Source organism: Macrobrachium nipponense, chromosome 38 (assembly GCF_015104395.2).
Source record: "Macrobrachium nipponense isolate FS-2020 chromosome 38, ASM1510439v2, whole genome shotgun sequence".
Lineage (NCBI taxonomy): Eukaryota > Metazoa > Arthropoda > Malacostraca > Decapoda > Palaemonidae > Macrobrachium > Macrobrachium nipponense.
The window spans coordinates 47,698,002-47,770,090 of NC_061098.1; the positions used below are offsets into that span (position 1 = coordinate 47,698,002).

Here is a 72,089-nt window from a genome sequence, read left to right on the forward strand (position 1 = left end):
AATACCTATTAACAATCCTTTACTAACTTCTCTATAAATGGCCAAAACTCTTAGATAAATCAGGAAATAAATAAAACAGATATTCCAGAAAATAGAAACAAGTTAATTCAAGTGCTAGAGAAATATAGAAATGTAATAGCTGTAGAAGGAGATAAACTAGGAAGAACGAATGTCCTACAACATAACATTTTGTTAGATGATGGAGCCAAGCCATTTTTTATTTCTAATTACTGATTAGCAATAAGCCAGAGACCCATAGTTGATAATTTGATAGAGGACATGAAAAGAGACGGAGTAATAATTCCTTCTAAATCTCCATATAATTCTCCATTGTTGCTTGTTCCAAAGAAAGATGGCAGTTGGAGACTTGTAATAGACTATAGAAAATTAAACTCCACCAGAGTTCTAGATAGAATGCCGATGCCAGTAATTCAAGATACGTCAGCTAAATTAGGAGGGGCAAAAATATTTATCCTTAGACCTCCTTAGTGGATATTGGCAAGTACCTCTAGATGAAGAATCCAAACCATTCACAGCCTTCAGCACACATAAAGAACATTTACAGTTTGAAGTAATGCCATTTCGACTCACATCAGCTCCTTTAACGTTTGTTAGATAAATGTTACAAATTCTAGGAGACATAGACAATGTTGCAGCATATTTAGATGATGTAATAATTTTTAGTAAGATTTAGAAAGCCATCTCAAAACATTAGAATTGGTCCTAGAAAGATTAAGAATGGCAGGACTGAAAAATAAATTAAAGAAATGTCAGTTCCTGATGAAGTCATTAGAATACTTGGGTCATGTAATTAGTGAAGTGAAGATGGACTGCGCATGCAAGCAGGTAAAATAAAAGCAATAATTGATTGTCCAGCTCCCACTAATTTGAAAGCATTAAGGAGATTCCATGGGATGGTTGGATATTATAGACTATTTATAAAAGGATTTGCTACTATCGCCAAACCTTTGACAGAATTAACCAAAAAGGATGTTAAATATGAATGTCAGAATGAACAAGAAACAGCCTTTCAAACATTAAAGAGCAAAATGACTAGGAACCCTATTTTGGTCTATTCAGATTTCCCAAAAGATTTTTATTTAGCTTGTGATGCCTCGAGTACAGGGCTAGGAGCTGTATTGTTACAAAATGAGGGCAGTATACTATGCCAGTAGAGTTTTGAACCCAGCAGAAAAACACTGTAGTACAACCGAAAGAGAGTGCTTAGCTTTAATTTGGGGTTTAAAGAAATTTCGACACATACTTTTAGGTCTATTAGTTTAACGTAAAATAGTTATTACTTTTGTTCGTTTAAATCAGCCTTGTTTACATTTAAGTTAACTTTTTGCTGAATATGTTTACTCTACGTTACCGTGAAGTTAAGTGGCTTAGTCGGTGTTTTTGCGCCTCCTCCTCCTCCTTTGTGCATTAGTGAACTATCGTTTTAACGATTGTTTTATTCTTTTGCTTTGAGTGTTTATAAACACTGGGAAGGTGATGAGAGGACATGGTGGACCGGTCAACGACAGTTCGGGTTTTGACAAGCTCTCACCAGGACTGTTTCCCGTCACAGCCTTTATTTTGATTTGGAGGACGACTTAGAACCTGTACGGTTGGACCACTTGCTCGGATATTTCTTTAATGGCAGACGCAGATATACGTCTCTTGTGCGTGTGTGTCCTTGGATCACGGCATTTTCCGTGCAGGTGCAGGTGTTGTTGTCACCTGCGACATTCACACTGCAGTGGGGAGTTTCGCAGAGGCTGTCATCTGCGACCGCCGTTTCTGCCCCTTTTTTCCCGTCGGAGGATTTTTACGGGACCAGTGTCGTCGTTATTTCCCGGCATTGGATTTGGATTTACTTGCCGTGTCATCCTCGTCCAGCTGCTATACGGGAGTGAGAGCTACTTGACTCGTTAGGTGACAAGTAGGGAGGCTGCCACCAGGTAAGACGTATTATCGTTCCTCTTCTCTAGGGACAATGTGTTGCCCTTCAGTACCTGGCGTACAGTATTTGCCCTTCTGTTAGCGGTTTGATGGATTGATCACGGCTCAGGATTCAACCCCTCTTCTGGTACTTCACTTGAGGGGAAATTGTGCATTTTTGCCAATTTTTGATTATATATATATATTTATATATAATAATATATATATAATTATTATATTTATGGTATATATATATATATAGATATATATATATATATATATATATATATATATATATATATATATATATATGTGTGTGTGTGTGTGTGTGTGTGTGTGTGTTTACATGTATATGTTGTCACATTTGTGTGTTGGTATTTAGTGGACTGAGCTCCACATTGCTTAGCTTGGTGTTATAGGTAGGAATATTAAGGTTTTCCTTGTTTTCATCTCCCACTTCTTTCTATCTTATTATTATTAGGTTATTGGTGATTTTGGCTAGCCTTATTTTGGATCCAACTTGTTATTATTAAGTATGTTTTCTCTCTTGGAATTTTCTTTTGTTTAGGACTTAGTGTAGTAGCTTTAGGTTTTCTTGTGAGTTCCCGAGAACCAGGTATTTTTTCTCTTGATTATTTTGTGCAATTAAGTGTATTTTATCTCACAAGGTTGATTTAAGTCATTTTTCTAGTTTATGATAAATAGTGTTAAGTTTTCTTGAGTTTCTGTTTCCGTCCTTCCTTGTCACTGAGGTACATGTACTGACTGCAATCCTTGAGAATATAAAGACCTTAAAAGGACCGGTACTCCAACCTGGGAGGTTGTAACAAGGTCAAAAAGTTGATGTGCTTACTGATCACAAACCCATTTGTGATTTGTTTAAAAAGAGCACTTTCACTAACAACATGAAGTAAAATAGATGGTTCCTTAGTGTATTAGAGTTTGCTCCAGAGTTCAGATTTATTCCAGGGAAACTTAACACCTTGGCAGATGCATTATATAGATCTCAAGAAGAAACAGAAAAATGCATTACAACTAATATCTATTGTTTTAGTTGTCAAGTGGTGGATTTAGATTTAGAAAGAGTGAGTGAAAATAGAACGAGATAAAAATCCAGAAATCAGACAAATAGTAGGACAGCTACTAATAGATGAATCCTTAAAACCCGATTTTCAGTTAATAAATGGTTTTGTTGTATAAATTACCGACAGAGATAAATGGTTGTTCTCGACTATATATCCCAAAAACACTAACCAGAAACGTTTTAGAACATCCACGAATTAAAGACTAGGATCATAACCAGAAATTATTTTTGGCCACATTGTAGTGAAGATGCCAGGAACTTTGTACAAAATTGCGTAGTTTGTAACCAACATAAAGGTAACGTAAATACAAAAGCTCCACTTGAAAAATATCCATCAGAATTAAATCCATTTCAAGTAGTAACTATGGACTTTTTGGGTCCATTTCCAACAGCTATTAGAGGAAACAAATTAGTCTTCTTAGAAATCATTCCTGTAAGAAACAGGGATGCAGCTACAGGAGCCGAAGCTCTTAAATCTAGAATTATAACCAGACATTAATGTCCTTAAGTTCTTCTGTCTGATAATACTGCTGAATTTACTAGTGATCTTTTACAGAAAATATGTAAATTTTATGAAATAAATAAATGTCAAATAACAGCTTATAAACCCAGTTCAAATGGAGCAGTAGAACGAACTAATCGTAAAATAAAGGATATCATGAAAACTTTAGTAAAACCACATACAGAAGATTGGGACTTAGCTCCTGAAGACATACAGTTCACATTGAATAATATTGTAAATGAGACGATAGGAGAATCTCCTCATTATTTGCTATATGGCTATCAGAAAAGAATGCCAAATACATTGTTAGATGATGCCACACCACCCAGACATACTTATAACTATGATGACTATGCTGCATGGAAAACTAGACACGCTTACGAGACTATCATGCAGACAAGAGCTAGACTAATGACATACATAAGACTCAAGAAAAATACTATAACAAAAATACCACTGAACCAGACATTACAGTGGGTACTCAAATTTATGTTCAGAATCATGTACCAGAAGGTCCAAATGTAAAAGTTTCTCCCAAATTCACTAGGCCATATAGAGTAATAGAAGTGTTAAATTAAATAGAGTAATAAATGAAAGTGATCTAAAGGAAAAGGTAGTTCACTGGAATCATGTAGAGGTAGTGAAAACAGATCCATGGTCTACTAAAGATATAGATAACATAAGGAAGGAAAATACTGTAGAGAATCCAATTACAACGAGGTATGATCTAAGAAACAGAAAGAGGTAAAATGTGTGTATATAGTCATATGTAAATAGTGTTGGACTGAAAATATCATAACTGTGATGTATATAGTGCAATTTATGTGTCTATATAAAGAAAATCTTATTAAGTCTAATTTTTGCAGAGGCAAACCTGCGGCTCATCATAGCACTAGTTTTAATTGGACTCATCTCTTCAGAGGTGGAGATAAGAAAAGGTGCCCTGTTAAAAAGACATGGAGAAGTCAAAATGATCAAAGACCTTGGAATAGTTAGTATAGATATTTCCAGAGTGCTCAAACGTGAAAGTGAACTAAGAGAAATCCAAGATGGTATTAAAGCAATCCTACAGAAGGTTGATAACAACAGGGCCATGTAATTATTGGAAAAGTTGAGTATGAACATAGGTAACTCACTGAGAACAAGGTCCAAAAGATCCCTCTTACCCTTCATTGGAACTGCTCTAAATCAGTTGTTTGGGGCTGCTACCGAAGCAAATGTAGAACAAGAAAAGGAAAGAATTGACAGACTGGAAAAGTGGGCAGCCGCAATGGGTACAGTGATAAATAAAGTGATTGCCTATCACTGTGGTGGGATCACAAGCTAAAAAAACAAACGGCAAAACCCTCCCCACATTAATCTAATTAATCCAGCTGCCAAACTCACAATCTGACACACTTTCCTTTTTACACTACAGAATTCACGCAGGACAATTGACCTATACTGGTGATAGGTGGTGATGTCTTATATTAGAAGACGGAAGATTGCAGGATGGGAGAAATGATATCCCGAGTCGTAGATTTATTTATTCCAAGCAGCAAAAGGTAAATATGTACAGAGGCTCTGCAGGGCGTGCAGTTCGCGCCAAGAGCAGCAAGAAGAATAGTCATGCGCATGTGTGGGGTGCATACAGGGCGACACATGTGGATGCGTTCACAATAGGCAGTTTATTAAATACATGGAAATTAATATTACAGTCATTGAATAGTAAAATATACATTATTCCACACCTCCCTTCCCCCTTTTGCGTTCAAAGAGGTCTTTTGAACGTACAAAATAAATTACATGTAAATTTATCACGTATGCATGTACGAAGCAAGTTGCATACGTTGCACGTAGGCTTTGTACACTATGTACGTAGGCCTGTTTAATCTTGGAGACCTGCGAGGGGCTTTGGAGAGAATTGATGACTTTTCCATAATCTGGGCTAGGGACCACAGGGAGATCAGAGTTGGGAACTTGATCGGGGCTGGGCACTGGATGTGAGAAGCAATGGTTTCGATGTAACACTCGTCCACTTGGGAGGCGGATCTTGTACTCGCGTGATCGTGCACCACCCATGACAATCCCAACTGTGTCCCATCGGTGGGATGTCGGGTCCTGGAGGCGGACATGTTGGCCCACATTAAGCCTGGGCAGGGGGCGGGCATGGGCGTCATAGTTGCGCTGCACCTGAGCAGCCCTGGCAGCAGCTCAGTGGTCACAGTCATGGGCCTTTTCCTGCCAATCTTCTGTGAATGACTGAGGATGGGTAGCCACACATGTACAGAGGGTGACCATACAGTACCTGAGCAGAAGAGCGACCAGACTGGTTGGGTGTGTTTCTTAACTCAAGGAGACCACGATCGAAATCCTCGCAGTCAATGTTTCCTGTGGGGGCCGTTTTGAGGATCAAGTGCTTGACAGCCTTGACGGCGGCCTCAGCGTGTCCATTAGGCTGTGGGTAATGTGGCGACGAGGTGATGTGGTGTACACCCCAACGTTCTGTGAAGTCGGCGAATTCTTTGGTGGTAAACTGAGGTCCTCCATCGGTGCGCAGGCATAAGGGAACACCCACCTCTCTGAAGTAGCGGCAGAAGTGCTGTATGGTCGAGGAGGCAGTAGTTTCGCCCTTAAAGGGGACAACCACAGGCCAGCCGGAGAGGCGGTCGGCGACTACAGGAAAGGACTTCCCAGCTACCTGGAAGAAGTCCGCTGATACCGACTCAAAGGGCCTGGATGGATGGTCGTCGTTGTGGAGAGGCTCCTGTTGTTGGCTGGGACGCAGGACTTGGCATGGCTCGTGGGCAGCGATGGTGTTGGCAATGTCCGAGTCTATCCCAGGCCAGAAGACAGTTTGTCGGGCCCGACATTTGGTAGCCTCGACACCACGGTGACTATCATGGAGTCTGGCGAGTGTGTGGTGATGTAGAGCTGCAGGAATTAGTATTCTTGCTCCATAGAGCACGAGGCTACCATCAGTAGAGAGGGCTTCTTGCAGCTTCCAGTACGGTGATAAGGATGCATGTAGGTCGTACCGGTTCGTGGGAAACCCAGAACTGATGCAATCGCGAAGGCGAACGTAGGTGGGGTCGGCCTGTGCTGCTGTTGACATGTCCTGTAGGGTCTGGTCGGTGTCAATGGTTGGGGCATCCTTGTCCTGGGGAGCCGTTGTAGTGTTGATGACGGATCTGACATGTGCCGTTACCTCAGCACAACCAGTCATATCCTCAGAGGTGGGGTAGCTGACTGGTGCACGAGAAAGTGCATCTGGGATGCATAGAGACTTGCCGGCACGCCACACTGCAGTAAATTGGTACTGCAACATGTGCTTCTTCATTCGCTGGAGCCGTGGGTTTTCAACCATGTCCAGCATGTAGCTGTTGATGATGGGCATCAATGGACGATGGTCAGTTTGCAGGGTGAAGGTTGGCAGTCCTTTTAGGTATAGGCAGCACTTTGTGAGGGCCCAAGATACTGCAAGCATCTCCAGTTCAATCGTTGCATACCTTGTTTTGGCGTCTGTGAGAAAGCGGGATCCACACTGGACTACTCGGAGATGTCCAGATCCATGGTTCTGGAGGAGAGCGTAGCCTATCCCATAGAGGCGAGATGCGTTGGTCTGGAGAATGGTTGGCAAGGTTGGGTCAAAAGACGCAAGAACAGGCGGGCTTGAAAGTGCTTGTTTCACACGTTTGAAGGCCTGGTCATGGTCAGGTGTCCAAAGAAAAGAGCGCTTGGGGCTCATGAGTGGTCAAAGGGGTTGTGCAGTCAGGGCGATATCTGGGGTAAACTCTGCCAACTGGTTTACTAATCCCATGAAGGAACGTAAGTCCGTCAGGTTGGATGGTGTAGGGAAGTCTTGCAGAGCAGCAACTCGTCCTGGGTCAGCAGCGATTCCTTCTTCGGAAAGGGTGAAGCCACAGAAATTCACTCTGGTCTCTGCCACTGTGAACTTTTCTTTGTTGAGAGTGATGCCATTTCTGTGGCAGCGGTTGAGTAGTTCGTGGATCCTGTGGTAGTGTGTCAGTAGGTCATCGTCGAAGATGAGAATGTCATCAACGACCTTGACACACTTCTTCATGCCTTGGAGAGCTAGGTCGCTGCGGTAACAATAGGCATCACCAGTGGCAGCGAAACCCATAGGTCCCTGGCAATGCTGGAAGCATCCATAAGGCGTAATGAAAGTGGTGAGGTGGCGGTCCTCTTCTGCTAGCTCCATCTGCCAGTAGCTGTGTAGAGCGTCCGCGGTGGTGAAGAACTTGGTGGTGGAGTTGACAGCGCAGACAGCAGCTAAGGGCGTGGGCAAAGGGTGAGCTGGACGGGAGACTTGTGCGTTCAGCTTCGTGAGATCCACTGTGATTTGAACTCCCTTGGCCTTAGGGACGAGGACTAGAGGGTGGCACCATTCTGATGGCTCATCTCCACAAGGCTTAATGATTCCCTGTTGTACCATGGAGTCTAGTTCATTCTTGACAGGTTCGCAGAAAGCGTAGGGTATCTGCCTTGGGGTGTGGATGGCAAAAGGGACCACGTCTTCCTTAAGGTGGATTTTCATGGGAGGGCCTGCCATCGGCCTCAGTGGAGTTGCTCTAAGGTCTTCCTTTGACATGAGTACGTCCTGAAAGGTTTGTAAGAAATATTCTTGGGCCTCAGCAGGGGTCATGTCAGCATGCAGGGGTAGCTCCTTGCATTGATTAATGTGGGTGACCTGTAGGATAGGCCGCGGAAAGCCTGGCGGGATGATGGCCAACTCCTTGCAGAGTCCATAGGACAGGAGTGGCATATGAACACGTTCGTGGACTTGAATTGTGGCGAGGCAGGACCGTTTGGCCGGTGTAATCTTTGACCCATCTGCCGTGAGTGTCACTGATGTGGTTGGAGGCTGTAGCTCAGTCCTGGGAATGTGAAGGAGTTCCAAGTACTGGGGGCCCATCACTGATACATCAGCTCCTGTGTCAGGCAGCATCATTATCTTTGATGTCTCACCCCTGTAGGTGAGGGCGATGGATATGGGTGATGGTGAGGAGTCAATTGATGAAGAAGGGGTCTCGACCTTGCAACAGTTAGATGGCTTGCTAGAAGGGGGCGTGGCATTGGGCGGGCCGCCCTGGTTGGCATTCATCTGCTGACGGCAGTACTTGTCATAGTGGCCCACTCGGCCACAGTGTCTGCATGTGGCCTTGTTGGCGGGGCACTTTGGGGTCCTGCGCCAGTGTCCTTTGCAGCCACAGTTTACACATACACTGTCGCTGGCTGGGCACTTTCCTGTTGAGCTGTGCTTCCTTGTGCAGGAAGGACATAAAGTGTCCTTGTTAGGGGTTGGTAGCGAGGTAGAACCCCTTTTGCCATGTCCTTTGATTTTTTTTGTAAGTGGAGACGGCACACAATTTAGAAGGAGGGGCACGTATGGCGGTAGTGGCTGTCCGTGTGGCCTTATAGGAGCGACATTGGTTAACCATGGTGGCCAATGAAGCTGCAGCGTCCAGGGCAATGAGTGAGCTCCTAATCCCTGACTCCCATGATGATCATCATCTTCAGCTGAGTCTCCTCTCACACAGCAGAATGGCCAGGACAGACGTCGATTTCCTCTGCTACATGCTTCAGTCGGATGTAGAAGTCACTGAAGCTTTTCCCTTCCCTCTGCTTGCAGGAGAGCAGGTCCCTGCGTCGTAGGGCTTCATTCTGCAGGTTGTTGATGTGTTCCTGGAGAATATTCAAGACCTCATCAACACTCCGATCCGTGTCTGGTGTTACGTTGAGCATGTGCTCGAGTATTCTTTGGGTCTCCAGGCTGAGGCACATACGATGCTGTATTATTTGTATCCTGGTAAGTAATGTCCCTAGGTCCACCATCACACTGTAGCCATCCCAGCATCTACACCATTCCCTGAACACTTGGTATGTGGCATCAGGACGTAAGGGCGGTGGGGTCTGGGCAATGGCTCTCTGTGGGGGTGGTGGCTGTGTGGACGATGGCACTGAGGATTGTGTGGGAAGTTGTTGTGAGTCCGCTGGTGTTGCTTGGTGCTGGGCTGAATTGACGCTAAGTAGCTGCAACAATACGGTGAAACGTTGAGCTTCCTCCTCTCTTCTTAAGTTGTCCTCTTGGTGGTGTAGATCCTCTTCATGACATCGCTGCACAAACACTGCATGAACTTAACACACACCGCACTAGCACTGTAAAATCCAAAGGCGATCGAGGGGTAATGGCGGCTGAATTTGAATGCTTTTTCCGGTGTTCCTTGAAAATGCTGAATTTCTTCGTCACTGCGCCATGGTGATTGGTGGTGATGTCTTATATTAGAAGATGGAAGATTGCAGGATGGGAGAAATGATATCCCGAGTCGTAGATTTCTTTATTCCAAGCAGCAAAAGGTAAATATGTACAGAGGCTCTGCAGGGCGTGCAGTTCGCGCCAAGAGCAGCAAGAAGAATAGTCATGCGCATGTGCGGGGTGCATATTTTAGGGCTGTTACCTTTGTATAATAAGGCGCCCTGTGAGGTTATGTTAGACTTGCGATAATTTTACGCTAAGTTGGTTGGTTATGACTTCCATACTCATTTTTCTTCATTACCCTTTCATACACTTTCATAATATGTGATGTTAGACTCACAGGCCTATAATTACTTGCCTCTAGTCTTGATCCACTTTTGAAAGTAGGGGTAATATATGCTAATTTTTGCTCATCATAAATCTTGCCTGTATCTACACTTTGTCTTAATAATATTGCAAGTGGCTTTGCGATAGAATGAACTACTTTCTTTAACAAAATAGCAGGGACACCATCAGGCCTGCTGCAGCTCCATTTTTAATTTCATTAACAGCCTGCACAATATCAGATTCATTAATATCTATGTCTGCTAAATATTCACTATTTTCATCTTATATCATTCTGCCAATATGTTGCATATTTCCTTTTTTTCATTTGTTAATCTCCCTTCAATTCTTAGAGGGCCTATTTCTATTCTTCTTTTATTCATCTTTTTTGCATACGAGTACAATAGTTTGGGGTTTTGCTTGATATTTACTATGGGTCTTTCTTCCAAGTCCCGTTTTTCATTTACTTTTGATTGTATAATCTTTTGTTCTACATTTTCTATCTTACTTTTTAGTTCGATCACTTTCCATGCATTTTTTTCTTTTGCAAGACCTTTTTTCCACTTTCTGATTTTCTGGAACAAGATCCTTCTGTCTCTTGGTATGCATGACTGATGTTTACTTTTCTTCTTCGGTATATATTTATCCACTATTTTCTCTTAATATTTTATATAATATCTCTGTATTTGCCTTTATATCATCACTTACGAAAATGTTATCCCAATCTTTGTTTAATTCTTCATTTAGTATTTCTGACCATTTTATATTTTTGCTGTAGAAATTGTAATTTTCCATATCCTTCCCACTTTTTCATTTCTTACTTATCTCTGTTTTCATTTGCTTTGGAATGGACTGTTAATTCTATGACATTATGGTCTGAAATACTCGCATTATAAACTATTATTTCTTTAACATGATTCACCTTGTTCACAAATACTAGGTCTAAAGTATTTTCCTTTCTTGTTGGCAGGTGATTTATTTGTTGTATGTTGCATTATAGTAGCATATCTAATAGCTTTTCGAATTGCCTCTTATCTTCTGCACTACTATTACTCTCTTTTTTTATATGTATAAATACAACCACAATCTCCTATTCGTTCTTTCCAGTCTACGAAAGGAAAGTTAAAGTCTCCAGATAGGAGAATAGTCCAGTCCTTGTGATTTCTACATATATCATCCAATTTTTCTATTGTGCCAAACTCTTTAGTATTAGGGGGTCTGTATATTACTATGTTCATTAATTTTTCAGATTCAAATTCTACCGCTATTAGTTCACATTCTGAGTTACTATATTTCTCATATATTTTTCCTTGTTTTTGGTCTTTCCCATATATCGCGGTTCCCCCTTGATTCCTATTTTTTTCTATCTGATCTATAAGTTTGGAACCCTTTCATTTGATTGTCATTCACAGTCTCTTGGGAATACCAGGTTTCACTTATATTCATTATATCTATTTTCTTTTCAATTTGGGTTAGTTCTTCTAAGTACTCTATTTTTCTTTTTGAGTTACTCGTAACTAAACCCTGCGCATTCATCACAATGATGGTTTGCGTGTTATCTCCTTCATTTAATATGGGTAATAATAAGGATTTTCCCACGTCTCTTTCATGTTCTGGTATGTTGTTCTTTTCTTCATTTCCAGAAATTTTGACATTAAAAAATCCAACTTTTCCATAATATTTGCTCTTCCTTCATCATAATTATTCATTTTATGTCTGAATCTGCAATTTTCTCCGTATAGTAGATAGGGTAGCGTAAAAACAGAGAGAGGGAGAATAATCAAAGTACAGTGAAAATAATGAGAAAGAGAGAGAGAGAGAGAGAGAGAGAGAGAGAGAGGAGAGAGAGAGAGAGATTGAGCTTGAGCTTTGGTGTGCGAGCCAGAATTTGATCTACAAAACCTTAGTCACAGGAAGTTGAACCATAACACCATCGCAATTAAAATCTTAAAGACCTTCATAAATTCTTTGACCAGTCGACGGTAGTCTAATCTCAATAATATCTTCTCTTTTTTATGTTCAACATTAATTTGAAATGAGATAATTTTAAGGTCGCTTTTGCCTAGGTTTGCACCTACTGAAAGGTCAGATACTAGATTATCTTCCGTTGATACGACGATGTCTAGTATTATTAGAAAAGACTAGATTATTTTTTTTATTTGCCTTTTATGAATTTAGATCAGCCTGGTTTTTCTATGTTTAATTACTACTTTTTAAGAATCATTTTGTGGCAGATAGCCTTTGTTTTGTATGAGCATTTGTTTATATTATTTTTGAAATTTAAGTGTCCGTTGTCTGGTCATTTTAAGTGTTTAGCGTAAAGTGCTTAATTGAACGTTTCTCAGTGTGGTTAGCCGCCTCCTCCCTGTTTGTTTATACGTATTACCGAACTATCGTTTTAATGGTTGTTTTTCTTTTTTTATATGAGTGTTTATGAACGCGTCTTGATGTCTGGACGTTGGTGCTCGGACAGAGTTCAGTTCGGGCTAGAGCACTCCCCTGATATTATACCTTGAGGACATACTGATTTGGGCTTTAGATGACGATTATTTGGCAGTTTATTTGGACGACGATTCTTTGGATTACGCTTTGGATCCTCACCTTGGTCTGTTGTCTGCAGGTTCTCTAGTCACCTGCGACTCGAGTGTCTCCTGCCTCGACCTGCGGCTTGTGTACTTCGAGTCGAGACTCGCAGGTGCTCCTGTCACCTGCGACTTGAGCCAGTCCTGCCTTTCTCTGACGAGGAGGAATTCCCTGGGAATTGGTGCCGTCGCTTTCTCCCGGCACTTTCGTCTCCAATCAGCTGATGTGGTTTTGGGAGCTTGCTAGCTCGTGAGATGGCCCGGAGGGAGGCTGATGCCAGGTAAGACAGTGTCTCTGATTTTCGTTTGGGATCACCTTCCCTTTATGGTATTACTCTGGCGTTCAGGACCTACCCTGATAACTGTTTTTGGCGAGTGGATCACGGCCCTGGTTTTGTCTCTCCTCTGATGCATCCACTGATGTGAGAAGAACTATATATTATTTGTATTATTTAATCATATACATATATATTTTGTCATATTTGTGTTGTGACTATATAACGTCACCCAGTGAGTCTATTATAGACAGGGCCTTGAGTGTTTAGCTTTGTGTTAATAGGTAGGATTTATAATAGTTTTCTTGTTTTATTTACTCTGCCTTCCTTCTCTCTTTGGATTAGTATTAGGGTACTTTTTTGGTCTGGCCAGCAAAGTTGTTGGATCCAAACAAGTCAATTATTAATAACTATTATTTTCCCTTTCTTTGTTAGGACTAGTTTCTTAGTTTTAGGGAATCCTGAGTGATTCTAAGGACTGGCATTTGTCCTTCCTTGTTTTTGAGTTATGGTATTTGTCACATAGAACAACGTTGATTTAAATTTTGTATTTGTTAAGTATTAAATATTGTTAAGTTTTCTTGAGTGTTTGTTTCCACTGACCTTTAGCACTGAGTTACATTTATTACTGACAACAATTATTATAATAAGAACTTTTATAACAACCCCAAGGGTTGTAACAATTTGGCGACCGTGACAGGATTGTTCTCAGTGTTTTGGTCTGTGGAACAGCACTTTGTTAATTTGGCAATATTTTCTTTAGTTGTAGAGCATTACCTTTCTCCCCTGCTAATTTTGGTACAATGGAGGATTTTGTGTTTGACCCCACAGAGTTTTTAGGGTCGGCTGATTGTATAAAACATCTGCCAGTACTGAATAAGGCTTGTTTATTAAGTTGTGCCCGGTGGTTAGGTATTCCGTTGAGGGCAGCGGATAAAAAAAATCAATTGTTGGTAGCTGTTAAAAGTAAAGTTGCTCAAGGCCTGGCTGAGGCTGAACATTTGGTTAGGGAGAATGAGATTTCAGGTAGTAGTGACTCTGAGCATGAGGGTAGTATGATTGATGATGATGACAGAATAAGTGTTAATGTAGGTCTAACTTTGTTTGAGGATCCTCCGCGGACAGGAACTATTTATGAGGGTCAGGCTAATTTGCCTCGGAAACTAAACGTTTCCACTAATCAGTTCATGTCTGTAGAAAACCCTGCGCCAGAAGATCCTCTGGTTCCTGTTCATCCTTTGGTGGAGTCCAAGGATGACGGTGAATTTAATTTAATATGTAAATGGATAGAATTGATGAAACTAGAATTTGAGGAGAATGAGAGGGCGAGTCGGCATGAATTGGAGATGGCCAATATCAATTTAGAAATTGCTAGGCTGCAGGGCAACTCTAATCATTTTAGTACACCTCGGGGCAACTCACAGGATAATTTTAATGTAGGTGCAGCCTTGAAATTGGTGCCAGTGTTTGACGAGTTGAATGTCCCAGAATTTTTCAAGGCATTTGAACGTGTTGCCACCCGGTTGCCTTGGCCCCCAGAAATGTGGACTGTAATAATTCAATGTAGGTTGGCGGGCAAGGCAATTAGAGTATATAATGCCTTGGAAGAAGGTATAGCCCGTGACTATCATGAGGTTAAGACACTAGTCCTCAAGGCATATGATTTGGTTCCTGAGGCCTATCACCTTAATTAATAAGAATCGTGGTCGTATTGTCTTAAAATTGTGTCCACTATACATTACTAACCTCGAAGAAAGAATGCAGTCAAGAATCAAGCTGAAAATAGTACTGTAGTATTTTGAAGATGGATGAAGAGAGATGCAGAAAATTTAAAGCAATATACAAAAGTGTGTATATATATATGCACAAGCCTTACAGTTACCAATGCCATGATTTTATAGAAAACTCCGTAATGATTAATGCCGATTTATTAATTTAAACATCTACATGTAGAAGTAAACAGTAGTATCCAATGCAATCAAACCTTGATTAATATTGTGCAATTAAAAACATTCCAATATTCATATATAGTAATGCTTGTTGATATCATTGATATTCCAAATTTGAACATTTATAACATTCCTTCGATGGCTGTTTTTACAAGTTAATAAAAATTTATTGATATCAAAAGGAATGTACTATACTTGTAAGTATATCACAAAATAGCTACAAGACTTTACTGTGTATAAACTATATTCGTATTACTCGTGTTAGGCTTCAATGAGATGGGATGGTTTAGATTTCAGATTCTTTCATTTACAATGCACAATTTGCTAAGTACTGGCTTTCAAAGACATAGCCTTCTTCATCATGTACGGATATATACGGGCTCCTCCTTACGTAAGTTATTTTCCTTTTATTTACCCCTGGAATGACCTGTCAGAAGACTTTCAGCTAATCCTACCCTTCCCTGTAATCTTCCTGATTAAGCATACAACCAAGGAGAACAAGAAGACTGCACAGAAGGGCAAGAGGGGCTGAAGAGCAACGGGCAGATCATCCCAGGGATTAGAAAAAAAAATGTTGGGAGGAGCACACACATACCAAAGAGGGGAGTTGTCATCTCCTCAGTTCATCCGTACCTAATGAAGACCGTGTCTTCGAAAGCTAGTGGTTGATAAACTGTACTTTGTACATTAATGAACGAACATCAGGGAATTCGAAAGATGGCCTGTCGATTCTTCTTTTTTGGATTCTAGGCGAGTAGAGTAACCAATTCTGGAAGATCAAGAAATGAAGAGGAATAATTAAAGATTGCTTGGTCTAAGTAGAAATGCACACACTGAACACATTGCCTTCATGTACAAACACAGCTATTTGATGCAATCAATATACGTACGTATAATATTTAAATTCAAGTGTATATACGTATGAGTATTCATGTGGAAAATGATGGGTGCATATGCCCACTTTATAAATCAGAGTATACACATGTACATAGACAGTATATACTATTTACATAATAGGTCATTTTCCCTACCAGGGTCTGGTTTCACGGTGAGAAATAACTAGTTTACAGTCACTGTCATATCCATACTTTAACTACTGACTCAGGGAAGAGCCCTTTGTGTAGAGAACATAGTATTAATCAACCACTTCATGCACATGCAAATGTGGTTTATCAGCTGTGAGCTGAAGTTCCTTCACTCACTTCTCCATTACCACTTCCTTATATGTATTGTGTGTGCTGTCGTGCTTCCTGGTTATCAGACATCTTCCTTTGCAATATTCTTTTCATAAAATTTTATCTATTCTGTGTGTCTGAACGCTGATAATCTGTGTTAACATGTGTGCACCTAACCAGGTATGGAGAAAAAAAGAGTGGATGTGCTGGTAACTTGAAGAAAAAAAGTGCTCGCTGACTTAAAAAAAAATGTGACAAAACTAAGTTATTCCTTGCTGTGTAGTTCCTGGAGTAAATGAAATACCAAATTACAAAAGAAAAATAATTTTGAGTATATATGAGCAAGAGAAAATGGCGAGGAAGAAAGAACTTTAGATTATGTACGAGTCAATGAGCAGATATATGAGCAAGTTACACTGGATAGTAACAGGTGAAAATTTATCTGTAAATGGAATTCTGTGTAACACAACCTATTTCTCTATTTTTTATTTTTACTTTAGAAATATGTAGTAATAAATCAGAGAGTCTGATATAAGTTTTCTAACCTATTCCTAAGGAACTAATACCTTAAGTGTAAATTTACTTCAGAGAGAATTGCTTGCCTTAAATCTAAAATTGATTCCTAAAAATCCTTGCACCATCGGGTCCTTCTTCAAGCTCAAGGACAAAGTTAATCCGTTGTTTACATCCAATGTTGTTTATAAGTAGTATACTTGCCCCAGGTGTAACCAGGGGACTTACGTTGGGTGTACCAAACGACTGATAAGGGTACGCATAGAGGAGTTAGTTTTAGAACCGGAAGCAGACTGTCCAACCCAGAACAATCCAATATAAGGAATCATTCCAAATTATGCAAAATATCCATAGATAACAAAGATTTCCAGATAATAGGACAAACGCAGAAAAACAATGACATAACAACCTTAGAGTCCATAATGATAGAATTAACTGTCCCATCATTAAACGCCCAAACATCATCTACTCAACTGTTCATTGCTAAATGGCCCTATTTGTTTTGTCGTTGCCTTATTGTACGTGTATGCCTTGTTTATTATTATTGTAATTTTGTTTAAACAGTTTCCTTTTAACTCCCGTCTGGTAGGTCCTTCTTTTTGTGTCAATGGTGTTTCTTTATATATGTTTAAACGAGTTAACATTTTAAATAAGAGATTACTGTAGTGATTTTAGTTATATATTATTATAAGTGTTTTTAAGATTAATTATTAAGAATGAACTCGCTGTATTTCAGCCTTGAAGGTGCAACAATGTAGTTGTGAAACGTCGGCACTAGCAATAAACCTTCAATTATATCGAATGCCTTTCCCTGGACGCCTACAAGTATGATTTCGAGAGCTGCAGCTCCAATTTTTTAGTATACATTATAATATATATATATATATATATATATATATATATATATATATATATATACAGATACATACATATACATGTATATGATTATATATATATATATATATATATATACATACATATAATATATACATATAACTATATATATATATATATATATATATATATATAATATATATATATATATATATATATATATACATACACACATATACATGTATACACACACACATATATAATACGTGTATATATATATATATATATATCATATATATATATATATATATATATATATATATATATATATATCGTGTATATATATATATATATATATATATATATATATATATATATATATATATATATATATATATATATATATATATATATATATTATATCACTCTATATGTTACTTGTGTAGTATTAGGTTTCATATAAATAAAAAAAATCAAATTTCTTCTTTCAATAAACCTATCACCTTGAAAACTATGTAAAAACTAAACATAGTAAGGAAGAATACTCGATAAACCTTAGATTAATTTATTGTTAAGTCAAAACAGATAATAAAAAATTAAAAGACCTTTAAAGTGACCTGTGAAATTCGCAACCTCACAAGGCCATAGGATGTTTTCCTCTGGTTTCAGGGGGATACAAGAATGATTTACTGGTATAAGCAGGTGAACTTTTTATTTTGAATTATTACTCACTCTTGCAAGCAAAATACGGTAATCATCTCTTGAAATGGTGAGGAATGATGAAAGCACATATTGATGTCAAAATGGACCTGATCCATTGCACTAGAAAATACTTTTAATGTAACAAGAATATAACAGATATGATGTCCCCTTGCATAATGTTGACATTTTCTAATTATATCTAAAACTATCCAGATTGGTTTCGGATACTTTGATGAAGAGGAAGAATAAATCAAGAAAAACCAATCTCTGCAAAGGCACTGATCTCAAGATGAAATTACCTGGTTCGGTTACTGACTTTCACAGTTTGTTTTCATGATAACATCAATGCACTTGGATATTCTTCATTTAGTTCATGAATTCTAAATTTGATTTATTAAAATAAGAAAAAGTTGATTTCATAATTCTTGTTCTTTATGATGTAATGACATTTACTGAAATATATCAAAACTGTCTTTTTGTGAATACTGGAATGTGAGAAACAATAACCAAAATTTAAGTGCAGGAAATGTTTTCTATGCTAAAATCCGCGCAAATCAAATGAACAAAAGTTGTTTTATCTTTTGACAATCGGCACAGACAGATTACTCGATGTGCTTACCTGGCAAACAGCAAAAGCAGTTTTCCCCTTTACACCATTCAGGGATTATTCGACCAAAACAGGCATCAGGCCTCGTAGTACAGTAACCATCATTTGCTTCACACTCATCTGATATGCAATCTAAAAGGAACAGTTGCATTTTCAGTGTTTCTAGTATGGTAATGAGTGGAGGAAATGCATATCGTAAATGAACCTAAAGTTTCGAAATGATTTACAGGAACACAGTTTAGTCAAAACTTTCTATTTTGAATTTATTCATTATACCAGTGAAGGTAGGGAAGTTTTCTCTTGACGCACTGATGACAAATGAAATTACACAATAATACTAAGCATGAATTTTACATATTATATTTCTAATAAACTGATCAAATATATTTCCAGTGGGACTGCAGTTATTTTGACAAAGTATAATAGTATATATATACATACAAAAGATTTCAGTCTGAGATCTTAGATGAAAGGAAATTGTTTTGATAATGATTTTTAGTTTGTTCTTCAACTTAATGGTCAAAGTATTCAATTTTGCCTGTTCTTCACTTTGATTATTTCCGAATAACTTCTGTTTGTAACATAAAAATATCAGTTTATGTCTTTATGTGTTATTTTTTGTAAGATTTGGAAACTTGAAAGCACTAAATGAAAAATACGATATTGGGACGTGAGAAACAATTAGCAGAATTTTAGCAAAGTGAAATTTTTCTTTATCAAAATCCACAAGCCTGAACGGAACCAAATTTGTTCATCTTCTGACGGTCATACAGACCTAGCACTCAATGAGCTTATTGGCAAGCTGCAAGTGCACTGCTGTCATCAACATAAATCAGGGAATATTATCCACAATCACATTAAATTTATTTGGGTTACGAAAGTTAAAAGTAAAAGAATACCAGTTCAATGTTAATATTGTCCATATCATTTATTGGAATTAAATGACAGACTTTAGATTTACTTTTCTTTATTTTTCTCATTCAGTGCTATATATATTTGTTGCAAAGTATTTACACCATTAGATGGCATCCATGGCTCATTAAAAATCTCAAGAACAATGGTGCATATACTACAGAATAATTGAAGTTCTATTGCATTATTCTCTAGCAATAAATTTCTGCAAGTGGAACTCTTAAAAGGTGAGGTCACAAGCAGAGTAATCCCTATCCTACATGTTACCGGAGTATTAAGTTTCATAAAAGACGAGAGATTATTAAAACGCTGACAATTTTATTGGCCTGTGTGTTGTCAAGGCTAAAATATCCTAGGGGAAAACAGAGAAAAATGGGAGTACTTCAAAATGACCAGTGTCTGCTTTAACGTGACCAACAAATATAACAGAATTCAACCTTAATCATTTTTGGTGAGCAGAGGAGAGGACAATGTTTAGGGAATGAAGAAAGAATTTTGTTGGTGTCCCGTTTCAGTCATGATGCAAACAGTGGCCTACTTAAAATACAAGATAGATTTGTCAGCCTAAGCAGGAGAAATTCCTATTTCGGATTAATACTCACCATTTCAGTGAAAAATAGGTAGTTGTGTTCTGTTATATTGATGTTATCACAAATGAATGCAAATGTGCTCGACTCACTGAATTAAAAAATACATATAATACAAGAATCGAAATATATGAGGTGCCTTGACAGCAAGTTATTCATCAGGCATAAAGCAAAAGGTTTGTAAATATTACTAAAATTATTCATAGATTCCAGATGTGTTGATGAAGAGGAAGAATAAAGAAAAAGAATCTTTAAGAAAGCTTTGATCCCAGATAAAAATACCTGTATTGGTTACTGATTTTTACAGTCTGTTGTGCAGCTCAAGAGATGAAGTAGTTGGAATGACCTTCACTTTGTTGATCATTTCTAAATTAATTATATTTGTGATATTAAAATTTAAATTCGCATTTCTTTCATATGTTTTTCACAACTAATATACTGCCACATCTATTTTCATTTCTTATTTCTTCAAAAGCAGATCGAATGGAGAAAACAGTTTCTCAGCAAGATTCGGAAAAATCAGGAATGTTAAATGAAGAATGAAACACTGGGATAGAAGAAACAAAAACCAGACTTTTAGCACAGCAAATATTTCCTGTATCAAAATCCATGAAGTTCAAAGGAACAACAATCTTTGCTCTCAAATGATCAACACATACCGAGTGCTGAATGAGCTTACCTGGCACGCAGCAATAGCAGTTCTCTCCAAGACACAAATCCCGTGATATCATACCATCACAGGTTTCAGCATTTGTGCAATAACCATTTGCTTCTTTGCAGGCAATTGTGTCTTGTATGCAACCTAAAAGGAACAGTTGAATTTTTAATATACTACTATACAGTATGGGAGTGAGACTAGGGGAATGTAAGTTTCTATTAGATTTCAAGCTTTGAGTTAATTTACTGGAATGCTGAGTGGAAATATGGAATAAATTATTTGAACTTTTCCTATACCAGTTCTATTTATTAGTTCAGTGAAAGTCTGGTAATGAACTTTTGATGCACTAGTGAGTAATAAATATAATTAAAATGCTGACAATTTTATTGACCTGTGTGTTGTCAAGCCTACAATATTCAAGGGGAAAACAGAGAAAAATAGAACTACAATAAAATGACAGGTGACCATCAAAACATGTTAAGATCAAAAGACATGAATTTTCTAATAAATTTAATTTGCCTGGAGAAATGAGCCATGAACTGCACGGTTCACTAATCTGATGGTAATCAAAATTTAATACTGCAAAATAAAAAAAAACTAATAAGTTCTTTTTCTCTAAATGTTGTATAGGGATGTGTGACCCTTTGCAAGTGGGCGTTATCTGTTTCCTACTATACTTGGATTGTGTGGAAAATAGACCTAAAATGACAAATTTTCTAAGACAATTTGTATTTTACATGGCTACAAACCTGAGGTCTTAACAAAAGGATAATTTCTAGTGCCTAGCTGGATCCGGTTAAAAAGCAGATGAAAGCAAGGAATCTTGTGATATCTGGTAACGTATGCGTAGATCGGGTGAAGAGTGGTCAAACACCACTTATCTACACCAGTCTTTCCCAACTCAGGATGACTTGACAAATAGAGGGGCGGCTAGAGGTGGGCAGTATAACGTTAAGATCTCAGGTTTGTAGCTATGTAAAATACAAATTGTCTTAGAAAATTTGTCATTTGCTCATATGAGAACAAACCCTCGGTCTTAACAATAGGATAGACTCATACTTGGAGGGAGGTATAAGACATTCTAGACTGGCTGGGGGCCTACCCACCAGTCCAGCTCTCAAAAGAAATAGTTCTTGGAGAGGGACTGAAGCCCATTGAGAAGCTAGATACACTAATATCTAACCACTCAGAACCTGAGTGACGTACAATGATATATGGGATAACCATTGTATAGGGAACCAAAGAGAAACTTTGACTGTCCAATACAAACCAAGACACTAGGGTTTGTAGTACTCCCGACTCCTCCTTGGCCAGGAGCGGAGCCTATGCTACTAAATAGTGGGTAAGATATTGTATATTGCACGACCACACTACCAGTATAACTACCTCACTCACCTGTATCAGACCCGTCCAGCAAATGACGTGTCTATTTCTTAAACTGCCGAAGGAAGAAGGAAAGGTACAAGAGAAAGAAGGAGACCAGCCAACTCACTCATTCTCTCATCCACACAATCTCCTAAGAGTCAAGTATGCCTGTCTGATGGCTTCCCGTATCCAAAAAAAGATAGTATTCTTAGACACCTCTTTCTTTATATGGCCTGTACTAACAAAAGGTCTGCGGCAGCCTGGTCTAAGGCGCCGAGTACTTTGAAGATAGCAACGTAGGGCCCGGACAGGGGACAACAAAAGCTCTTGAGCATCACCACCCACAAAGTCAGTCAGTGATGGAATGGAAAACGAAGCGAACCTGTCATCATGCGCTGAGGGATTTTGTGTCTTGGCCATGAATACCGGGACAAATTTGAAGGACACTAACTTCCAACCCCTGGTGTGCTTCACCTCATAACTCAGACTGTGGAGCTCTCCTACCCTCTTGGAAGATGCCAAAGCCAAAAGAAAAACTGTCTTGAGCATCAGGTTCCTGTCAGATGAGCGACGCAAGGCCTCATATGGACTCTTAGTTAAGATCTTAAGCACCAAGGAAACATCCCACGTTGGGGGCTTGAGCTCTCTAGGAGAACTCGACTGCTCAAACCCCTTAACTAGCAGGGAAAGTTCCCAGGAAGAGGAGATGTCGATACCCTTCAGGCGCAACACCAAACTCAGTGCCGCCCTGTAGCCTCTAATAGCAGAAACGGACAAACATTTCTCATCTGTGAGGAAGGTTAAAAAGTCTGCTATTCGCTGAATAGAGGTCGCGAGTGGAGAAAAACCCCGTTTACGACACCAATCACAGTAGATTGCCCATTTGCCTTGGTAAACTGCGGAGATTGACTTCCTAAGACTGCTGGACATATGCCCAGCTGATTTCTGAGAAAAGCCTCTCTCTCGGAGGAGATAGTTGATAGCCTCCAACCGTGAAGAGACAGGGATTCTACTGACTGGTGGAACCTTTCTGCATAGGGCTGACACAGGAGATGTCGCCAAGGGGGAATCTCCCTCGGAATCTCTGACAACAACGACAGCAGATCTGGAAACCATTCCGCCTGAGGCCACAGAGGGGCTACCAAAGTCATTCTGAGACCCTGTGAACTCATCAGCCTGTTCAGTACCTGACGGATCAAACAAAACGGAGGGAAGGCAACTTCTCCAATCTCTGATCCGACGGGAAAACTCTTGCCACTGTTGTATCGATGACCATGCCCAGGTAGAGAATCCTTTGAGTAGGTACGAGGTTAGACTTTTCCTGGTTGACTAATATACCCAGACAGAACCGAAGAAGACGATCCCTGTCTTGCAGCAGCTTCTCCCTGGAAACTGCCAAGACCAACCAATCATCGAGGTACCTCAGCAAACGGATCCCCTGAGCATGGGCCCAACTTGACACGAGAGAGAAGACCCTTGTGAACACTTGAGGGGCTGTCGTCAGCCCAAAGCACAAGACTTTGATCTCGAAGATCTTGTCCGCCAGAGAGAAGTGAAGGAACTTCCTGGACATCGGATGAACAGGGATTTGGAAGTATGCGTCCCTCAAGTCTATCGACAGCATGAAGTCGCCTTCCCTCACGGCTGCCAACACCAAGCGCGGGGTCTCCATCTTGAACCGTGTCTTCCTGATAAAGCGATTCAAGGTGGATAAGTCTATCACAGGCCTCCATCCTCCCGATGCCTTGGGTACCAAGAAGATGTGACTGTAAAACCCTGGGGACGGACGCATTACTTCCTCTATCGCATCCTTGTCCAGCATTTTCTGCACTTCCTCTTGAAGAGCCAAGAACTTCAGAGAATCGGGAGGATACGTCTTCCTGAGCTGCGGCTCGTCCGACAGAGGAGGAGGGAAGTCGAATGGTAACAGGTATCCCACCCGAAGGACATCTACCACCCACTTCTCTGCCCCGTAACTCTGCCACTTGGCCCAATGGCCAGCGAGGCATCCCCCCCTACCAGTCCTCCCAACTGATAAGGCAGCCAACTTCACATCCAATACAGAGTCCAGCCTCTGAAGCACTGCCTGGCATATGACTTCAGACTGATGTGCCAGAGAAGGCTCTGAAGACAAGGAAGGGAGATGTTGCAAACTGAGCGGCAGTGATGACGTCGCGGCTAGGCGAGGCGGATCGGAGGAGGCGACTGGGAGAAACGTCATCGATGAGAGTGACATCACAAGCGGTGGTGACATCACAGCTTCCCCTCTGTGCGAGGGGGAAAGAGACGCCACTGGCGGAGGAATACACAAAGATGGACCCCATGACGTCATCAACTGGGCTGACGCCGCAGCATCACTTCATTACAAAGCGGCGGCAGACACTGGCGGAGCAATACAAGATGGCCGACTGCTCCTACCCGCGAAGACGAGGCCGGGAGGAGGGGGGATGTCCTGGCTGGACCAGGAAGGGGGGGTGCGAGCCTCCACAAAATGTGCTAACAACCCCTCCAAGGACGGGGTACCCCCTAGCCCAAGCGTCTTCCAAATCGCCGCCATTTTGGACGCCTCCGACTCTGGAAGAGAAGAGAATGATGAAAAAACCTCACCCTTCTCGGGAACCGAAAAAGCTCCTGAGGAAGAGGGGGCTACATTACAAAAAATACCCTGGCGACCTCCCGATACTTCCATTGACGTAGCAATTTAAAAAAAGGAAGGAGATGCAGGGACAACACTACTATGGGGGTTGACTACTGCGGAAGACGAAACATCGGGAATAGGAGCAAAGCCCTCCCAAGTAGAAAGAGTGGAGACTCTCCGATGTTCCCTCTTACCATAAAACTTCCTCCACTGCTCCTTAGGCCATGCCCGGCATTCTGTACAAGGATTCGTAATCATACAAAAATTTGAACGACACCTATTGCATGTGATGTGAGGGTCTGTTTCTGTCGAAACCAAAAAACGAGAACATGGAAACCCAGGAACTCCCGGGCACATACGCTGACGCCGAGAAGGAGCAGAAGAAGCCATAATACCAGGAAAAACACACACACACACACTAAGAGAAACGAAACTGGCAGTGAACCGGGAAAAGGACAAGAGAGGAAACACAACTCTCGCACAGGAGGTTAAGAAAAGACTGGCGTAGATAAGCGGTGTTTGACCACTCTTCACCCGATCTACGAATGCGTTGCCAGATATCACAAGATTCCTTTCTTTCATCTGCTTTTTAACCGGATCCAGCTAGGCGCTAGAAATTATCCTATTGTTAAGACCGAGGGTTTGTTCGTGTATGAACAAAGAAAAGTTCTTCATTATGATCCAGCATTATTTATGTGATGTTGATTTTCTATAGTGATAGGTAAGGCGACCTGGTATATTTAGAGGCTATCTTATTCTGCTTTAACGTGATTCTGGTATATTCTCATAGCATTAATGGTGACTGACAGCAAATCTGACCAACAAATATAACAGAATTCAACCTTATTATTCTTTTTGGTGAGCAGAGGAGAAGACAATATTTAGGGAGTGAAGAAAGAATTTTGTCGGTGTCCTGTTTCAGTCATGATGCAAACAGTGGCATTCTTTTTCTTATTAGAATACAAGATAGATTTACCAACCTAAGAAGGAGAAATTCCAATTTTGGATTGTTACTCTCCATTTCAGTGAAAAACAGGTAGCTGTCTTCTGTTATATTGATGCTAATACATATAATACAAGATTGGAAATATGAGGTGCTTTGACAGCAAGTTATTCATCAGGCACAAACCAAAAGGTTTGTAAATATTCCTAAAATTATTCAGATTCCCTCAGAGGTCTGGAAAAACTAAACCCTATTAATAATAATAATTCTGAGATTTCAGATGTGTTGATGAAGAGGAAGAATAAATAAAGAAAAAGAATCTTTAAGAAGGCTTTGATCCCAGATAAAAATACCTGTATTGGTTACTGATTTTTACAGTCTCTTGTGCAGGTAAAGAGATGAAGTACTTGGAATGACCTTCACTTTGCTAATCATTTCTAAATTAATTCTATTTGTGATATGAAAATTTAAATTCACATTTCTTTCATATTTTTTTTACAACTAATATACTGCCACATCTATTTTCATTTCTTATTTCTTCAAAAGCAGATCAAATGAAGAAAACAGTCTCTCAGCAAGAATCAGAAAACTCAGGAGTGTTAAATGAAGAATGAAACACTGTTATAGAGGACACAAAAACCAGACTTTTAGCACAGCAAAAATTTCCTGTATCAAAATCCATAAAGTTCAAAGGAACAACAATCTTTCCTCTCAAAAGATCAAGACATATCGAGTGCTGAATGAGCTTACCTGTCACGCAGCAATCGCAGTTCTCTTCAAGACACAAATCAGGCAATATTATACCATCACAGGTTTTAGGATTTGTGCAATAACCATTTGCTTCTCTACAGGCAATTGTTTCTTCTTTGCAACCTAAAAGGATCAGTTGAATTTTTAGTATACTACAATACAATATGAGAGTGAGACGAAGAGAATGTAAGTTGCTACTGGATTTCAAGCTTTGAATTAATTTACTAGAATGCAGAGTGGAAATATGGAACAAATTATATGAACTTTTCCTATACCAGTTCTATTTGCTAGTTCAGTGAAAGTCTGGCAGTGAACTTTTGATGCACTGTACCCTGTTTTTTTCCATCTGTCCATCTGCCTGTGGTGTTTGTGCATGGTAACACTGCGTCCCGGGCCTTAAATAGTTACGCTATGTGTAAGTTTTAGGTAAATAAAAGAATATCTGGGTGTACATTTGCAACTGAAAAGTGTTTTAATAATTGACTGTATGCGAATTACAAAGTTAATATTCAAAATAGGATATTGTTATTATTGTGGAATGCAAGTTGCCTTTTCGGGGTGGCGAATGGAACAGCCAGATGCAGTGGTGGGAAAATTGCTTCTCTTGCTGTTCAATACAACAAGATGTCAACTGTATTGGACCACACCTACTCTGTTACCGAGCTAAATGTTACTTCATTACACGCAAATATATCAGTATATACTTTTAATTTTGATAAAGTGCGTTTTACCCAGATACGATATGATGTAACTTGGTTTAGCATCTGTTTAATGGAATTTGCGACTGGCTGTTGTTCCATTCGCCACCCCGAAAAGGCAGCTTACAGTCAACAATAATAACAATATCCTATTTCTATTATTAACGGTGTAGTTCGCATACAGTAAATTATTAAAACATTTTTCAGTTCCAAATGCACACCCAGATATCCTTTTATTTACGTGAAACTTACAGATAGTGTAACAATTTAAAGCCCGGGATGCAGTGTTACCATGCGCAAACACCACAGGCCGATGGACAGATGGAAAAAAGCCGAGTATAATGATTAATAAATATAATTAAAATGCTGACAATTTTATTTACCTGTGTGTTGTCAAGGATAAAATATCCAAGGGGAAAACAGAGAAAAATGGAACTACATTAAAATGACAGCTAGGTGACTGTCAAAATATGTTAAGATTAAAAGACATGAATTTTCTAATAAATTTAATTTGCCTGGAGAAATGAGCCATGAACTGCACGGTTTCACTAATCTGATGGTAATCAAAATTTAATACTGCAAAATAAAAAATGTTGTAATGGGATGTGTGACCCTTTGCAAGTGGGCATTATCTTTTTCCTGCTATACCTGGATTGTGTGGAAAATAGACCTAAAAGAAAAGTTCTTCACTATGATCCAGCATTATTAATGAGATGTTGATTTTCTATAGGCGACTTGGTATATTTAGAGGCTATCTTACTCTGCTTTAATGTGATTCCGGTATATTCTCATAGCATTAATGGTGACTGACTGCAAATCTGACCAACAAATATAACAGAATTCAACCTTATTATTCTTTTTGGTGAGCAGAGGAGAGGACAATGTTTACGGAGTGAAGAAAGATTTTTGTCAGTGTCCCGTTTCAGTCATGATGCAAACAGTGGTCTACTTTTCCTTATTAGAATACTAGATAGATTAGCAGCCTAAGCAGGAGAAATTCCTATTTTGGATTATTACTCACCATTTCAGTGAAAACAAGGAAGTTGTCCTCTGTTATATTCATGTTAATACAAATGAATGCGAATGCGCCCGACTCACTGAATTAAAAAATACATATAATACAAGAATGGAAATATATGAGGTGCCTTGAGAGCAGAATGGAAATATTTGAGGTGCTTTGATAGCAAGTTATTCATCAGGCATAAAGCTAAAGGTTTGTAAATATTACTAAAATTATTCAGAGATTCCAGATGTGCTGATGGAGAGGAAGAATAAATAAAGAAAAAGAATCTTTACGAAGGCTTTGATCCCAGATAAAAAATATCTGTATTGGTTATTGATTTGTTTTTAGGCTGTTGTGTAGCTAAAGAGATGAAGTAGTTGGAATGACCTTCACTTTGCTAATCATTTCTGAATTAATTCTATTTGTGATAAAAATTTAAATTTGCATTTCTTGTATATTTTTTTTACAACTAATATACTGCCACATCTATTTTCATTTCTTATTTCTTCAAAAGCAGATCGAATGGAGAAAACAGTTTCTCAGCAAGATTTGGAAAACCCAGGAGTGTTAAATGAAGAATGAAACACTGGGAAGGAAGAAACAAAAACCAGACTTTTAGCACAGCAAAAGTTCAACACATACCGAGTGCTGAGTGAGCTTACCTGACACGCAGCAATAGCAGTTCTCTCCAAGACACAAATCACGCAATATCATACCATCACAGGTTTCAGCATTTGTGCAATAACCATTTGCTTCTTTGCAGGCAATTGTGTCTTGTATGCAACCTAAAAGGAACAGTTAAATTTTTTATATACTACTATACAGTATAGGAGTGAGACCAGGGGAATGTAAGTTTCTATTAGATTTCAAGCTTTGAATTAATTTACTGGAATGAAAAGTGGAAATATGGAACAAATTATATGGACTTTTCTTATACCAGTTCTATTGTTAGTTCAGTGAAAGTTTGACAATGAACTTTCGATGCACTAGTGAGTAATAAATATAAGGCTAAAATATCCAAGGGGAAAGCAGAGAAAAATGGAAATACATTAAAATGACAGGTGACCGTCAAAATATGTTAAGATCAAAAGACATGAATTTTCTAATAAAATTAATTTGCCTGGAGAAATGAGCCATGAACTGCATGGTTTCTAATTTGACAGCAATCAAAATTTAATACTGAAAAAAAAAAAGATAAAAAATTTAATAAGTTCCTTGTCTCTAAATGTATTGGGATGTGTGACCCTTTGCAAGTGGGCATTACCTGTTTCCTACTGTACCTGGATTGTGTAGAAAAAGAACAAAAAGACCTAAAAAAAGAAAATTTAATTCACTATGATCCAGCATTATTAATGTGATGCTGATTTTCTATAGGCGACTTGGTATATTTAGAGGCTATCTTACACTGCTTTAATGTGATTCCGGTATATACTCATAGCATTAATGGTGACTGACAGCAAATCTGACCAACAAATATAACAGAATTCAACCTAAATAATTTTTGGCGAGCAGAGGAGAGGACAATGTTTAGGGAGTGAAGAAAGATTTTGTCAGTGTCCCGTTTCAGTCAAGCTGTAAACAGTGGTCTACTTTTCCTTATTAGAATACTAGATAGATTAGCAGCCTAAGCAGGAGAAATTCCTATTTTGGATTGTTACTCACCATTTCAGTGAAAACAAGGAAGTTGTTCTCTGTTATATTCATGTTAATACAAATGAATGCGAATGCGCCCGACTCACTGAATTAAAATACACATTAATACAAATTAATGCGAATGCCCCGCCCCCGACTCACTGAATTAAAAAATAACACATAATAACCAAGAATGGAAATATAATTTGGGAAAAAAAAGGGTGCCTTGGACAGCAAGTTATTCATCAGCCATAAAGCTAAAGGTTTGTAAATATTACTAAAATTATTCAGAGATTCGAGATGTGCTGATGGAGAGGAAGAATAAATAAAGAACAAGAATCTTTACGAAGGCTTTGATCCAAGATAAAAATATCTGTATTGGTTATTGATTTTTAGGCTGTTGTGTAGCTAAAGAGATGAAGTAGTTGGAATGACCTTCACTTTGCTAATCATTTCTGAATTAATTCTATTTGTGATAAAAATTTAAATTGCATTTCTGTATCAAAATCCATGAAGTTCAAAGGAACAACAATCTTTCCTCTCAAAAGATCAACACATACCGAGTGCTGAATGAGCTTACCTGGTACGCAGCAATCGCAGTTCTCTCCAAGACACAAATCACGCAATATCATACCATCACAGGTTTCAGCATTTGTGCAATAACCATTTGCTTCTTTGCAGGCAATTGTGTCTTGTATGCAACCTAAAAGGAACAGTTAAATTTTTTATATACTACTATACAGTATAGGAGTGAGACCAGGGGAATGTAAGTTTCTATTAGATTTCAAGCTTTGAATTAATTTACTGGAATGAAAAGTGGAAATATGGAACAAATTATATGGACTTTTCCTATACCAGTTCTATTGTTAGTTCAGTGAAAGTTTGACAATGAACTTTCGATGCACTAGTGAGTAATAAATATAAGGCTAAAATATCCAAGGGGAAAGCAGAGAAAAATGGAAATACATTAAAATGACAGGTGACCGTCAAAATATGTTAAGATCAAAAGACATGAATTTTCTAATAAAATTAATTTGCCTGGAGAAATGAGCCATGAACTGCAAGGTTTCTAATCTGACAGTAATCAAAATTTAATACTGCAAAAAAAAAAAAGATAAAAAAATATGATAAGTTCCTTGTCTCTAAATGTATTGGGATGTGTGACCCTTTGCAAGTGGGCATTACCTGTTTCCTACTGTACCTGGATTGTGTAGAAAAAAGACCTAAAAGAAAAGTTATTCACTATGATCCTGCATTATTAATGTGATGCTGATTTTCTATAGGCGACTTGGTATATTTAGAGGCTATCTTACACTGCTTTAATGTGATTCCGGTATATACTCATAGCATTAATGGTGACTGACAGCAAATGTGACCAACAAATATAACAGAATTCAACCTTAATAATTTTTGGAGAGCAGAGGAGAGGACAATGTTTAGGGAGTGAAGAAAGATTTTGTCAGTGTCTCGTTTCAGTCATGATGCAAACAGTGGCCTACTTTTTCTTATTAGAATACTAGATAGATTTAGCAGCCTAAGCAGGAGAAATTCCTATTTTGGATTGTTACTCACCATTTCACTGAATTAAAAAATACACATAATACAAGAATGGAATTATATAAGGTGTCTTGACAGCAAGTTATTCATCAGCCATAAAGCTAAAGGTTTGTAAATATTACTAAAATTATTCAGAGATTCCAGATGTGCTGATGAAGAGGAAGAATAAATAAAGAAAAAGAATCTTTACGAAGGCTTTGATCCCAGATAAGAATACCTGTATTGATTACTGAGTTTTACAGTCTGTTGTGCAGCTAAAGAGATAAAGTAGTTGGAATGACCTTCACTTTGCTAATCATTTCTGAATTAATTCTATTTGTGATATGAAAATTTAAATTTGCATCTCTTTTATATTTTTTTACAACTAATATACGGCCACATCTATTTTCATTTCTTATTTCTTCAAAAGTAGATCGAATGGAGAAAACAGTTTCTCAGCAAGATTCGGAAAACTCAGGAATGTTAGATGTGGAATGAAACACTGGGAAGGAAGAAACAAAAACCAGACTTTTAGCACAGCAAAAGATCAACACATACCGAGTTCTGAGTGAGCTTACCTGACACGCAGCAATAGCAGTTCTCTCCAAGGCACAAATCAGGCAATATCATACCATCACAGGTTTCAGCATTTGTGCAATAACCATTTGCTTCTTTGCAGGCAATTGTGTCTTCTTTGCAACCTAAAAGGAACAGTTTAATTTTTAATATACTACTACACAATATGGGAGTGAGACTAGGGGAACGTAAGTTTCTATTAGATTTCAAGCTTTTAATTAATTTACTGGAATGCAGAGTGGAAATATGGAACAAATTATATGGACTTTTCCTATACCAGTTCTATTTGTTAGTTCAGTGAAAGTCTGGCAATGAACTTTTGATGTACTAGTGAGTAATAAATATAATTAAAATGCTGACAATTTTATTGACCTGTGTGTTGTCAAGTTTAAAATGTCCAAGGGGAAAACAGAGAAAAATGGAACTACATTAAAATGACAGGTGACCGTCAAAATATGTTAAGATCAAAAGACATGAATTTTCAAATAAGATTAATTTGCCTGGAGAAATGAGCCATGAACGGCAAGGTTTCTAATCTGACAGTAATCAAAATTTAATACTGCAAAAAAAAAAAGATAAAAAAATATGATAAGTTCCTTGTCTCTAAATGTATTGGGATGTGTGACCCTTTGCAAGTGGGCATTGCCTTTTTCCCACTGTACCTGGATTGTGTAGAAAACAGACCTAAAAGAAAAGTTCTTCACTATGATCCAGCATTATTAATGTGATGCTGATTTTCTATAGGCGATTTGGTATATTTAGAGGCTATCTTACACTGCTTTAATGTGATTCCGGTATATACTCATAGCATTAATGGTGACTGACAGCAAATGTGACCAACAAATATAACAGAATTCAACCTTATTATTCTTTTTGGTACAATGCTTAGGGAGTGAAGAAAGATTTTGTCAGTGTCCCGTTTCAGTCATGATGGAAACAGTGGCCTACTTTTTCTTATTAGAATACAAGATAGATTAACTAGCCTAAGCAGGAGAAATTCCTATTTTGGATTATTACTCACGAGTCATAATTTAAGTGAAAAAAAGGTACAGTACGGTCCCTAATTATGTGATAATTTGGTCAATCCACGGCCTCGCAGAACTGGAAAATTTAGATTTCAATACACATACCTTATGGGAATAATTCCATTAGGGCCGAGGCAAACGGGAACTTACTCATTAAAATTTTTTTATACTACCCATTTTCAATACTTTCTATGTAGTACTATACTGTAAATATTTCTAATATGAAATTGTCCTTATGGATAAACAAAACATTAAAAAGGTTTTAATAACTTGAAAAAGTTTAAAATTACATCCAGGAGGTGAAAACTCCTACTCGTAAACACTGACACCATTGAGTGCTAATGTACTGTTCGATACAGTTATTTCCTTTAAAAACCCTTTTGGATGGAACTTCCTCTACCTATCCTCTGCCAAAAAACCTTCACACTCCTCTATCTAATCCTCCGCTAAGAGTTCTTCGGCTAAAGGAGGGCTTTGTGAACCATTTGAGGTTTCGGGGACTGGTGGATCATGCGTGTCTTCATTCCTGTTAGGCCAAACAAACTTGCTTATGAGCGCCTGTCTGAGTTTCTTTGTCCGTCACGTTCACTATGTAATCGTTTTCATCTATATTTTTTTATTTTACGAAAAAAAAGAATTGATGAAAATTCAAAATTTGATATGAAATTACAATTTCTCAAAAAGAAATGATAAAAAATAGAAATTCAACATAAAATAACAGTTTCTTGAAAAGTTAAGATCGAACGATTCTCTCTCTCTCTCTCTCTCTCTCTCTCTCTCTCTCTCTCTCTCTCTCAACACATCTTTTACTAATCATTTTCATAAAAATCTATTTCAACAATAAAAAAAAAATAAATGATCAAATGCCAAAAATTAGTCAAAACAAGTTAACCTCGACAAAAAAGTTCTTACTTCATGTTCAGCAATGATGGATTTCAAGTTGTTGACTGCTGCAAAAATGGAAGTTGCTCTTTCCTTCGTCTTTAACTTAAGGACAAGCTTTTTAGTTTCGAAAAAATAAGTCTTCCTCTTTGACTTCTAGGCAGGCAGATGCATACATGATGCGGGTGATGAGAATTCCCCTCGCAGATCTGAATAATACGTATGGTGAAGATGATGATACCGATCATTCGTACACACTGCGCTATGACGTCAAAAATGCGTGAGGATGAGCCTTCCGTTGTAGCTAATGGCTGAGCAGAAGCCTTCAGAATACACTTCGCAGATCTGAATAATACCCCTGGCGATGATGATGATCAGAATACACTTTGCAGATCTGAATAATACGTATGGCGATGATGATGATATCGATCATGCGTACACACTAATCTATGATGTCACAATGCGTGAATCGGAGCCTATCATCTCAGCTAATGGCTGAGCAGGCAATCTTTCTCTCACATTCCCCCCATCACTTCGCTCAGAAACCAGCGAACCCCCCACCCCACCCCACCTTAAATACTTGAAAAGACCATAGATTTGATACGTTTGCGGTGTGAGACTCGAAGACTTTGAACGGCTTCGCAGATACAGAAAATCTATTTATGAGAACTAGCAACTGCATAAAAGGGGAATCGCACAATTCGAATAAGCATATTTTGGGACCGGACTGTAGTTGTCTTCTGTTATATTGATGTTAATACAAATGGACGCAAATAGACCTGACTCACTGAATTAAAAAATACATATACATAATAAAAGAATGGAAATATATGAGGTGCCTTGACAGCAAGTTATTTATCAGGCATAAAGGAAAAGGTTTGTAAATATTCCTAAAATTATTCAGAGATTCCAGATGTGTTGATGAAGAGGAAGAATAAATAAAGAAAAAGAATCTTTAAAACGGCTTTGATCCCAGATAAAAATACCTGTATTGGTTACTGATTTTTAAAGTCTGTTGGGCAGCTAAAGAGATGAAGTAGTTGGAATGACCTTCACTTTGCTAATCATTTCTGAATTAATTCTATTTTTGATATGAAAATTTAAATTCGCATTTCTTTCATATTTTATTTTACAACTAATATACTGCCACATCTATTTTCATTTTTTATTTCTTCAAAAGCAGATCGAATGGAGAAAACAGTTTTTCAGCAAGATTCGGAAAACTCAGGAGTTTTAAATGAAGAATGAAACACTGGGTAGGAAGAAACAAAAACCTGACTGTTAGCACAGCAAAAATTTCCTGTATCAAAATCCATGAAGTTCAAAGGAACAACAATCTTTCCTCTCAAAAGATCAACACATACCGAGTGCTGAATGAGCTTACCTGTCACGCAGCAATCGCAGTTCTCTCCAAGACACAAATCAGGCAATATCATACCATCACAGGTTTTAGGATTTGTGCAATAACCATTTGCTTCTCTACAGGCAATTGTGTCTTCTTGGCAACCTAAAAGGAACAGTTGAATATTTAGTATACTACTACATTATACGGTATGGGAGTGAGACTAAGGGAATGTAAGTTGCTACTGGATTTAAGCTTCGAATTAATTTACTGGAATGCAGAGCAGAAATATGGAACAAATTATATGAACTTTTCTTATACCAGTTCTATTTGCTAGTTCAGTGAAAGTCTGGCAGTGAACTTTTGATGCACTAGTGATTAATAAATATACTCTGTGTATACTACTAGGCACCTTACCCATTTCATTAGAGAGAATTCACTGCATAGAATTTATATATATATAAAAAAAATATGATGCATCTTAATGACGGCATCTGTGATTTCTTTTAAAATTCGCTGAATATATATACAGTGGGAATCTTGGTAACTTACTGAATAACAACAATAGATATAAGATAGCAACCTTTGAGAGCTAATGTTGAAGGTATTCAATTTTGAACATTCTTCACTTTGTTTATTTATATCTGAGTAAATTTGTTCTGTGACATGAAAATATCGACTCCAAATTCTTTGTATGATTTGGAAAGTTGAAAGAGCATATGAAGAAAAAAGTACTCGTATGTGAGAATCAGTAACTATAACTGAATCGCACCAAAAGTTTTGTGTCAAAATCCACTCAATCAACAGACAGGGAGAGGATGAGGTTACCTGGAAACCAGCAAAAGCATTTCTCTCCAACTTGCGAACAGGGGGATTTCACACCATCACAGGTGTCTTGGACTTAAAGAAAACTCAAAATTTGAAATTACAGAAAGTGACTGTTTACAAAATTGGCAGATGGATATAACCTACTATTTCCTTGAGCACCTTCTTTTACTTTTGCACTACAAGACCACAGCTGTTGCAAAACCAACTATGGAAGTGAATAAAGCAATGGCCTCAATTAAATGTCAGATAATTGGCTGTCCCCATTTCTGTCATAACAGGATTTACTTTTTCTCAGTGTCTGTTCACGGGAGCAAGAGCTTAAGGAAGATAAAAGCCAGCTTCATTTCTCAGCAGCAATAAATTTTACACAGCTGGCCTGGAAAGAGGAGCCTAGTCATTACCTGGTATGTTCCCCAAAGGCTTGGGTTCTGAATGAGACATGTCTCATTGCAATAGCAAGCACCTAATAGACAGTGGAAAGAGGGTCCACGAAGTTGTCCTAATTGTATTGATGTAGGAATAAAAGAAATATATAGAACTTGCTTCTATTTAATTTCTTCAGGTTCCAAAAAATAAAAAAAAGTACCTAAGTATCACATCAGTGGTAATTTTCTCAACATTCCAGTAAACAAGCAATTATTTAATGCACAAGGACTTCTTATGTATGGCATTCATGTTTAATTTTGATCTTTCTTATTTCTTTAATGTAATTCTGTATATACGTAAAATAAAATATGAAAGTGTCATTTGAAGTACTCCATGGTGCATTCAAAGTCCTAATATATAATGTAGGCTGATTAAATGTACCAGTTTTCACAGAAATTATAAATAAAATGCCACATTTCGATAGACCTATCATCTTGAAAAATATGTGAAGGTTGATCATATCAAACGAAAATACTCGATAACCCTTGGATTACTTGCTTATTAAGTTTCAAAAAATTCAAATAAAATGGAAAGTAGCCCTTTCAAAAGATAGCAAGGTAAAAAAGGATCAAGATATATATTTCAAAAAAATTTAATTCACCTATAATACAACAGAGAGAGAGAGAGAGAGAGAGAGAGAGAGAGAGAGAGAGAGAGAGACCCTACTTTACACACCTTATATCTTGTTCAGGTTGCCCCAGGTCCCTCAGTGTGAGGCACCTCTAATGTCTACCAGACAATTGCTAATGCATCTTCCGGTATATTTTGCATCTTCCAATCTTGGATGGTCAGAGTTAAATACCATCCTATTTACCTCTGCCCATTCATATACTTTTGTTAAGGTCTCTGTAGCGAGTTCATACCTTCATCACAAGTAATTTCTCTACTTTCTTGTGTCATCGGCGAAACTACTTACTACCGAGTCCTTAACATTACTGTCTATGTCTGCAATCATAATAACAAACTGCAATGCAGCTAGCACCGTACCTTGTGGCACACCGGATATTACCTTAGCTTCATCCGATTTCTCATTGTTTGCAATAACTATCTGTTTTCTGTTGTGTTAAAATTCTTTTATCCATCTTCCTACTTTGTCCACTATATTATGTTTTCTAATTTTCTTCGCTAATATATTATGGTCTACCTTGTCAAAAGCTTTTGCAAAGTCTAAATAAACCACATCTGTTTCTCTTCCGTTTATCATATTTTTATGTATGTTCTCTTGGTGGACTAACAGTTGGGTTTGTGTACTTTTTCCGGGTACAAAACCATATTGTCCTATATTAAACAAATTATCTTTTATTAGATGTTTCATAATATTTTTCTTCATTACCCCTTCATACACTTTCATAATATGTGATGTTAGACTCATAGGCCTATAATTACTTGCCTCTAGTCTTGATCCACTTTTGAAAGTAGGGGTAATATATGCTAATTTGTGCTCATCATAAATCTTGCCTGTATCTACACTTTGCCTTAATAATCTTGCAAGGAGCTTTGCAATAGAATGAACTACTTTCTTTAACAAAATAGCAAGGACACCTTCAGGACCAGCTGCAGATCCATTTTTAATTTCATTAATAGCCTGCACAATATCGGCTTCATTATCATCTAGGTCTGATAAATATTCACTATTTTCATCCCTTATTTCTGTATTATTATCTTCATTATCAATTCTAGGGGTAAATTCTCTCTTATATCTTTCTGCTAATATGTTGCATATTTCCTTATTTTCCATTCGTCTTAGAAGGGCCTATTTCTATTCTTCTTTTATTCATCTCTTTCGCATATGAGTACAATAGTTTGGGGTTTTGCTTGATATTTACTAAGGTTTTTTCCTCCAAGTCCCGTTTTTAATTTTCTTTTGATTGTATAATCTTTTGTTCTGCATTTTCTATCTTACTTTTTAGTTTCATCGCTTTACATACATTCTTTTCTTTTGCAAGACCTTTTTTCCCACTTTCTGATTTTCTGGAACAAGATCCTTCTGTCTCTTGGTATGCTCGACAGATGTTTACTTTTCTTCTTTGGTATATATTTATCCACTATTTTCTCTAATATTTTATATAATATATCCGTATTCACCTGTATATCATCACTTACAAATATGTTATCCCAATCTTTGTTTAATTCTTCATTTATTTCCGACCATTTTATATTTTTACTGTAGAAATTGTATTTTCCATATCCTTCCCACTTTTTCATCTCTTGCTTATCTCTGTTTTCACTTGCTTTGGAATGGACTGTTAATTCTATGAGATTATGGTCTGAAAGACTCGCATTATAAACTATTATTATTTCTTTAACATAATTCACCTCGTTCATAAATACTAGGTCTAAAATATTTTCCTTTCTTGTTGGCAGGTGATTTATTTGTTGAATGTTGTATTCTAGTAGCATATCTAATAGCTTTTCGAATTGCCTCTTATCTTCTGCACTACTATTACTCTCTTTTTTATATGTATAAATACAACACAATATCCTATTCGTTCTTTCCAATCTAAGAAAGGAAAGTTAAAGTCTCTGGATAGGAGAATAGTTCAATCTTTGTGATTTCTACATATATAATCCAATTTTTCTATTATTGTGTCTAACTCTTTAGTATTAGGGGGTCTATATATTACAATGTTCATTAATTTTTCAGATTCAAATTCTCCCGCTATTAATTCACATTCTGAGTTACTATATTTCTCATATATTTTTCCTTGTTTTATGTCTTTCCCATATATTGTGGTTCCCCCTGGATTTTTATTTTTTCTATCTGATCTATAAGTTTGGAACCCCTTTAACTGATCATCATTACCAGTCTCTTGGGAATACCAGGTTTCACTTATATTCATTATATCTATTTTCTTTCCAGTTTGGGTTAGTTCTTCTAAGAACTCTATTTTTCTTTTTGAGTTACTCGTAACTAAACCCTGCACATACATCACTATGATGGTTTGCGTATTATCCCCTTCATTTAATATGGGTAATAATAAGGATTTTCCCATGTCTCTTTCCTGTTCTGGTATGTTGTTCTTTTCTTTATTTCCAGAAATTCTGACATTAAAAAATCCAACTTTTCTAATATATTTGATCTTCTTTCATTATAATTATTCATTTTGTGTATGAATCTGCAATTTTCTCCGTATCTGCACCATTCCCTGGCATTGTATATACAGTTCTTGTTTCTTGCACTGTATCTTAAAGCTGATGCTTGCATTCTCATTGCTGACATTCCATAGCACGGTGATGGCTTGTTTTTTTCCTTCACCTTATGTTCTTTGTTCCTTTCTTTATTTTTTATTTTTTTATTTTGGATTTTATTATTTAATTGATTTTAATTAATGGCTACAAGGTGCATATATTTACATTTTTTGTTGAACTTACATCCTTTTCCTTCTTTTAAGTTTTTGCATATTTTTGGATGTAGATCTCTGTATTCATCCTCATAGCTGTCTAGGTATGCACATTTACCATAGATCTCATTTTTTTCCTTCACCTTATATTCTTTGTTCCTTTCTTTATTTTTTATTTTTTTATTTTGGATTTTATTATTTAATTGATTTTAATTATGGTCAAGGTGATATCATTTACATTTTTTGGTTGAACCTTACATCTTTTCCCTTCTTTTAAGTTTTTGCATATTTTTGGATGTAGATCTCTGTATTCATCCTCATAGCTGTCTAGGTATGCACATTTACCATAGATCTCATAATTGTGACATACCTTGGGATGTTTGTAGTAACATCTTTCACCAAATCTGCAATTCCCTCTTTTCAAAAGGGTGTAGACTGTGTCTTTCTTATCTTTTTTTTTCTTGCTCTTTCCAATCAGTATGCAGATCTGGGTAAAGCCTCTTCGGGATTTTAATTTGTGTTGTCATGCCGTAATTTATTTCTTCTTATGTATGCTGCTTCATTGCCTCATATGTAATATCTATCAGTATCTCTGCATCCATACTCTTGTCCTGCTCTTTGTTTTCATTATTTTTTTCTGTCATTTCAGTTTTATTTTCTTCTTTTCCATTTTCCTCTTCTTCCTCTTTCTCATCTTCTTCATCCTCTACTATTTGCACATTAAGTCTCGATTTAATAACATTATCTATCCATGATAGACATGTTGAGCAAAATACTCTTGTATCCTTACTTGTATTTTGCTGGACTTCTGCGCATTGGGGATGCATGGATATGTTGTATGCATAACATTTCCTGATCAGGTTTTGTGGATTTACTATGATATACCACACCTTACACAGTTTGCATGCTTTAGGCATTCTTTTTCCTATTGTATCAATCAGTATATTCACAATGTACACTTTATTTTCTTTGAGGAATGTGTTGATTGATGTAAATTTTCCTTATAAGTCTCTTGACCACTTGAATTTTATTTGGAACTCCTTCAATTATTTTCATGATATTTTCTGCTGATTTGTTCCAGTTTGAAGAATCATATCCTTCCAATATGTCTATGAATACTTTTGCATCTTTTTGGTTAGGGCTGTTATTGATCTCATAGATGAGAAATGGCATCTCCCTTCCTGCTAACTCATCGTATTGCATTTCTGCAATGCAAGCAAGATTTTGCCATTGCTTGCCACAGTTGGAGCTTACTGCCATCCTGATCGAATTTACAATAATTCATTCAATAAACTAACTCAGTAGACACTATCCAACTATTCTCACACTAATCTTATCACCGACAAATCCTGAACACTTCTAGATATAATTCGTTTTCTAGTTATTACTCTTCATTACAATGAAAACAAGATAATTATCTCTTGACATATTAATGATTGATGAAAAAAAAATTGATGCCAAACTTACATGACGCTTTTAATAAAAAATTAGGCAATGAAAAAAAAAAATTATGTACCTTTACGTAATTTTGACGCAGTGTAAATCTAAAATTACCTGGAGGAAATCCAGGTACTTTGACAAAGAGTGGGAACAAGTGAAGAAACTGGCAGTCTTTATGATGATACTGATCTTAAATAAAATTACCCGTTTTGCTCCCTGACTTTCTCAGTCTAAGGGGTCAAGGTAACTGGGATGTTCTTCACTCTTTTGACGATTTCTTTATCAATTCTTTTTGCAGCATGGATATATCATATCGTATTTCTTACTCTTAATAAGAGGCATTGACCATTCTCATTTGTTAATGCCTGAAAAATTTTTTCAGACATAAAAAAATGGTTATTTTATTTATGAAAACTTGGAAGTGTAAAATGAAGTATGAAATATTGGAATGTGAGCGAGGGAAAAAAAATGAAATTAAGAGCAGAAAAAGATTTCTGTACTAAAATCCACAAGACTCAAAGCGACGAAAACTTCATCTTTTAACAACCAACAAAGACCTTCCTTACCAGGTAAGCAGCAAATGCAGTTATCTCCAGGACACAACTGTGGGCCTATTGTACCGTTACAGAAGTTAGGGTGAGAACAATAGCCTTGTGCTTCTCGGCAGACATCTGATCCGGGACAATCTAAAAGGGACAGTTTCATTTTTAGTCTCTTTGATATGGTAATGAATCTGGGGAAAATGTGTGTTTTGGAATGCAGAACACATAAACAGATCTTATCAAAAGACTTTTCTATTTATTTTTTATTCAAAGGTTCACTAAAATTAGCAGTGTTTATTCTTTACATATTTGTGACTATTGGAAATGCACACAGATACTACTAATATGAATCAGATCCATTAATTAGAATGAATAGATTACATGAGATTACCAAAAAATATGAAGCACGACTCAAAGAAATGAAGACTATCTTTTCACAATCAACAAAGGTGAGCAGCAAACGCAGTTCTCTCCAGGACACCATTCGGGGATTATTATATCATTACAGAAATTACGATGAGAACAATTGCCTTGTGCTTGTAGACAGACATCTGATTCGGGGCAATCTAAAAAGGATATTTTCATTTTTAGTCTCTTCGATATGGTAACGAACCTGAGGAAATGTACGTTTTGATATGCAGAATAGGTATACTGGTCGAATTTGGTTAAAAAATGAGAATAAAATTGAAAGCAGGCTTCTAAAAGTGACCTGTGACATTCAAAACCCGGTAAGGTATAAAATAAAGTTATATCAGTTTTAAAAAACTAAAACATTGATGATGAGAGTGTTATTATTATTAATAGGGCTTAGTTTTTCCAGACCTCTGAGTCTCAAGTAATCCTGAGAAGAAGGGAAAAAATAAAATAATAAATAAATAATTAAATAAAAAAAATTTAAACTTTATTTAAGAAACCTGTCTTATTCAAAAAATTTATGAACTTATTAAATTGAAAAATCTTTGCTTTCAGCAAGAATACTTTTCATTTTTGAATTTCGTAGATAAATTGATCTTTGCTGGGTCCAATTTGGGCACTCAATAAGTAAATGCCGCACTGTCATGGGTGTTTGACATCTATTACACTTTATTGGGTCAGCATGTGGTGTTGACATCAAGTGACCATGCAAGAATTTTGTGTGTCCTATACGGAGCCTTGTTAGGATCACCTCTTTTGATCTTTCTTTTTGTGAGGATGTCCTCCATACATACACTTCAGTTTTTATGTTTTTAAGTTTATTTATGCTTGGCACTGAGGCCTATTCTCTTTTCCAATCCTGGTAAATCAATGGCTTAACAGATGTTATCCAGTCTGACACTGGGGCATGTGTAATTGTTGGGGGGATAGTGCAGGCTAATTTGGCAGCTGAGTCTGCATTTTCATTTCCTTTTATTCCCACGTGTGCTGGGATCCAACATATTTCTATTGATAATCCTGATTGGAGGAGTTGATGAATTTTTATTTGTATTTCCTGCACTATTTGGTTTACTGATTTATACTGTCTTATAGCATCTATAGCACTACGTGAGTCACTGAAAATAACAGAGACACTTGCTTTTGCCTCAGATATCATATCAAGAGCCATCTGTATGGCTGTGACTTCAGCAGTAAATAATGATGATATTAAAGGTAGGCTTCTTTTGATTAACATATTTTTCGAAAATGCAGATGCTCCTACTCCAACATTATTTTTGGAGCCGTCTGTACATACCATGAATTTGTTTCCTTTTCTTCTGTGCTCCAAAGCATTTTGGCGGTACATTTCTGTACTTGTCATTTGCTTTTTAAGTAAGTAAGACAGGGAGGTACATATCTTTATTCGTTTTAAAATCCACGGTGATGGCAATTCCATTGGTGGGTGAAAGATTGGATCTATGTTATGCAAGTTCATTATGTATTTAGCTCCTTTTGGGAAAGAGCTAGTACTATTAACTTCTGTTACTGGATTACAGTTTTGAAAGCAGTCAGGTGTAGGAGACGATCCCGCTTGCAGTGAAAGACCTGTTTGTATTGTTATCAAATTACGGTGATATTTCAAGGGCAACACACCTGCCTCTACCAGAAGCGAGCTTGTTGGGGACAATCGGAATGCTCCTGTACACAATCGCACGCCTTCATGGTGCACTGCATCGGGAGTTTTTAATGCAGATTCTGAGGCGGATGAATATATTGGACAGAAGTAATCTATTATGGATAAGACTGTTGCCTTATATATCACTATTAAAATGTCTCGCTTTGCTCCCCAATTAGTGTGTGATAACTTTTTTCAATATGGCAAGGGCTTTGATGCCCGATGATGAGAGAGAGAGAGAGAGAGAGAGAGAGAGAGAGAGAGAGAGAGAGAGAGAGAGAGAGAGAGAGAGAGAGAGAGAGAGAGAATTTTCTGTTGTTCAATTAGGATCAAAGACAAATTTACCACTCTAAATAGGTAAACTTTCTATTTTGGGTTAATATCACTATTTCAGGCAAACCAATGTAATTAGCTCCTGAAATGTAAATTATGGATGAAAATACAAAGTGGCAAAATGAACCTGACCCATTGTGTTAGCAAATATACACAATGTAACAAGAATATTACAAATATATAGATGCAAATTGACATAACACTGACGTTTTGTCAATGTATCTAAACATCCAGGATTCCTGATACTACTCTGACGAAGTGGAAGATTTAATGAAGAAAATGGGAGTTCTTACAATGGCATTATCTTAGAGAAAACAACCGGTTTTGGCTACTGTCTTCCACAATCAGTTTTCATACAAAGGAGTCAAGGTAATTGGAATGCTTTTCACTTTTTGATGATTTCTGAATTAATTCTCTTCATGATATGAAAATGTCATTTCATATTACTTAGTCTTTATAACTGGTAACGTCATTTACTGAAACTACACAAAACTATTCTCATTTGTTATTTGTGCAAAAATAAATAAAATGTAAAGAAATGGCCTTCTTGTAAGATCCAGAAAACATACTATTAACTTTAAACAAAGAAAGAAATATTGGGATGAATTAAGAGCAGCAAACGTTTTCTGCACCAAATTTCACTTGACTTAAAGGATTGAAAATTGTTTCTTTTGTAACAATCAACAAGTACAGGATGACCTTACCTGGCCGGCAGCAAGAGCATTTCTCTCCAGCACACATCTCTGGAAGCAATGCACCATTACAGGTCTCATCAAGGTTTGAGGTGCAATAGCCATCTACATCCAGACAGGATGTTGTGTTAGGGCAAGCTGAAAGGAACAACAGCATTTTCAGTGCCTCCATTACTGTATTGAATCTCAGGGATGTACATTTTAAATGGAAATACTAAATACTCAAATTATTTTACTTCAAAAATGGCATATACACAGGTCTAATGAAAAGAACTTTGTTTCTAATTTTTTTTTTTTTTTTTTTTACAAATTCACCGAAAGTAGTGCAGTTAATTTTTGATGTATTGGTGATTAATGAAAATAGGTAGTATTAATAATACTAATAAGAAACAGTTACTATATTACTAAGAACCATTTAAAAAAATAGATATAAGGCACCTTGATAATTATGCTTAATCATAATACCTTTTTCAAGGGGAATTATTGGTATTTTGATGAAGAAATATTAAGATTTAAACTGGTAGCCTTTGCTATCTCTGCAATCTCAGATAAAATGACTTCTCACATTACCTCCTCAGAGTTTTGAACAAATGTGTATGCCTTATTTTATCACCATTAGTCTACACTTTTTTCCACCCAAGGTTTTTTGAGGGAGTAAGATCTTATGAAAGTTTAACAGCCTAATTTTTTATAAGTATTGCCAAGTTCACAAGGAAATCAGAACTTAGCCATTACTTGCGATATTCGAGACAGCAATTACAGCCATTTGAGCACAGAAGTGGGACATGTCTGATTGCAATAGCCTCTAGCTAACTGATAGTCAACTGGTTTCACAACACCGTCATAATTGTATTGATGAAGAAACCCAAGTAATGGCAAAGAAGAGTAGTACACAATCACATTAAATTATTCAATTTTCCAAGTATTAAGTAATCAAATATCAGATCAATGTTAATATTTTCCACATCGTTTACTGAAATTACCAAATAAATGCTTGACTGCTTTAGAACTTAAAAAAAATAATTTTAGATTAAAGGCTCCACTTTGGAGGGGTGCCGATCGTAAAAATATTTGCCAAAAATACACTAATCAAGACAGGCTAATGAATTTATCAGGCATTATTAGCACTATAATAACGCATATTCTCTGTGAGTTTTATCATCCTACAGGGAAAACAAATGATTTTATGAAAAAATGTGAAATTCAGGGCCCCTTGTACTGAAGGTTATTTGGTGATCGGTGAGAAACTACAGTCTTGAATAGAAATTCGGTCTGACAGAATGTTGGTATATCCCCCTGGAACATGCACATAAATCATTATCAAAATAGAACAGTAAATAAGCACGTAACAAAAAAAAAAAAAGAGAGCAACAACTGAAGCGAAAGCGCAGCCGATAAATATGGAAATCGCAAATATTATAAATATTATAGTATATCTCTCTAAATTGGTCGATGTCGTTTTCTACGTTTCCTACGAGTAGTTTCATCTCAGAAAACCATTTAAGGGTATCTAAACTAATTTTTCAAGTTTCTTGTCCTCAGAAAAAATCGCTTTTTTGCTTTTTCTCTGGTTTGGTTTTTTCGGGAAGATGGGGGGGCATTTCTTTGATTTTCCTAAATAATATAATTTTTAGATGTTTTAGGCTATCAAGTGACATAATAACTACAAACTCTCAGAAGGTTTTGTCCCTAAATCGAGGTTTGAATTTTTTCTGAATATTTCTTCCTAGCTATAGTCTTATTTTTCGGCGGGGCTTTCGCTGAACTTACCTGAAGTTGTTGCTCTTTTTTTTGTTGTTACGTGCTTACTTACTGTTCTATTTTGATAATACTTTATGTGCATGTTCCAGGGGGATATACCAACATTCTGTCAGACCGAATTTCTATTCAAGACTGTAGTTTCTCACCGATCACCAAATAACCTTCAGTACAAGGGGCCCTGAATTTCACATTTTTTCATAAAATCATTTATTTTCCCTGTAGAATGATAAAACTCACAGAGAATATGCGTTATTATAGTGCAAATAATGCCTGATAAATTCATTAGCCTGTCTTGATTAGTGTATTTTTGGCAAATATTTTTACGATCGGCACCCCTACAGACTGGTGCAAAGTGGAGACTACCCTTAAGTTACCATTATGTTTCCCTATTCAGTGCTATAGATGTGCAGCACAGTATTAAGACCAACAGACTGGTGGGCATTCTGTGGAATGGCCAGAATTCTGCTGCAAGATGTTAGTTTAAAATATTGAGCAAATTCTGAATTTGCAACCATTACGGTGAAGTCAACGGTACGAGAGAACCAGGTAACTACCAGCCAGCCTACATGCTGCCTGTGGATTTAACCTTATAGCAACAACAGATAATTAAGATGTTGGCAATTTAACTGACCTGATACCACGAATAGTATGAAGGTTAAAAACATGCAAGAGGAATACAGAGAAAAAGGACAAGTAACACTTGAAAATGACCTGTGACCTTCAAAATATGGCAAGGTCCCAAATATCCAAGACAGGTGACTTAAGAAAAAAGTTAATTCATCTGTTGAATAGCAGCATGGACTGCAGAGTTTCACGAATCTCATGGTAATCTAAGTTTAAGATTTCATAAATTGGTAATAAATTTTCTGTCTTTAAATCTGGCATTGGGACGTGTGACCCTATGGAAGTGGACTGAACAAGAATATTTAATATGATATAACACTATTCAGGTTTAAATGGTTTTTGCAGAGATAAGCAACGTTTGTAGTGAATCGAAAATGTTTCTTTAGGATTACAAGATGACTGATGTGGAAGTTTGTCTCGCTTTTCAGTCATACTCAATTGAGCTCTTACAAAGCATTCCACTGGCTGTGGAAGATTTGTATGTACAGTGGACCCCTGTATTCACATTCTCCGGATTTGCGGACTCACACATTCGCGGATTTCTCTTGGGAACATTTCCCCGCATTATTAAAGGAAAATTCGCCCATTTGCGGTATTTTTCTATGAGAAATACCCACAAATTCCTGGTTTTTTAATCAGTTTCATCATAAAATGTACTTTTGTGAAAAACTATTTAAAAAACCAGGTATAAAAATTGTTAGTGGTTTTTTCTTCAGTTTTAACTAACAAAATAGGAGGTTTTAAGCAATTTTTATAGGGGTGCCAACTATTCGCGGGTTCTAACTATTCACAAGGAGTCTGGTACACATCCCCCGCGAATACGGGGGGACCACTGTACTCACTTGGAATGCAACACGTGCAGGATTCACCGACCACATCAACGCAACCAGCTCCTGGTAGCGGCTCTTCTCCCTCAGCACAAGTCTTTCTGCATGTTCCGTTGTTGGCTGCACACTCATCACTCGGTAGGCATTCTTCTGGAATGCAACAATGGTTGTGATAACCATCGCAATAAAGAATTGATGCAAAAAGTAATTGATGCAAAAAGTAATTGATGCAAAAAGTACAATGATTATGTTAAAAAAAAAGATCAAATCAAGATTATCGCTTACACGATCTGTACTTGCTTAGGACATAAAGACAAGACTCTAAGGACTGACAATTATGGTTTTCATCTCATCTGTCCACCCACAGGTAAGGATTTGGCCGATGCGCATGAGTAACTAGTGACTGGTTGAAAATTGTTTCCAATATCATTGGCTTATTGTGATAAGTATTAAAACTATCTTCAGTAACATATTTGAATATGTATACATTCAAATACCCTTACACCTTATCTAAATCATAAACATGCCAATTTGTCTCGATAATATACTATACAAGCAAAAGAAAGATGAGCTTGGATCAAAAAGTCCAAATATATTAAACATAAACAAATGTTGGGCTTGCAATTATATTAAATTATATCACTAGTACAGCTCAGGATCCACAGACTTACGACCGCAAACTATTCAGATAACAAGGCTTCCTAATCATTCAAACTTTTTTCCGTGTACAATTTCATATAAAAAAATAACTTCATTACGATACCCAAGATATATCCACGTATGTTAAGTGGAAAAATAACCTTTATAATACTGTTGACTGATAGATTATGGAGCATTGGCAAGTGAATGATAGGCTTATACTATTGATTTGACCGGTATTTGATTTTACTGGCCTTCTTTTTAAGCACACCTTTATTTCATATCAGTCAAAATTAATTCCTTATTGTAAGCTTTAATTATTCATTCTAAGTATTGTTTCAATGCCTTTTTCATACTGTATATGCCAACACAAAGAATGAGGGGAACTATGCGATTTTAAACTTCTGCTCGATAAGGTTGTTTACCAAAATGCTCCTGATATTGCCTGATCACCGAGGTATTATAAGAAAAAAATTATATGAATAAGGAAAGTCTTCTGAAAAGAAACACCCAATACTATTGCCAATTTACATTTAACCTAATTAGCCTAATAGACAACAGTATATTTCATGCTGATTTTGAATATTAGCTAACATGTACTACATGAAGGAAATTATTAAAATACCATTTTGCACTTGTTAACCAGATGTACTTTTATCTGCTTACAATAAGATAAAACAATTATCAAAAGCCCATCGTTAGTTGAACTGCGTAGACTATTTGATACAAGATTCTCTCTCGTGCTTGAATTGTTATATCATCGAAATAAATCAACATATATATGAGCATTTAGATGTATTAATAAAAACTGTTTGCATTGATATCGGAAACACTGATTGCAGCCAATCACAAGCTGGGTATGTGTATGTGTATCCCACATCTACCTAAAACGAATGAAGTAAACTGTAGTTTTCCTGGCCACCTGTTTTCCTATACATCTAATAACTACACCAGAGATTTTTTTCTAACTTTGGTATCAGTAAGGTTAATCTCAGACATAACTCTAACCAACTCCAAAGAAGCTAAGGGTAAGACAATTCAATTTTGGATGGAGAAATATGAAGAACAATGGTCCATGTGAGGATTTATTTGGACATCCAAATGGGATATCTAAAGCTAGCCTGGGGAACTGTGGCAAATGAGGTAAAAAGGAAAATGCACACAAAATAATGATGTCAAATGAGGGCAAAGGTTAAATCTGCAGTTTCAAAAGCAGGTTGAACCTTAGAAGTTCCCAGATCTTGAAGTGATGTTCCGTCTTGCTTCAAGGAACACCCCCAGTGTCCTACAGTGAACATTCTATTTTGGATTATTACTCACTATTTCAGGCAAAACAATATGTCTCCTGACATTTTGATGACTGGTGACAACACAAATGTATGTCAAAATTAACCTGACCCATTCATTAAAAACTTAAGAAAAAAATATGATGCACCTTGATGTAATATTAACGCTTTGTACACATCTAAAGAGAACTACAGTCATTACGATGGCATTGGTCTTGGATAAATGACCTGCTTTGGTTTCAGACTTTCTCTGTTCTGATGCTAAAAGGTGAAGATAATCTTAACATAAAACTCATTTGATTACTTCTGAATAACTTTAATCTGTGCATGAAAATGCCAATTCCAATTTCATCCTTGCTCCTTAGGCAGACAAAAACATTTACTGAAATATCATTCCTATAGTATCATTTGTAGTTTCTGCAAAAGCATATACAGTGTAAAGATTGGGAAAACTTTGAAGTTTAATGAAGAATGCAACATTGGAATTTGAGAAACAAAAAAACAGAATTTAAGTGCAGAAAAAGTTTTCTATACCAAAATATACGCTCCCCAGAGACGAAAATCGTACATCTAACAAACAGCCAGGACAGAGGGCTCGATGAGCTTACCTGGCAGGCAGCAAATGCATTTCTCTCCAATACACCAGTCGGGGATTATCGTACCATTACAGGAGCAACGATCAACGGTGCAATAGCCTGAAAACTCTCTGCATTTGTCTGTCGTCGGGCATCCACAGCACAGGCAGTCTCTAGAGCAGAATCCTGTAGGAATCCTGCCATCTTCGCACCAACTCTGGCACACGCCGTTGTAGGTAAATTCACACTCCTTTGTCGACTGGCAGGGAATTTCAATATCCCCTGCAAAGATTAGGCTGTTGTTAAGTAAAAATTTTCACTGTTACTTTTTATGTTTAATTTCTCTCTTATGGGATTTTATTTACCATGCATTTTTATTTGCTAATTGCATACTCAAGGAAAATCCTCCATTTACTAGTTTTCTTTCTAAAGTGGTTACATTTGGATTTTAGTGATTCCATATATGGTATGTATATACTGTATATAGGTAATATTTAATATAGTATATGATATATATACATATATATATATATATATATATTAACTATTATATATATATATATATTATATATATATATATATAGATATATATATATATATATATATAAATATATATATATATATATATATAAATGAATAACTTGATCACGAAGTATATAAAACGTGATGCTATGTATAAATAAAGGTGATGCCACAGAGCAAAATGGAAAGGCAAGAAAGCCAAGAACTTTTGGTCTAACGCGACCCTTTACTAGGTACAACTGATCATAACAGAGCAAAAACATAGTACAAGTAGGCTTAGTATCCAAACTGACATCACAAGATTAGCATAAGATCCAATTCACTCTACAGAAACGAAAAAAGGCCAGTGGGCAAGAATAGAGATTTAAGGCAGCCACACCTTGGAGGAAACATACACGTGGTCAACAGATGATTCAGTCAAAAAAAAATAGATTTCGTCTTTTCACTCATTTTTTGGAACATTTTTGTAAATTTCATGTTAACTAATACAAAATGTTAAAATTTGCCTTGACAACGCACAGCGCCTAAATCCTTAATCTATTTTTTCGGGATGCTACAAAGTCGTATATGCCTCGTTTTTCAAAATGTAATGTTTTCTGACTGAATCATCTGTTGACCACGTGTGTGTTTCCTCCAAGATGTGGCTGCCTTAAATCTCTAATCTTGCCCACGGGCATTTTTACGTTTCTGTAGAGTGAATTGGATCTTATGCTAATCTTGTAATTGGACCTTATGCTAATCTTGTAATGTCAGTTTGGATACTAAGCCTAATTGTACTACTATGTTTTTGCTGTTATGATCACTTGTGCCTAAGTAAAGGGTCGTGTTAGACCGAAAGTTCTAGGCTTTCTTGCCTTTCCATTTTCCTCTGTGGCATCACCTTTATATATATATATAATATATATATATATATATATATATATATATATATATATATATATAATATATATATATATATATATGTGTGTGTGTGTGTGTGTGTGTGTGTGTAGTGTGTGTGTGTGTGTGTGTGTGTGTGTGGTGTGTAAGTAGCCATATATTTTACTTTGTACCCCGAAGAAGAGTACGCAATACACGAAAGCGCTTGGTACCTGGTCTTTAATTTTTCACCTTTCATGTGGCTACTTACATACATATTTGTCACGTGGTGTTTGGTGACTTATTGCTGATATATATATATATATATATATATATATATATATATATATATATATTATATAATATATATATATATTATATATATATATATATTTGTACTCCGCAATAAAAATGAAGGAAAAAGCAGAGAGAGAAAAGAGGAAATGGAGTTCTTAATTTGTTCCAACAGTTTCTCCTTCCATTAGACCTCTTCCGGGGAAGTTTATTGTCATTCATGGTGAAGAAATGTGTTTAAGTAAGACGAAGGACTTGATAAGTGATGCCAGTACATATGAACCTTTGCTATATACCCCATTAAAGAGAGTTAATAGTGAATTTCACAGAGAAATTAATTAATCTTCGGCAAAAAACGGGATATGACTGGCAGGTTTCTTTCACACAATGCAAGTCTACCCTATTCGAACAGTAATGTAAAGATCCATAAACCCAGTCATCCTATGTGACCTATAATAATCAGTACAGTTGGTAGTTTTACAGATGCTTTAGCTGTTTATTGGCACAATTTCCAAGTAACATTTTATAAATTCTGCTTTGTTAATAATGTGCAAAAATGTAAGCTTACAATGAAATTATGGGTAGTTTTGATATAAATATTTTGTCACCTTTTAGATATTTTCTAGATTTTTTTGATACGTGAACTAGATAAATGTTTTTACTTTAATAGTTCGTATCGTTTTATAGTTTAGACTTTACGTAGTAGATATTAGCTTTATTTTTAATGGTAAATATTTTGGACAGAAATTTAATATGCAGATGGGAAATAGCCTTTCACTTGTTCTCTCTAACATTTAACACAGAATATGATAAAAAAAAGTACAGCAATCAGGAATAAGATCTATGTTTTTAAGAGTTCTTCATATAGTCAGCCCTGACGTCTGATGACGAGATAGATTATAGATATGGATTGGGTCTTGAGCACAATTTTATTTTACATGATATAGATGAGTGTTTCTCTCTGGCCAAAATATCTTTTTATTCCACTAGCCAAAATATGAATTTTAATAGCAATATACTGTGTTCGCCATATATGTCAGCCTATGACCATATTATCACCCACTTAAATTACTAAATTTAACTTCTGTATTTTCCTATCGCAATACCATTGGCAGAACTTTAATAAGAAATAGTCCTATAGTATAAAACAGAGGGGTTGTGTACAAAAATCCTTGTGGTGGCAATAAATCTTATATTGGACGATCAGCAAAAACTATTGAGAAACTGATTGCACAGCATATGTACAGTATTGCTACTGATCAGAAAAAGTTGCCAGTAGCAAACATGCTAGAGAATGTTTTTATCCAATTCCATGGTCTAAAGCAAGAATCTTGTTCAGAAACAATCTTATTAAGAGAAATCTAATAGAAACGGTATGTATTCAGTATAGCAAAGACAATAACTTGAATGGCTGAATTGGTTTATTCAATACAGACCCGCTCTCTCTACATATGAAAACTCAGTACATATTATGTAACATATTGACTTGAGTATTTACTTAATTGCCTTTTTAGCCTCATTAGACTTGACCTTTTCTGTTGGACAAACTACATATTAGACACTTTATATTTTACATTATCCTGTAATAGATGTAAGCTCCATTAACCATTTTTACTTATGTTTTATGTAATACTTTAAGTCAAATATAAACACATGTCCAGTATATTTTCCTTTACTATCTGATTAGTCAATAAAGTTCCCTTGAAGAGGCCTGATGGAAGGTGAAACTGCTGGTACAAATTGAGAACTCATTTCCTTTTTCCTAACTGGTTTCTCCTTCATTGTCATTGTGGAATATATTTGATATTTGACCTTCGTGAATAAGAGGAATACATATATACAAATACAAACACACACACACATATATACATATGATATATATGTATATATATATCATTATATATATATATATATAATATATATATATATATATAGATATCTATATATATATATATTATATATATATACTATAAGTATATAGCATTAAGCTACAAATGTCCATATGCATATATTCACACATACTACTATACTCTATATAATTATGAGTGTGAAAGTGTGGGTATGTGTAGAACTTTGCAATTTTATTTATACTTAATCTACTTTAATTTTGTTTCACCTTCCTTCTAAGAAGAAACAAACTTATGTTTCGTTCTCTTTACACTTGTCACATGTGTATGTATGTGCATATTTGTGTGTGCGAGTATATACTTACGAGGAGAGCGCTTCGTCTTAGAGAGAGGATTATACGGACAGCAGACTTCATTTTCTTCATCACAAAGGAATTCAGATCCAGTGTCACATAAATCCTTGGGAACGCAGAAGCCGCCCTTTTCAGCGCATCTCGTGATACCCTTGTTGCTTTGAGCCTAATAAGCGGATAAAAAAATAAATGATATAGCAAAAAATGAACTGATGAATATTTCAAAATATGATGATGAAAACAGTACATAAAGAATGTGGGATAAATCCTGATAAATACATAAATGATGATTTCGTCTATGACAGCGGACTGAGAATATGTAGATTTTTTTTACTGAAGCAAGCCAAACTGCAATTATCATTGTTTTAAATTTCTCTAATTTTTTTCTTTACATTATAAACATTACTATACAAACAAAAACTGTGGGTTACAATCAAGCCTTTAAAAAGACTGCGTACAAAATTAATAAGTTCAATATGTACATATATATATGAGTGTATTATGTATTTATACATATATACACACACACACACACACACACATATAATATGTATATATATATATATATATATATATATATATATATGTCACACACACACATATATATATATATATATATATATCTATATATATATATATATATATATATATACACATATGTATATATATACACACATGTATGTATATGAATAACTTGGTCACGAAGTATATAAAACGTGATGCTATGTATAAATAAAGGTTTTTTTGCCACGAAGGAAAAAAATGTAAAAGCGAGTTAGCTGAGTACTTTCGGTCATATTCGGACCCTTTACTGAGGCATACTGATTTTACAAAGAACACCATAGTCAAAAGAAGGCTTAATATACAAACTGACACTACCAGATTAGCCATAAGGGCGATTTTCACTCTACATAGAGGAGGAGGAGTCATAGGTTAGCCACACCTTGAAGGATACCCGCAATAAACAAGTGATCCTTCCAGAAAAACAGTACATTTTGAAAACAACACGGGAGCATATACAATTTAATATCATGAATTTTTACACAAATTTTCCCAACAAAAATTGTTATTAATGAAAAGACGAAAGAAAATATAAATATATATATATCGAGCAAGAGAAAGAGGGAGAGAGAATATCGAACCAGAGAGAGAGAGAGAGAGAGAGAGAGAGAGAGAGAGAGAGAGAGAGAGAGAGAGAATTAATAACTATATACATGTGGGACTAATTTATTAGTCGTTCATTTATTTCTCTAATTTTTTTCTTTACATTATAAACATTACTATACAAACAAAAACTGTGGGTTACAATTCAAGCCTTTAAAAAGACTGCGTACAAAATTAATAAGTTCAATATGTAAATATATATATGAGTTTATTTTGTATTTATACATATATATGCATTATATACATATATATATCTATATATATAAAGATATATATATATATATATATATATATATATATACAATATATAGCATATATATATTATATATAATATCTATATATATATATTATATATAATATAGATATTATTATATGTACATATATACTATATATATATATATATATATATATATATATATATATATAAATAATATATAAAAATGGATATATATGCACATAATATAATACACTATATATTATATTCTGATATATATATTATATCTCTATATATATATAATTTATGCGTATATATATGATATATATATATACTATATATATACTATAGTCTATATCTCTATATATATATAAGATAGACTTATATCTGTCCTATTATCCTATATATATATATATCTATATCTCTATCTATCATATATATATATATATTCATATGATATATATGCATATATATATATATATTATATATATATACTATATATATATATATATATATATATATAAAATGATATATTGCCATATGTATATATATACACACACATGTATGTATATGAATAACTTGATCACGAATATATATATATTTATATTTTCTTTCGTCTTTTCATTAATAACAATTTTTGTTGGGAAAATTTGTGTAAAAATGAATGATATTAAATTGTATATGCTCCCGTGTTGTTTTCAAAATGTACTGTTTTTCTGGAAGAATCACTTGTTTATTGCGGGTATTCCTCTTCAAGGTGTGGCTAGCCTATGACTCCTCCTCCTCTATGTAGAGTGAAAATCGCCCTTATGGCTAATCTGGTAGTGTCAGTTTGTATATTAAGCCTTCTTTTGACTATGGTGTTCTTTGTAAAGTCAGTATGCCTCAGTAAAGGGTCCGAATATGACCGAAAGTACTCGGCTAACTCGCTTTTTAATTTTTTTCCTTAGTGGCAAAAAAAACCTTTATGTATGTATATATATATATATATATATATATATATATATATATATATATATATATATATATATATAAATATATACACACACACACACATATATATATATATACATATCTATATATATATACCATATATATATATATATATATATATATATATATATATATAATATATATATATATATATATATATATATACACCCATTATACATACATATATATATGAATAATTATCACATCACCGTGATTCATATAAATCATTCGAGCTACAAATGTCCTTTAATATCTAATTCGCTCTACTTCGGGCTACAAATGTCCTTTAATATCCGAGGTAGAGCAAATTAGATATTAAAGGACATTTGTAGCTCGAATGATTTATATGAATCACGGTGATGTGATAAGTATTCATAGCAAGTCTATGTTGGTCAAACGTTCAAATTGGCTAACAGGGTTGAGGGGGTTTCATATCGATTACGAAAACACTGAGATCGACGGTGATTTGTAATGGTCAGAATCGATATAAACTTATAGCCTCTCTGTTGGCAGACTCGATAACGTCACTGTCCGTTCTGATTTCGTTTCCCGTCCACTGGATGGTGGTTCGATCCCATGGAGGGGACGAAATTATTATCAACCAAAAAATTCCCCTTCGGTACATATATGAAAATATATAAATTCCGAGGTAGAGCGAATTAGATATCAAAGGACATTTGTAGCTCGAATGACACACACACACACACACACACACACATATATATATATATATATATATATATATATATATATATATATATATATATATATATATATATATATATATATATATATATATATATATATATATATATATATATATATATAATATATATATATATATATATATATATATATATATATATATATATATATATATATATATATATATATATATATATATATATATATATATATATATATATATATATATATATATACTAAGCAAAGTAAAACAGCAAGCACTTCCTTCTTACCGCAGTAGCAAGCAGCAGCAAGAACCCTATGCAATGGAGGAACCTATACTTCTCATTCATGTTTGCCTTGGCGAGACTTGTATTTTACTCTGAAAAAAGCCAAAAAAAAAAAAAAAGTGGTGGGGTTATTTTTCCTTTATATTGAGAGTGCTGGATGCTGTTTTTCTCTTACTTGGCAGTCAATGCTACTAGTTTTTGAAGTCCCAACTGTCGAGTCCTAGACTTAGGAGGCGTCACAAGAGCCATAATGTATTATGGCTCTGGCATAATAACACTCAGCCTTACCGGCGAAGTGGTAAAATATTGCCTTAAGTATATTGCTATTAAATCCCCCTTAGCTGTTACATATGTGCTGGTCTAGTGGACCAGTTTTGAGGAACTTCTTGTAACAAGTACAGTTTGATATTCCAAGAATTTTACTGGAAAATATGTGAAATTGTAGCAGAAAATTTAATGTTATATAAAACTTGGTCTTCAGAATAAGCTGCTAGTCTTTAATATATTTTCTTTCATCATTGAATAGGCATTACTTGATTTCTACCAATTCTAATCACAAATTCTCAAAGCAGGTTTCTTGGCGAAGAAATATTATGACTGATAAATAAGAAAGATTATGATCTTAGCAAAGAAATATTATGACTGATAAACAAGAAACAGATTATGAAACATGTCTCAAATGAAAATAAGGGAATGGAACTTTTTTTGAGCATCACATTATTTAACAAAAAGTTTTTTCATTTGTAAAAAAATAAATAATAGTTAAAAAAAATGTAACCTTCTGGATGTGTCTCCATGAAAGTCAGTGTGAAAAAAAAAAAAAAAAAAAAAAAACCAGAGGTCAGTCAGTCAAAAGCTATATATCTACATAACCTAAATGCTCTAGAAAAAGTAGCATTTTACTCACCTGCTTGCGATGGATATACTGAATCTGTTGCCCAAAACCTCGAGGTTTTTATAGGATAATGCTCAATGACTCACACTTGTGAGACGAGCTCGAAATACAGGTGTTGCAGCAGATAGTAAATAAATAAATGACCAATGTGATAAGTAATTAAATCCAAAGTGATGGTGAGACCAGATGAAATAGCATAACGACCAGGCCAGCTTGGTGGTTAGCAACATTCTCTTACGTGTAGAGGCAATTGCCTCCTCAAATCTAGCTCCTAACCCTTTGATTCATTCGGGGAACAGACCCTCCTCCACACTTTGCAGGAACCAAAATATTAACAAATTCAGCGCTGAATACGAATTCTGGGTTAATCCAAGTAATAGTGGCTTGTTGGGTATTTCATGGCACTTTCCTATAGTATTTTGGTTCCTTATTAACAATTTTCTCTTATTATAAATGGTTAGCATACCTCTGAAATGATGACTCGGTCAATGGTGGGCAGATTGATGACTCTTCAGGAATCATCGACTCGAGAATGGACAGTCAATTTTATGGGGGAAAAAAATTACAAACACCTTTGTATCCTGTGCTCTGAAATATTGATCGACATTATCCCAATACTGCCAAACATGCAATCACCTCTTAATGACATAGGGTAAATCAAGATTTACTCAAATTCATCAATATAAATCACACGCACACATATACATATATACAATATACGATATACTACGTACGTACATATATATATATATATATATATATATCAGTATATAGTATATGTATTATATTAGTATATATATATATTATGAATATATAATTATATATATATAATATAATATATATATATATATATATATAATATAACAATGATATATATTATATATTATATATAGATATTATATATAGTATATATATATAGTATATATATATATATATATATATATATATATATATATTATATATTATATATATATATAGTATATATACAGAGAGAGAGAGAGAGAGAGAGAGAGAGGAGCGAGAGAGAGAGAGAGAGAGAGAGAGAGAGAGAGAGAGAGAACAACGAATTTGATGATTCGTCTCAGAATCACAACCACAACGTACATTCATAACCTCCCAAATCTTTATAAAGTAAAGTATCACCAATGTTGTTTTCCAGGACTCGTGGCCATTGTGGAAAGAGAGTCATGACCTATGCAGCCTTTCATTATGAAACCTGAAGGATACCTACTGATTCCCCTTCTAACACATAATTAAGCCAGTCTTCAACGCTAACAGGCTCATCTAGCTCAATTCTGTCCTTTTCAATTCCCTTCAAGATGCATCGCCACTTTTCTCCTGTTCTCCCCATATATACTACTCTTCGAGAATGAGATGACAGATGTGAACCCCCAATGTGATATTGATGGATGGGTCATTAAGATACTTGAGGCCAATAACAGGTTGTACCTTTGGAAGCTGTCCTGTCGCCTTGCAACTGGTTTCTTCTCCCAACAAAATACCTTACGACTATAATGACACTGGAGAATAGGTAGCATCATAGTATGATGTCCTACTGAATCCAACCAATCAAGCATTCAAGGTCTCAAATAGATCCACCTGCCTTCCTTTACGAAGCAATCAGCGGCTGTCTTGATTTCCTTGGGCCATCGTTCACGGTTTCTTGCATAGGCATGGAGGAAGCAAGCATTTTGATGTGACTGCCAGTAGTTTGTTGGAGGGCAGTAGGTATACAAGAACGACATCCCTTCCAGGCTCCAGTGGGCTGGGTGGTGGTATGAAAGTTTGAAGAAAGTTGAAACTTTCCATCATCCTATGCATCGGTCAGCGCAGTCCCACAACGCAACATGAGGCAGACTCCTTTTGACCAAGTTTCCCGCGTGCTAAGATACCCGATGTCGAAGTAGCCATGGCATAGACAACGGGCACAAGCAGTTCTCCAAGTTCATAAGGGCAAACGGACACCTGAGAGAGAGAGAGAGAGAGAGAGAGAGAGAGAGAGAGAGACATAATAGACGGCTGCGAAAAACCTCTCTCACGGCAAATTTTATTCACTTGATGGCCTATACCACGAAAACCACACTCCACCTGTAGGTACGTGCTATTATAAAATGTAAATCACCAAACAACTGTAAATGAAGCACTAGCGACTAGCGTAATAAAAAAAAAAATGTTTCAAAACTAGCTTAAAGAAAACGAACATGAATATGTGATAAAGACACCAGTTGCTAGTGATTTACTGCAATGTATATATTTGCAGTATATATTTGGTGGTTCAGTAACTTTTGTTAGTTTTAAGCTATATTTTGTAAATATAAATATATGTACATTCATATAACACTGTAAAAGGATTTTTTGTACTAAAATGAAAAAGAAGTTGCTAACTAATGGAAGGATTGAGTGCAGCGATTTGTTTACCACAGATGAACTATTGCTAAACCCACTACGGAACCCACCCTGAACGTTGAAACTAAACATAATTAAGCCCCGTTCACACATTCACGTATCAAGTCACGCATGCCCACACAGGAACGAAAATTGGTAATTGGAAACCGCTTATGAAAATACTACGAAAATATCCCGAACTGCGTATTTATGATCGTGTGCATTCGGGACGGAGTCGGGAGGTCGCTACGATCCATCCCAGCATGCGTGGGGAGTCGTGTATGCTCCGACCTGCTCAAAAGATGCGTGCCTGCTAACGCCATCTGTCATTTTGTGGTGCTCCAGACGCACAGCGTGGTGCATCCGTGGAGTTTTTGGCACGCCTTCGGGGCAGTGACGTGTGGTCACCTGCTGCGGTTCCGATCCCACCAAGCACCGCGTGGGTTCCTAGATGGTTCGGGAGCATAAGGAGCAACAGTGCTGCTCCCCTGAGACCCATCTTACGATGACTCCCACTGAGTCGGGTGTATGAAACGCCAAGCGGTGGGTATGCGGCATCAGTTCCTCTACCAGACAGGCAGCAGCACCATCAGAATAATAACACAACTAAGATATATGCAAACAACTATATAGTTGAAAATAACTTATAGTCAAGCAAAATTAATAAAAACGAATATGCAAAATAACATAATTAAACAATAACAGTTAATTAATGAACTCAAACAAATATCAGTACCAAAATGAACTGAGAATAATAACAGATAAGACATATGCAAAATAAGATATAACTTCTTCGGTTTTACGTCTGAAATGAAGTCGTTCTCTGAAATTGAATAAAAGATTAAGTTATTACCTTCACTGTTTGCTTTGTTTGTTGTTTGGTGAGTGACTGGGATTACTCTCTCTCTCTCTCTCTCTCTCTCTCTCTCTCTCTCTCTCTCTCTCTCTCTCTCTCTCTCTCTCTCGTACAGTGTTTCTCTATCTATTTATCCATCTTTCCGTCTGTCTAAGTATTTTAAATGCCTTTTTGTCAAGACATTAGGAATATGTTACGTTAAGTATGAATTGACCGGAAATTATTTGGTGCATTTGCGGACAGGGTCGTTACCACTGAAAGGTATTATTATTATTATTATTATTATTATTATTATTATTATTATTATTATTATTATAACTGAAATAGAAGGCAATGGAGGTGTTTCATTGTTGAAAATGTGTTGGCAGTATTGATTCTATTTCGTGAATTATTTGTGGCGGTCTTAATGGGTGTGAAAACAGAAAATAAAATATATATATATTGATAATCAAACAAATGCGTAAATAAATGAATATATTTAAAAAATATACTTCCTGTAGGCGGTGAATGGAACTGAAATCACACGTGTGCAGCACGGCCCTTTTGTACCTAATGTATACCTGCTGATGTACGTTGGGTTAACGCGAGGACGTCGTGTGAGGTCGTTACACACACGGTATACGTACGTGGGTGTTACTTGCTCGGCCACACACTTGTGGGGGTGTAGCCTATTGCCACGACAATTAGCGAAAGGGTCCTATCAATATTGCACGGTGCGTAGGTTTTTTACGCATTACTTCGTACTTACGGTGTGGCATCGTTATGTTGGCTTACGGCCATTGGCCTGTGACACGTATCCACTTGATCGCGCCGACAAACAACCCGTTTAGTCACATTTCACATGCGTGAACATGCGTGGGTTTGATACGTGAATGCATGAACTTAACTTTAGCTATACTGAGGGAACCATAGGCCGTATATCACTGGAGTGGCGATCTCCCTGCTTAACGTGTGACCTGGAGCGGTCATATTGAAAGATCTCGGTCCAGCTCATGGTACTACACTTTATTACTGTTATTATTTTTATTATTATTATTATTATTATTATTATTATTATTATTATTATTATTATTATTACTACTGGTATACTATTAGTTATTATTATTATATTACTGGACCCAATTTCACAGAGAAAAATTACCTTACAAAAACAGGTCGGTCTAAGCACTCCAACCATTGTGGTCAAGGCCTAAGCATCTATTCTTGGATCTAAGGAGTGTCTAGCATAAATGGTTCCTGTAAATTACAGGACTTTCTTAGCATACAGTCACTAAGCACTAACTAAACAGTAATGTACAATCACTAAACACTTACATTCACAATACATTTTCACTCAACACTCACAGTTACCATACACTCACTATACACACACTTACTATACACTCACTAATCACACTTAACATACACTCACTCAATAACTAAACACTCACTGGATAGTCAACAATCACTAAGCGCTCACAATACACTAAACGCTCACTAAACACTCATAAAACCCTAAGCACTCACTACATACTCACTATACCTAAAATACAGTAAACATTCACTAAACACTCACTTAATCCTAAACATTCATTAAACACTAAACAATCAGTAAGCATTCACTAAACACTGACTATACACTACACATCCCCTTAGTACTCTCTATATACTAAACACTCACTAAAAATTCACCAAGCATTCACTATACAATAAACACTTACTAAAGCCTAATCACTCACTAAACTAAATACTCATTAAACATTAAATGCTCATTTAAACAGTGAATAAACATCCACTAATCACTCACTAAACAAAATAAACACTTACACACTAAACATTCACTAAACACTAACAATCATAAGACATTTATTAAACACTTACTAAACATGCACCGAATACTTACTAAACACTCACTAAATACAAACATTTACTAAACCCTAAACACTCGCTGAATGCTTACTTACTAAACATTCGTTAAACACTAACATTCACAAAACATTTTCACTAAGCTCTAAACACTAACTAAACATAATGCTAAACATTCATTCACTAAACACTAACATGCACTAAATCTTCACTAAACCGTAAACACTCACTAAATACTTTGCACACTCAACATTCACTAAACTCTAAACATTTACTAAACATTCACTGAATGCTTAAGCACTAAACAGTTGTTTAACACTAATATTCACATAACATTTTCACTCAACTCTACACACTCACTAAACATTCACTGAATATTTATTCTAACATTCACTAAACACTCACTAAACATTGATTACTTCTACACTAAGCATTCACGAAACATTCATTAGAACCCTAAATACTAACTAAACATTCACTGAGTACTTGTATAATAGATTCAAAAACATTCACAAAACACTAAACATTCACAAACCCTAAACTAAACATTTACTCATAAACATAAAGATTTTCTAAACACTTACTCATTAAACATTAAAACAATTCACAATTGCACTAATCCTGGTTCAATTTGTGGGTTGGCAGATCATTAAAAATGGCCGCAAGGCTTAGCAATGCCGCCCTGGTGGAAGACCACCAAACTATGTTGTATTGGTAAAGATATCGCAACTCCAGGGAAATAACCTCTATGGAGGGAACCCACCAGCAGCTGAAGCTCTCCGCTGAACAGAAACATCCATGATCGAAGAGGCAGTGATAATGTTAATTAAATTTCTTCTATCAATTATAGCAAAATCAACTAGTATAACCGTTGTATATGTAAGGCCTAGGGTTTTTGATTAATAATATATTGTCCATGTGTTCCCTGTGACCTATGGAATGTGGAGAACAGTGCAGAGATGACGACCTGAGAGTAGCTGATCAATGAGTTTCTGGGGGTGGCGTGAGATAAAAGTGCTTAGTTCGACGAGTCAATGCACGACAGTTTATGAACTCTTCTCAAAGTGCCTTTGTGAAACTGGATGCAGCTAGAACCGTGAGGCGCTAGCGAACTGTGTGTTCGTATGTGCGTGTGCGCCTCTTTCTGTTAAAAGTGTCATACCCAAGCCTATGGGGGGATTTTGACAAGAGGGCTTCAAGTCACAGGCAAGATGCCGTGGCATTCGCCGGGAGTTTTTTATTAATAGTGTTTAGTGTCCGGTTGTTTGGGTAAGTGTTGAAGTGCTGTAGCCAAAGGGATGGCTTGTTTGATATCTTGTAAGATGTTCCATTTTATTAACTTTGTCTTTAAACTTGTGTGTGTACTTACCGGGATGTGTTCTGTATCTTTGAAACAGACAGATCTGGAATACCGGGGGACAAAGAATTCCCAGAGGGGTGTAGACTTTTTTTGGTGACTAGACATTGTACTGTTTTTGAGTTAGTCTGTAAGACTGGATTGCTTGATTGATTGATTTATTTATTCTTGTTAATAAACGTTAATGTTATGACGCAACTCTCTCATTTTCATTACCTGTTAGAATGAGAAAGAGGTGGAGAGAGAGAGAGAGAGAGGGAGGGAGAGAGAGAGAGAGAGAAAGGTTATGAGTAATGGGGTGTGTGGGTCTGCCTTCCGTTTCGTGTCCACGCTTACCTTATGAATAATGGGGGGAGAATCCCCCCAGTTACAGTGGTGGCAGGCAGTTAAGAGGGGGTATAAAAGTTTTCTTTCTTTTCTATGCCTAGGAACGCCAATGTAGAGATGGGTGGCCAGTTAGAAAATAAAAGGGGTTATGGCTTAGCGATAGTTTTCGAACGACAAAGCTTTGTTGGATTGTGGAAAATTGTTAAATTGTTAGATCTCGGTTGCTAAGTGAAAAAGGGGTAGAGAAAATATCCGTCCGTGGGATGGGGGGATGAGGAAAGAAAATTTCTATTAGGGTCATCAAATTTGCTCGTACCGAGATTCTTCAGGGCGTGAGCCGTGAGACAAGCAACTCAGTCTAGTTCATGAGTGACGGTTGCTAGGTGCGTTTTCACCGATCGCGTTTGTATTGTGCCGACGAGATTTACGTGTTTTACGAGAATTTCGAGTTCCTTTTGTTCCCGTTATGGAGTGATGAGTGTTAAACTATTGTTTTGAAGGGGTGGGTTTTGTTTAAATATTTCAGGGTTATGGGTCTGGTTCAAGAGGTCAACGTGTTTTCTTTATTTGCACGTGTTTATAATAGACGTATGTATTCGTCTTTGTTCAAAACATAGGGGTGCATTAAGATGTGTTTTTTGCATGTGAACTGTGCTTAGATAAGCGGCCACAATTTTACGGCTCAGCACATTTCTGCAGAGAGGTGCGTTGCATTGCGACGGTACTAGCATCCCTCGGGGGGGATAGTTGCATGGAGGGTACTACTGGCCTCCCTCGAGAGATAGTGCAGGGATGGGTACTAGTGTATATCTTGGGAAGGGGTCCTCAGACACTGTTCAAGGGGAGATGGGGGTACTATTGTGTATGCCTCGGGCTGTTCTGTCGCTTGACTGAGGGGTTGTTCTCAGGGGGGGAGAAACCTTTTTTTTCTCAGTGTGGGTGAACTCCCCCTTTCTTTTTTTTTCTTTGTCGGGCTGTTGAAGACAAGTCTGGCCTTGACATTGGATGCTAAGATATCAGCTGATTAATTAGTTGATGAAGTGAAATGCCCGTAGAGTCTTTTTTTAAGAAAAGAGATTTTTTTTTTCTCCCTTGGATGAAGAGAAAAGGAAATAAAAAGAGATTTTTCTTTTCCGTGAAAGAGGGGAAAAGTAGTTAACATGCACGGGATGTGTTATATGTTTCTTTGTGCCTTGAAAGACACAAATATAAGGGGGAGACACAGATTATTTTTTTTATTGTGTTGGAGAGATTACTTTGAAATGCCGATGATTGGTGTTGTATCTGTGTTGTGTGGCAATGGTGTTATGTCATGGTGTATGCTGGAGAAATTGTATGTCATAGGATTCAGCAATACTGTTGTAAGCTATTTTGAATTTCACCCTTACTTGAGATTTTTGCAAGAGAATTATTGCTGTGGAGAGTTATTGTTATTATTAATAATTATTATACTTGAGATGTGTCACGGGAGGTTTGCTTAAGTATAATTATCATTACGGGAGAATTGATTTACGAGAGATTTTGAGATATTTCATGGGAGATTAGTTGATAATTATTACAGATAATTATTCAAGGATAATTATTACAATGAATTAATGGGAGAAGTCTTGTGTTAATTATTTGTTGAGTTTTTGTAACTTTGGAGAATATTTCAGTGATTCACAGGGATGAGTTTTGCTGAATCTTGATGAATCTGATTGAATCTTGGTGAATTGTGTTGAATCTTGCTGAACTTTTGCTGAATTTTGTGCTGAATTCTTGGAGAATGGACAAGCATTGACATTGGTGATATTTTTTGTACTGATACTGATGATTTTGATGATAGCAATTTTTTTGGTGATTTTGTGATAGTGATACTTCTGATACTGATTTTTTTTATACTAATACGTGGGTGTTTTTAATGCTATCAAGGGAGGTGAAATCTTTTTCGAATTTGGGAGGAACTAACAACACATTAGTTTTCTTTTTTTTTATGAGTTCAGCAGATAATTGCTTGACATCTAGTGAGTTATGGGAGATAGTTGATAATGCCATTGATTTTTCTTTTCTCCTTTTTTGGAAGTTAGCCATCGCTGACACAAGTTTTTTTTACCATGGGTGAATTTGAGTTTATTTTTTCTCTCCAGTTAGTGTGAATATTATCTCAGTTCATGACTTAGAGTCATTGTTCGGGAACGTGTTTGTGTTTCAGCTATTCGATGCTATAGAGAAATATATGGGAGAATTTTTGCATGTTTTGAATGCATACGTAGTGGCACTACATTTCTTCTCTGGATATTTGTGTTCCAGGAATTGTGAGTTTTCTTGCACAATACCCTTGTTGTATTTGTGACAACTTTGTGAGAGATAGGAAACTTGGTTAAGTTTTCTAGTCACTTATGTCGTAGTACATATGGAGAAGTCTTGGCTAAGACACTGTGAGTTGGGAATCCTGTTATAATGACTTGTGGCACATTAGTGATTTTTTCTAGAATTTTCTAGACAGTTTTATTTGCCGAGTTTTGCCTTTTTTTTTAGCAGTTATGCTAAATGGAGAGAGTTTTTATAGTTTTTGACTATAACATTGAGTTATTCTCTGGAGAATTGGAGTTATAATTGAGATATATTATTTTGGAGAGATAATTGGAGGTATATATTATTTTGGAGTTATATTTTGAGATATAATATATGGGAGATATATTTTTGGCCATTTTTGATATTTGCCAATGTGATGAGAGCTATGTTTAGTTCAATTATTTTGCAGCCATCTTTGTTGCAAATGGAGACACATATTGGAGATTATGGGGCAATATTTGTGAGTATGTGAGTTAGTTGCCTTGAGTGCACATTTTTTGGAGATATATTTTTGGAGCCTTGTTTTGTTCCACATGGAGTTATTGGGGAAATAGAGGTAAATATTTTGTATTTGCCGAAATAGAGGTGATTATTCTCTATTCTTGGAGTGGTGTCTTTTTTTTTATTGACATGTGGCTATTGGAGAAATAAGAAAATAATATAATGGGGTTGGTTATTAACCAAATGGAGGAAATATTTTTATAACCGGAGTGGTGTTATTATTAATATGGTGTCTCATAATGGAGTTGGAATTAATCTTTGGCGGGTGACCCTTTTTTTTGTGGTTATGGAGTTTTTTTGAGCAAAGAGGAGATTTCTGTGGTTCTCTTTTTTGGTTTTGTGACTATTTAGAGAGAAGTGGCATTACTTCATTACGAGTCCTATGGAGATGTGTGTGCATTTTTTATGTTCACAAGTGTGTTATTCTTGGAGAAATATAATTTGAGGCAAAGTCATGTTGAGAGAATAAGTCTTTGAGACAGTCTTTGAACACATTAGTCATATCCTGGAGTTAATTCTGTGAAATGTGTCAGTTAGACCTTTTTTTCTAGAGAATCATGAGTTTCCAAACTTATGTGTCTGACTAGACAATTCTTATGCTGATGTTAGAGCATACGTCCGCAGGCGATTTTTCTGCTGACAAGCGATGTGATGAGCCGTGTGCTGATTCTTTTCCTCTGATGGTGATAGATCAGAATTTTCGCAATATCTGGAAATGTTGACAATAGCATTTCACGAAAGCGCATGTGTAAGAGTTTGCTTTCTGGCAAATTCCGGGGCTTTACATGGAGCATTTCTTGGGAAAAAACGCGGGAGTTATGCATATTATACATGTATTATGTATTTTGTGATTGGGGAAATCTTCTTGTGATTATCCTTTTTTTTTTATTATTTTTCTTCCTTTTCCATGAGAGATATAATTTGGGGATTGAGCTTAAGTAAAATTTTTTTTTTTTGGACGGGAGATTTGATTTTACCGGGAGATGTAATTTTTCTGGGGTTGCTGCTTACGTAAATGGGAGTTTGACATTAAGTCTCATTGTGATTAATTATTGAGCAGTAAAGGGGTTTTTGCTGTTAAAAGTTGGAGATTTTTTACTGATTTTGTGGGTTGTTCAGATATCAGAGCTTGAGAGAACATTTTTTTGGGTTTGGGTGTGTTACGTGATTTTCTTTTTTTTTCCTTGGGCTCATTGCGATTTTTGTCTTTTCTTTTTTTTTCTTGTGAGCACATTCGAGTTTGAAATGTGAGTGCAGAAGTCCGTGGAGTTGCTATGATTTCTGAGTTGTGTGTGTGCTGATGTGTGAGTTTGGAGAAATGAGTTGGAGAACTTGATGTTTTTTTCTTTGAGAGTTGTGATAATGACCTATGATTTAGTAATCATATTAAAGGGAGTTAATTGGGAGACGTTCAGTTAGTATTTCTGACTTTTTGAGATCATTGTTTGATAGGAGTAGTATGTCTGGGTTAATTTTCTTAGATTGACCAGTGACTTGACTGATACTAACACCAAAAAAGTCGTTCCCCGACGCCAGCAAGACGTCCACCAGCCGTGAGGTTGCTGCCGTGTTGTCCAGGGTGATTACAAGAATTTCTACGTGGGTGATCGCGAGAATTCTACAGCGTGTTTTTTGGGGATCTGCAGAAGCCGTGAGAAGTCTTCTACGATGAGGGAGGCATTCCGTCTTCCTACAGTCTGCTACAGGTGCAGCTACTTGCAGACAAGCGAAGAGGGATATTCAAGAATCCTAATGCAGAAAATATGAGAGAAAATGCGTCTTGTGTTATTGGGAGATAAAGCGTGATAAGACTTTATTTTATAATGCCAGAGACGTGTAGTTTTATTTATATTTTATTTTAAGCCGGCCAGTGTTTTGTGTTATAAGCAATTTTGCTAGGCGGGGGCTAGCACACTAGGTGGCCGAGCTATCTGTAAGGCCTAGGGTTTTTGATTAATAATATATTGTCCATGTGTTCCCTGTGACCTATGGAATGTGGAGAACAGTGCAGAGGTGACGACCTGAGAGTAGCTGATCAATGAGTTTCTGGGGGTGGCGTGAGATAAAAGTGCTTAGTTTGACGAGTCAATGCACGGCAGTTTATGAACTCTTCTCAAAGTGCCTTTGTGAAACTGGATGCAGCTAGAACCGTGAGGCGCTAGCGAACTGTGTGTTCGTATGTGCGTGTGCGCCTCTTTCTGTTAAAAGTGTCATACCCAAGCCTATGGGGGGATTTTGACAAGAGGGCTTCAAGTCACAGGCAAGATGCCGTGGCATTCGCCGGGAGTTTTTTGTTAATAGTGTTTAGTGTCCGGTTGTTTGGGTAAGTGTTGAAGTGCTTTAGCCAAAGGGATGGCTTGTTTTGATATCTTGTAAGATGTTCCATTTTATTAACTTTGTCTTTAAACTTGTGTGTGTACTTACCGGGATGTGTTCTGTATCTTTGAAACAGACAGATCTGGAATACCGGGGGACAAAGAATTCCCAGAGGGGTGTAGACTTTTTTTGGTGACTAGACATTGTACTGTTTTTGAGTTAGTCTGTAAGACTGGATTACTTGATTGATTGATTTATTTATTCTTGTTAATAAACATTAATGTTATGACACAACTCTCTCATTTTCATTACCTGTTAGAATGGAGAGAAAGAGGTGGAGAGAGAGAGAGAGAGAGGGATTGCCGAGAGAGAGAGAGAGAGAGAGAAAGGTTATGAGTAATGGGGTATGTGGGTCTGCCTTCCGTTTCGTGTCCACGCTTACCTTATGAATAATGGGGGAGAATCCCCCCAGTTACATATAAGCTAAAATCCTCTTGAATGCGCTAGACAAGGTCTATATACTTGGTGTGAGAGATTGTGTAGTCAGCTTGCAGGTAACATGTTAAGCTGGTATCACACTAGTCATTTCTTGCTCGCAGTTTTGGCCAGCATCCAGCCGATGCTCATGAGCAAAAGTGTTGTATCGTCACACTAGGACCTCGTGGTTTTGAGGAGCAGTAGGCAAAACTAAACAAAACTGATCAGCTGATATCATCATGGTGCCCAGAAATTGTTGGACTGTTGCAAGATGTGCTGCAGTGATGTGTTTTCTCGGAATCTTACGTGAATGAGAGAGTAACACAAAACGTTTGTGGGTTTGAGAGTGGCTCAGGAGAAGAGAAGCCAAAGGTCTGAGCATACATCCTATCAGCAGCAGCCATCTTGTTTGTTTACACTACACAGTCGCTCGCGGTTCATGCTTGGTGCTTCCCGTCCAGACGGGAAGCCAAAATCTCGAGCTAAAAGCTCCCGGTTCTCCATTTTCGGCAGCAACGGCTCGCTGCTGGAGAAAAAAAGGCCTAGTGTGAGGCTACCTTTACTGTTTGCTTCTGCTCAGGTCCGATGGTTTCTGTAACGTTAACATGTTTGGCAGTAACGTCCTTTCATGGAAACAACTGAAGTACCTCTTAGAAAATGGCCGCACGAAGATACCTTTTATTTATTTATTTACGTATAATATTTTGGCTAAACAGTTCTGTAGAAAAGGGTGTATGTAATGATACAATCTGATAAATTTACTGAGATAACGAGAAATTTGTTGTCTTGCTTTTATGTTCATCCCCAGGGACTGGACCCTGGCTGGTTACCATGGTTGGAGTAATTGTAATTTATTTAAAATTAATTAATTAAACAATTTTGTGCAATTGTAATTGAAAATGAAATTATAGTAACTGTA

At 36.4% G+C, this 72,089-nt stretch overlaps 1 protein-coding gene across 9 annotated transcripts; it reads right to left on the bottom strand.

Annotated features, from left to right (window-relative positions):
• Window positions 1–14,861: 14,861 nt before the first annotated feature.
• Window positions 14,862–58,000, bottom strand: LOC135209731 (keratin-associated protein 10-7-like). Of its 9 annotated transcripts, none has more exons than XM_064242500.1 (14): window positions 57,881–58,000; window positions 54,545–54,698; window positions 50,692–50,940; window positions 48,174–48,305; window positions 44,959–45,084; window positions 41,878–41,997; window positions 35,319–35,441; window positions 32,030–32,152; window positions 30,496–30,618; window positions 28,946–29,068; window positions 26,583–26,705; window positions 20,908–21,030; window positions 18,742–18,861; window positions 14,862–15,667 (listed from the first exon to the last, which is right to left on the bottom strand). In XM_064242500.1, the coding sequence occupies exons 1-14, from the start codon at window positions 57,938–57,940 to the stop codon at window positions 15,645–15,647; spliced, it is 1,722 nt and encodes a 573-aa protein (XP_064098570.1). In that variant the 5' UTR covers window positions 57,941–58,000; the 3' UTR covers window positions 14,862–15,644. The 9 variants fall into 9 exon arrangements, with proteins under 9 accessions (XP_064098570.1, XP_064098569.1, XP_064098575.1 ...); XM_064242499.1 differs by having other exon boundaries at window positions 48,174–48,308; XM_064242505.1 differs by lacking the exon at window positions 32,030–32,152 and having other exon boundaries at window positions 48,174–48,308.
• Between the last annotated feature and the right edge of the window lie 14,089 nt (window positions 58,001–72,089).

Bases quoted from the DNA above. Each gene is read 5' to 3' on its own strand.
- LOC135209731 (XM_064242499.1), bottom strand. From the start codon at position 57,940: ATGAATGAGAAGTATAGGTTCCTCCATTGCATAGGGTTCTTGCTGCTG. The intron at 45,085-48,173 runs GTGAGTACAGTG...TGTTCCTTTCAG, and splicing joins CTGCACGTGTTGCATTCCAA to CTTGCCCTAACACAACATCC. The intron at 41,998-44,958 runs GTAAGGTCATCC...TGTCCCTTTTAG, and splicing joins ATGCTCTTGCTGCCGGCCAG to ATTGTCCCGGATCAGATGTC.